Source organism: Malaclemys terrapin, chromosome 1 (genome assembly GCF_027887155.1).
Source record: "Malaclemys terrapin pileata isolate rMalTer1 chromosome 1, rMalTer1.hap1, whole genome shotgun sequence".
In the NCBI taxonomy this organism is placed as follows: Eukaryota; Metazoa; Chordata; order Testudines; family Emydidae; genus Malaclemys; species Malaclemys terrapin.
The window spans coordinates 203051007-203123095 of record NC_071505.1 but is presented as its reverse complement, the minus strand read 5'-3'; the positions used below and the strand labels follow the sequence as shown (position 1 = coordinate 203123095).

Sequence of the window (72089 nt, the reverse complement as noted above, 5' to 3'; positions counted from 1 at the left end):
TCCTTCTCTGTACTTTTTCCAATATATTTTTTTTTTGATGGGGGAGACCAAAACTGCACATAATATTCAAGGTGTGGGTGTACCATGGATTATATAGTGGCATATATGGTATTTTCTGTCTTCTTATCTATCCTTTCCTAATGGTTCCTATTCATGACAACGCCAAGATCTTTCTTGAGTGGTAACAGCTAATTTAGATCCCCATCATTTTGTATGAATAGTTGAGAATATGCTTCCAATGTGCATTTCCTTGCATTTATCAACATTGACTTTGATCTGCCATTTTGTTGCCCAGTCACCCAGTTTAGTAAGAACATAAGAACGGCTGTACTGGGTCAGACCAAAGGTCCATCCAGCCCAGTATCCTGTCTGCTGACAGTGGCTAATGCCAGGTGCCCCAGAGGGAGCGAACCTAACAGGTAATGATCAAGTGATCTCTCTCCTGCCGTCCATCACCACCCTCTGACAAACAAAGACTAGAGACACCATTCCTTACCCATCCTGGCTAATAGCCATTAATGGACTTAACCTTCATGAATTTATCCAGTTCTCTTTTAAACCCTGTTATAGTCCTAGCCTTCACAACCTCCTCAGGCAAGGAGTTCCACAAGTTGACTGTGCTCTGTGTGAAGATGAACTTCTTTTTATTTGTTTTAAACCTGCTGCCCATTAATTTCATTTGGTGGCTCCTAGTTCTCATATTATGGGAACAAGTAAAAAACTTTTCCTTATTCACTTTCTCCACATCACTCATGATTTTATATACCTCTATCATATCTCCCCTTAGTCTCCTCTTTTCCAAGCTGAAAAGTCCTAGCCTCTTTAATCTCTCCTCATATGGGACCCATTCCAAACCCCTAATCATTTTAGTTGCCCTTCTCTGAACCTTTTCTAATGCCAGTGTATCTTTTTTGAGATGAGAAGACCACATCTGTATGCAGTATTCAAGATGTGGGTGTACCATGGATTTATATAAGGGCAATAAGATATTCTCCGTCTTATTCTCTATCCCCTTTTTAATGATTCCTAACATCCTGTTTGCTTTTTTGACTGCCACTGCACACTGCGTGGATCTCTTCAGAGAACTAAACACGATGACTCCAAGATCTTTTTCCTGATTAGTTGTAGCTAAATTAGCCCTCATCATATTGTATGTATAGTTGGAATTATTTTTTCCAATGTGTATTACTTTACATTTATCCACATAAAGTTTCATTTGCCATTTTGTTGCCCAATCACTTAGTTTTGTGAGATCTTTTTGAAGTTCATCACAGTCTGCTTTGGTCTTAACGATCTTGAGCAGTTTAGTATCATCTGCAAACTTTGCCACCTCACTTTTTACCCATTTCTCCAGATCATTTATGAATAAGTCAAATAGGATTGGTCCTAGGACTGACCCTTTGGGAACACCACTAGTTACCCCTCTCCATTCTGAAAATTTACCATTTATTCCTACCCTTTGTTCACTGTCTTTTAACCAGTTCTCAATCCATGAAAGGATCTTCTCTCTTATCCCATGACAACTTAATTTATGTAAGAGCCTTCGGTGAGGGACCTTGTCAAAGTCTTTCTGGAAATCTAAGTACACTATGTCCACTGGATCCCCCCTGTCCACATGTTTGTTGACCCTTTCAAAGAACTCTAACAGAATAATAAGACACGATTTCCCTTTACAGAAACTATGCTGACTTTTGCCCAACAATTTATGTTCTTCTATGTGTCTCACAATTACTATTGTTTCAACTAATTTGCCTGGTACTGACGTTAGGCTTACCGGTCTGTAATTGCCGGGATCACCTCTAGAGCCATTTTAAAATATTGGTGTTACATTAGCTATCTTCCAGTCATTGGGTACAAAAGCTGATTTAAAGGACAGGTTACAAACCATAGTTAGTAGTTCCGCAATTTCACATTTAAGTTCTTTCAGAACTCTTGAGTGAATGCCATCTGGTCCTGGTGACTTGTTAGTGTTAAGTTTATCAATTAATTCCAAAACCTCCTCTAGTGACACCTCAATCTGTGACAATTCCTCAGATTTGTCACCTACAAAGGCCGGCTCAGGTTTGGGAATCTCCCTAACATCCTCAGCCTTGAAGACTGAAGCAAAGAATTCATTTAGTTTCTCCGCAATGACTTTATCATCTTTAAGCGCTCCTTTTGTATCTCGATTGTCCAGGGGCCCCACTGGTTGTTTAGCAGGCTTCCTGCTTCTGATGTACTTAAAAAGCATTTTATTACCTTTTGAGTTTTTGGCTAGCCGTTCTTCAAACTCCTCCTTGGCTTTTCTTATTACATTTTTACACTTAATTTGCCAGTGTTTATGCTCCTTTCTATTTACTAGGATTTGACTTCCACTTTTTAAAAGATGCCTTTTTATCTCTCACTGCTTCTTTTATATGGTTGTTAAGCCACAGTGGCTCTTTTTTAGTTCTTTTACTGTGTTTTTTAATTTGGGGTATATATTTAAGTTGGGCCTCTATTATGGTGTCTTTGAAAAGTGTCCATGCAGCTTGCAGGGATTTCACTCTAGTCACTGTACCTTTTAATTTCTGTTTAACTAACCCCCTCATTTTTGCATAGTTCCCCTTTATGAAATTAAATGCCACAGTGTTGGGCTGTTGAGGTGTTCTTCCCACCACAGGAATGTTAAAAGTTGTTATATTATGGTCACTATTTCCAAGCGGTCCTGTTATAGTTACCTCTTAGACCAGATCCTGCGCTCCACTCAGGACTAAATCGAGACTTGCCTCTCCCCTTGTGGGTTCCTGTACCAGCTGCTCCAAGAAGCAGTCATTTAAAGTATCGAGAAATTTTGTCTCTGCATTTCATCCTGAGGTGACATGTTCCCAATCAATATGGGGATAATTGAAATCCCTCACTATTATTGAGTTCTTAATTTTGATAGCCTCTCTAATCTCCCTTAGCATTTCATCGTCACTATCACTGTCACAGTCAGGTGGTTGATAATAGATCCCTAATGTTATATTTTTATTAGAGCATGAAATTACTATCCATAGAGATTCTATGGGACATGTGGATTCACTTAAGATTTTTACTTCATTTGATTCTACATTTTCTTTCACATATAGTGCCATTCCCCCACCCCCGCATGACCTGTTTTGTCCTTCCAATATATTTTGTACCCGGAATGATTGTGTCCCATTGATTGGCCTCACTCCACCAGGTTTCTGTGATGCTATTATATCAATATCCTCCTTTATCACAAGGCACTCTAGTTCATCGATCTTATTATTTAGGCTTCTAGCATTTGTGTACAAGCACTTTAAAAACTTGTCACTGTTTATTTGTCTGCCCTTTTCTGATGTGTCAGATTCTTTTTTATGTGAATGTTTCTCATCTGATCTGGCCCCTACTTTATCCTCTTCCATCCTCTCCTCCTGACTAAAACCTAGAAAATCTCTATCATTAGACTCTCCCCTAAGAGAAGTCTCTGTCTGATCCACACGCTCCTCTGCAGCAATCAGCTTTCCTCCATCTCTTAGTTTAAAAACTACTCTGCAACCTTTTTAATGTTAAGTGCCACCAGTCCGGTTCCACTTTGGTTTAGGTGGAGCCCATCTCTCCTGTATAGGCTCCCCCTATCCCAAAAGTTCCCCCAGTTCCTAATAAATCTAAACCCCTCCTCTCTACACCATCATCTCATCCATGCATTGAGATGCTGAAGCTCTGCCTGCCTACCTGGCCTGTGCGTGGAACTGGAAGCATTTCTGCAAATGCCACCATAGAGGTCCTGGATTTCAGTCTCTTCCCTAGCAGCCTAAATTTAGGCCTCCAAGATGTCTCTCCTATTCTTCCCTATGTCATTGGTACCTGCATGTACCACGACCGGCTCCTCCCCAGCACTACACATAAGTCTATCTAGATGCCGCGAGAGATCTGCAACCTTCGCACCAGGCAGGCAAGTCACCATACGGTTTTCCCGGTCATCACAAACCCTATCTATGTTTCTAATGATTGAATCTCACATTACTAAGACCTGCCTTTTCCTAATGACTGGAGTTCCCTCCCCTGGAGAGGTAACCACAGCACACGGTCCTTCAAACAAAACAAAACAAACAAACAAACACAAGCTCAGCACACAGCAAGTAACCCCCAAACACAAACACACACTACAGACAGCCACTTACCCCAAGGGTCCCATATTTGCTCCTCCTTCACCTGGAGAACTCCCTTGCGAAACTCCCTGTTAGTAGCCCTGGTCGCAGAGCTCCCTGGTTGCTTACTCACTGCTTTATAAAGCCCAAGTAAAATCCCTTTATAACTCTTTGCAGTCACCTTTGGACTTAACTATCTTGAATCACCTGCAAACATTGCCACCTCACTGCTTACCCCTTTTTCCAAATCATTTATGAATATGTTAAACAGCACTGGTTCCCGTACAGACCCTTGGGGAACCATGCTATTAACTCTCTCTGCTGTGAAAACTGACCACTTATTCCCTCACACCAAATTTAATTACATTATGGTCACTATTACCGAGCGGTTCAGCTATAGTCACCTATTGGACAAGATCCTGTGGGCTACCTAGGACTAAATCAAGAATTGTCTCTCACTTTGTGGGTCTCCATTTACTCCCTTACACCAATATGGATCTACAGACAGCTAGATCAATTTCAGAGCATTTGATCATAAATCAGTTTTGCACGTAGGTGTATTCTCTCATAATTACACTCTAGCAGTGAGTGCCTCTCCATGAGGTGCAGTCAGAGCCAATATTTTAGGGACCTGTCCAATACTCAGGATTAAAGTGCACAGCTTACTGTACTCAGAGGTCCTCAGATGAAGAACTATAGACAGATTTCATCTTGGCTTAACCAGATGTCTTGTGCCTACTGGAGGAACGTCTGGGGAAATGTAACCTCCATGAGTTGGCTGCCCTTGTCTTTGCTGCCCTCCTGGCAAGGGCTGGAATCTGCCAGCATACTCAGTCTGAGGGAGAAACCACCTTTTTTTTTTCCCCCATACCAGCACATAGAGGAGCAGTTTTGAGGAAATTCCTCCACGAGAGGGCGAGTGAGAGACTTACCCAGCTGTGAACTTTTAAAGAGGCTTTATGCAGCAGTTTGACCAGCCTTAGGTCATCCCTCAGTGAGAGGCATCAAGCCTAGGAAGCCTACAGGTTAGGCTTCCACAGATTCATCTTCGATGCAATTGCCATCCCTGACCTCTACTCTAGGAACTGAGCAGTGAAACTTGCATTTTGAGCATCTCTGTTTTTCAGTTTGAACAAATGGGGTTTGACACTGGGCGGAAAGATCCTTTCATAGTGATGAGGATGGGTATCCCAGGGGACACTTCTGAAGTTTTTCCTTGGAATGTCAAGCATCTCTGGAACCTAACAAGGCAGAACAGTGACTGGCTCTGAAGAGTGACCAATGGGGAGCCACTCTGCAGTTAAACTCTGTCAGATTAGTCCATCTGTCTGCAAATCAAGAGGAAGAGAACGAGAACGGAACCCATAAATCGATACTGATGTAGGAAGAAGTACAGGATTAGTTCACTGGGGAATGACCACATCAGGTCCAATAGTATTCTGATGCTCACTTAGTAATGTGGCACTGTAGGTTGCCATATACTTAGCCGATGCATAAGGCTTTCCTGTATAAACAAGCTCTTAATAATAATAATAATAATAATAAAAGACATTTCCTACACTAGTGACTGCTGGCTAAGCTGCCAAAAAGGAAAAAAATTAGAGGGGAAAACTCAAGTGAAACATCAGAGATAAAAATAGTAACTGCTTCAGATATCTATTCCAGATGCTGTATTTTGAAATGCCTCTAAAATGTAATACCAAAGAAAATGTTACAATTTAAATTCTGATGTCAGGCTGACATCAAAAGTCATTTAATGATAGATGCACTTCAGCAAATTTAGAATTGACAGCCTATGTTCCTTTTGGAATAATCAGTAAAAAGAGAAATGTCTATAAAACAAGAATGGATTTTCATGCTTAACCATTAGCAATAGGCAGTGAATCAGAGCGACAGGATTCACTTTTTGTTCCATCTTGTTAGCCTGTGTTGGAGCCCAGCAGAGAGCTGTAGGTTAATTACAGCCATCTCACTGGGCTACATGTGGCTCATTGGGCTTCATCTTGAATATAAGAACAGTGGAAAGAGAGAGGGGGGAAGCTATAGTCTAGGTCAGACAGGTCCTTAGAGAAAGAGCCGTAGGAGCAGCTGAGTCTGCGGAGAAGGCTTAATTTAGGGGAAGGACCAGCCTAGGGAGGAGGCTTAGGCTGGGGTTTCATGTAGTATCATTTTGAAACTACCTTTTTGCTAGTGAAGCCAGATCCCAAGGGGACTTCTTGACTTACGAGTATGCAGCTTTTGTTTGCAAAAAAATACTTATGAGAAAATAAATCCATATACTACAGAAATACTACATTTTTGTCCAACTAAAAATCTCCAGAGATTAAAAGCAGCTTTACTTTTAAACACGCTTACCACAATCAGCTTTTATTTTCAAATTTAAAGTATGAAATTCCAAGTAAATATCAGAGGACATGGACTCATATTTTCACAATGATTTGTGTTATGTGAGAATTTAAATTATTCAGTTTATGTCGTCACCAAAAAATATTTTAACAATGAGAATGAGTACGAGTAATACACAAGAGCAACAGTGGGGTAGGGGAGAGAATTATGTTAGGGCTGTTGATTAATCGTAGTTAACTCACGTGATTAACTCCAAAAGTTAATCGCGATTTAACCGCGCTGTTAAACAATAGAATACCAATTGAAATTTATTAAATATTTTGCATGATTGTCTATATTTTCATATATATTATATTCTGTGTTATAACTGAAATAAAAATGTATATTATTTTTTATTATAAATATTTGCACTGTAAAAATGATAACAAAGAAAATGGTATTTTTCAGTTCACCTCATACAAGTACTGTAGTGCAATCTCTTTGTCGTGAAAGTGCAACTTACTAATGTAGATGTTTTTTGTTACATAACTGCACTCAAAAACAAAACAATATAAAACTTCAGAGCCTACAAGTCCACTCAGTCCTACTTCTTGTTCAGCCAATCGCTAAGGCACAAGTTTGTTTACATTTACAGGAGATAATGCTGCCCTCTTCCTATTTACAATGTCACCAGAAAGTGAGAACTGGCAGTTGCATGGCACTTTTGTAGCCGACATTGCAAGGTATTTACATGCCAGATATGATAAACATTTGTATGCCCGTTCATGCTTCAGCCACCATTCTAGAGGACATGCTTCCATGCTGATGACGCTTGTTTAAAAAAAAAAAATGTGTTAATTAAATTTGTGACTGAACTCCTTGGGGGAGAATCATATGTCCCCTGCTCTATGTTTTACCTGCATCCTGCCATATACACCTCTACCCCGATATAATGCGACCCGATATAACACGAATTTGGATATAACGCGATAAACCAGCGCTCCGGGGGGGGGGGGGGGGGGCGGGGCTGCGCACTCCAGTGGATCAAAGCAAGTTCAATATAACGCGGTTTCACCTATAACACGGTAAGATTTTTTGGCTCCCGAGGACAGCGTTATATGGGGGTAGAGGTGTATTTCATGTTATAGCAGTCTTGGATGATGACCCAGCACATGTTGTTCATTTTAAGAACAGTTTCACTGCAGATTTGACAAAACGCAAAGATTTGAGATTTCTAAAGATAGCTACAACACTCGACCCAAGGTTAAAGAATCTGAAGTGCCTTCCAAAATCTCAGAGGGCTGAGGAGTGGTGCATGCTTTCAGAAGTCTTAAAAGAGCAATATTCTGATGTGGAAACTACAAAACCTGAACCACCAAAAAAGAAAATCAACCTTCTGCTGGTGGCATCTGACTCAGATAATGAAAATGAACATGCGTTGGTCTGCACTGCTTTGGACTGTTATCGAGCAGAACCTGTCATCAGCATGGACACATGTCCTCTGGAATGGTGATGAATCTTTAGCGCATCTGGCAGGTAAATATCTTGCTACGCTAGCTACAACAGTGCAATGCGAATGTATCTTTTAGAAAAATATCCAATTTTGATTTAAAAATCACGAGTGATAGAGAATCCACCACGACTCATGGTAAACTGTTCCTGTGGCTAATTATCCTCCCTGTCAAAAATTTACACCTTATTTCCAGTTTGAATTTGTCTAGCTTCAACTTCCAGCCACTGGATCATATTATGCCTTTCTCTGCTGGATTGAAGAGCTGATTATTAAACATTTGTTCTGGATGTAGCTACTTATAGACTGTAATCAAGTTACCCCTCAACCTTCTTTTTGTTAAGCTAAATAAATTGAGCACCTTGAGTCTGTCATTCTAAGGCATGTTTTCAAGTCCTTTAATCATCCTTGTGGCTCTTGTCTGAACCCTCTCCAATTTATCAACAACTTTCTCAAACTGGGGACGCCAGAACTGGACGTGGTATTCCAGCACCCATGGCATCAGCGCTAAATGCAGAGATAAAATAACCTGCTATCAAGATTCTCCTGTTTATACAGCCAAGGTTGCATTAGACTTTTTGGCCACAACATTGCACTGGGAGTTCAATGTTCAACTGATTATTCACCAGGACCTCTCCCAGGATAGACAGCCCCATCCTGCAAGTATGGCCTATGTTCTTTGATCCTAGACATACACAATTTCATTTAGCTGTATTAAAACAGCTTGCTTGTTTGCTTGCACCCAGTTTATCAAGTAAAAACAATGAGGAGTCCTTGTGGCCCCTTAGAGACTAACAAATTTATTTGGTCATAAGCTTTCATGGGCTAGAACCCATTTCATCAGATGCATGGAGTGAAAAATACAGGAGCAGGTATAAATACATGAAAGGATGGGGGTGCTTTACCAAGTGTGAGGTCAGTCAATCTGTTTCTTCACTTCACCAGGTGGGTATTGTAGTTTTAAGAATGCTTGATAGAGATCCTGTCGGGACAAAGCTTGAAAAGGTGAAGCAAATACAGCCGAAAGTCTCAGAAACCAGAAGACAATTAAAAAAAAAAACCTACACACTTTATTTTTTAAAAAGAACTCATGCTATTTAAGCCAATCTCGTGATTTTTTAATGCTTGAGGTTGGCAATACTGAGACTATTTAATATTTATATTTAGTAATTGCAGTAAGTACATATAAACAAAAGTCTAGTAAAGCTAAAAGCAGCATGAACCATGTACTATCAGAACAATATAATTTCTGTTTTCAGAAATGATATTCAGAACAAGTGTCTTTATTAGCTTATATTAGTATGTGATTGATGTCACCTTTTGTTGTCATCATACTTACCAGAAATGAATCTAAAAGAGATGACCCACTACAAAATGTACTCTGATTTGTATGTTATTAGTTGATATCTAAATTATGAAAATCTCCATGAACTTTGGAGAATGAATAAACCTCAAAAAACTTAGTGAGATTTAAAACAAACTCTTGTTGGTAAATGTTTGAAGCCAAATAACCTTGGCATTGTCCTTTCCTGATAGGATATTTTAAAAAAAGAAAAAAAGACACTGGCCCTGATTCTGCTTCACCATACCTTATACGTTCCCCTCTTCAGCCAGCAGAAATTATGCTAGAAAAACCTGCATTGGTTAACATAGCTTTTATCACCAATAACTTAGGTTACATACTCTGAACCCCATAAAAGGACTTGCAGAACGCAGCAAATGACAACATGACAGCATCTGAGGCAGCCTTGCTACCAGTGCCAGGAATGAAACCCTTAGAGCAGTGGTGCCAATTCACTTAATCAACCACTTAATCTTAACCAATCCCGCTTTCTTGGCAGGGGGAGGAAATTCCCTCCCCAGCCAGCCCTTCACCCTAACTGTCACCACTGCAACAATGTGATGGCAGCAAACGACATGTTAATTCCGCAATTTGGGGGGTGTTGGTTGGTTTGGTTAATGGGGGATCAGCTAAATGGAAATAAAAGGGAAGGAAAAGGGGGCATGTAAGAGGAGAAGGGTCAGAGGGACAGGGCAGCTGAGAAGAGGGGCAGATGTGGAGTGAAACTGAGATGAGGAGACTGTGAGGGAGGAGTATGGGGAGGGTTGTAGGAAATGGCCAATCAGCATAGGGTAGGGAAATTCCCCAAAAAACTGTAGGAAGTTCTTTGAATGTGTGAAAGTCCCTTCTTCGGCTGCTTCTTCAGGACCCGTGGCAGGAGGGAAGGGAGATACCATCCAGGCTGTAGTTTCCCCAGAGCATGTGTGTGTGTGTGGGGGGGGAGGAGTCTCCCCTGCACAGTTCTGGGTCCAAGAGTGGTGAGGGCTGGGGTGGCCCCAGCTGGGCTCCATTTTATACTGTCTTCCTAATGCAACAGCCTTTCCTTTGGCTGCTTCTGCAGCTGCTCTTATCTCAGGCCTGGTCTACACATAAAACTTCAGTTAATATAGCTACTGCATTCAGGGATGTGAAAAATGCATACCCCTGAGTGCCACAGCTATGTCTGGCTACCATTGCTTGGGTAGGTGGAGTTCCTACAGCAATGGAAAAACTCCTGTCACTGTAGTCCGTGTCTATGCTATGGGGTTATAGCAACATAGGTATGCTGCTGAAGTAGTGCCCATACTGAAGTAGACATAGGCTCGGCTTTCTGTGTGGAACAGAGACCATAGACTATGATCATTCCATGCCATCACTAGCCCCACCTTCTGCATGGGAGATCAATAGGACGACAGAAGTCACGTATCATTGAAGATAAGTGCATTCATGTTGTACAACTTTACATAGGAAGGGAAAGATATGGCCCTGACCATATATAGTGTTTGGTACTACAGCTGTTGTAAGCTATATTTTTAAAACTTGGAATCTCTACAGTATTGGTGTAAATCAGGATGAGTTACTCCACTGAAAATAGGTCAACATCTCTGTTCCTCCCAAACTTTGCATGGCGCAGGAATGAGGAAATGAGGGTCAATGGGGGCTTTTGCCACATTTGTATCTCCTCTCTACCTTCTGTTCTGCTGGATGTCTGCTTGGCTTCCAATATGTTCTAATTTATGTTTGGCTGTGTCATAACTATAAAGGGAAGGGGAACAGCTGTCATCCCTCCTGGCCAGAGACTCCAAAATCCTTTTCCCTGTAAAGGGTTAAGAAGCTCAGGTAACCTGGCTGGCATCTGACCTAAAGGACCAATAAGGGGACAAGATACTTTCAAATCTTGGAGGGGGAAGGCTTTTGTTTGTGTTCTTTGTTTGGGAGTGTGTTCGTTCTCGGGACTGAGAGGGACCAGACATCAATCCAGGTTCTCCACATCTTTCTAAACAAGTCTCTCCTATTTCAAACTTGTAAGTAAATAGCCAGGCAAGGCGTGTTAGTTTTCCTTTGTTTTCTCAACTTGTAAATGTACCTTTTACTAGAGTGTTTATCTTTGTTTGCTGTACTTTGAACCTGAGACTAGAGGGGAGTCCTCTAAGCTCTTTAAGTTTGATTACCCTGTAAGGTTAATTTCCATACTAATTTTACAGAGATAATTTTTACCTTTTTTTCTTTAATTAAAAGCCTTCTTTTTAAGAACCTGATTGATTTTTCCTTGTTTTAAGATCCAAGGGGTTTGGATCTTGATTCACCAGGAGTTGGTGAGAGGAAGGAGGGGAATGGTTAATTTCTCCTTGTTTTAGATCCAAAGGGGTTGGATCTGTATTCACCAGGAGTTGGTGGGAGGAAGGAGGGGGGATGGTTAATTTCTCCTTGTTTTAAGATCCAAGGGGTTTGGATCTGTATTCACCAGGGAATTGGTGAAAGGTTTCTCAAGGCTACCCAGGGAAGGAAATTAGCCTTGGGATGGTGGCAGCGGAACCAGAGCTAAGCTGGTAGTTAAGCTTAGAAGTTTTCATGCAGGCCCCTACATTTGTACCCTAAAGTTCAAAGTGGGGATACAGCCTTGACAGGCTGCAATGGCCCCTTAAGGGCTGTTCCACAGCCCAAAACAGCTGCAGCTCAGTTGCACTCTGACCACTCACCCCTTCCTTGGCACACACCCCTAGGCTAGAGGTTATAAGGAAGGGTAATGGAGAGTGCAGGGAACCCCCTTAGGGGAATTCCCTGGGAGCTGTTTCTGCTGGCTTACAGCCCCTTTAGACAGCTGCAGTGGGCAAAGAACAGAGCCCGGCCCAGGAACCTGCTTGTCCCTGCAGTACCACCATGAGAGAGATCCACTGTGCCTCCCCTAGGGTTGCCAACCCTCCAGGGTTTTGTCCTAGGGTCTCCGGAAATTAAAGATTAACCTTTAATTAAAGATTACACTGGTCTACAATTTTTGAGAAGTCGTCTGCTTCAGCGATAAAATGTGCTATTTATTATGTATTTTGATGTGCTGAATTCAAATATGACAATTAAAACAACTGATTGGCTACTGTTTCTAAGATATTTAAGTTTTTACATTTTATGTCTATGTATATTGTGTAGATAGTAGAATTTTAATCATAAATTGTAAACCTAGGTCTTTTCATGTGTTTATGGTTGCTTTACATGATAATATTTCACCTGTCCTGTTTATGTAACACTTTAAAAATCAGCAAAAGGGTTATATATATAAAATGTATTATGAAACAAAAGGCAAAAAACTATTATGTACATAGTTTAGTCCTATTCAGTGTCTACTCGGTGCTTCTTGGCTTGTCTCTTGTATTCATTAAATGGAGCACCTCTTGTCACTGTCCAGCAATAGTCTGCAAGCATTGATGGGCTCCACTTGCCCTGATAGCGTTTCTCCATTGTTGCAATGTCCTGGTGAAATCGCTCGCTGTGCTCGTCGCTCACTGCTCCGCAGTTCGGTGGAAAAAAATCTAGATGAGAGTGCAAAAAATGTATCTTTAGTGACATGTTGCAACCAAGGCTTTTGTATGCCTTGAGGAGGTTTTCCACCAACAACCTGTAGTTGTCTGCCTTGTTGTTTCCGAGAAAATTTATTGCCTGGAAGGCTTTCCATGCCGTCTTTTCCTTGCCACGCAGTGCATGGTCAAATGCATCATCTCGAAGAAGTTCATGAATCTTCATGAAACAAAGATACCTTCCTTTACCTTAACTTCACTTAACCTTGGAAATTTTCCACGGAGGTACTTGAAAGCTGCTTGTGTTTTGTCAATGGCCTTGACAAAGTTCTTCATCAGACCCAGCTTGATGTGTAAGGGTGGTAACAAAATCTTCCTTGATTCAACAAGTGGTGGATGCTGAACACTTTTCCTCCCAGGCTCCAATGACTGTTGGAGTGGCCAATCTTTCTTGATGTAGTGGGAATCTCTTGCACGACTATCCCATTCGCAGAGAAAACAGCAGTTCTTTGTGTATCCAGTCTGTAGACCAAGCAAGAGAGCAACAACCTTCAAATCGCCACAAAGCTGCCACTGATGTTGCTCATAGTTTATGCACCTCAAAAGTTGTTTCATGTTGTCATAGGTTTCCTTCATATGGACTGCATGACCAACTGGAATTGATGGCAAAACATTGCCATTATGCAGTAAAACAGCTTTAAGACTCGTCTTCGATGAATCAATGAACAGTCTCCACTCATCTGGATCGTGAACGATGTTGAGGGCTGCCATCACACCATCCATGTTGTTGCAGGCTACAAGATCACCTTCCATGAAGAAGAATGGGACAAGATCCTTTTGACGGTCACGGAACATGGAAACCCTAACATCACCTGCCAGGAGATTCCACTGCTGTAGTCTGGAGCCCAACAGCTCTGCCTTACTCTTGGATAGATCCAAAACCCTGACAAAGTCATTCAGTTCACCTTGTATTATGAGGTGTGGTTCAGAGGAGGAGGATGGGAGAAAATGTGGGTCCTGTGACATTGATGGTTCAGGACCAGAAGTTTCATCCTCTTCCTCGTCCGACTCAAGTGAGAATGATTCTGGTGCATCAGGAACCAGCAGTCCTTCTCCGTGGGGTACTGGGCGTATAGCTGATGGAATGTTTGGATAATGCACAGTCCACTTTTTCTTCTTTGACACACCTTTCCCAACTGGAGGCACCATGCAGAAGTAACAATTGCTGGTATGATCTGTTGGCTCTCTCCAAATCATTGGCACTGCAAAAGGCATAGATTTCCTTTTCCTGTTCAACCACTGGCAAAGATTTGTTGCACTAGTGTTGCAGCATCTGTGTGGGGCCCACCTCTTGTCCTGATCTCCAATTTTGTAGCCAAAATAAAGGTGAAAGGCTTTCTTAACCATAGTGGTTATACTGCGCTTTTGTGATGCAAAAGTCACTTCACCACAAACATAGCAGACGTTATCTGCACTGTTCACACAAGTACGAGGCATCTCTGCTCACTTTGGCTAAACAGAAATGTGTCCCTTTGCAAAATCAAACACTGACAAATAAGAGAGCACGACACTGTATGATTTCTAGAGCTGATATAGGGCAATTTGTTCAGCAGAGTGATGTAAGCTTCGTTATGATTGCATCATCCATGACTTTTAGGAATAACATGATGCAATTCATATCATGTATGACGCAATACCAGCTTCAGATTGCATCATTCATTGTTTTGACTAAAAAGCAAGTACTGTCCAAAGCCCGTCATAGATTTTTTCATAGATCCAGTCAAAGATGTATTTTAGTCATTTCTGGTTTAAATTGAGATCCCTTCCCCTTTATAACTCACTTATCCTCCGCCATTCCCAAGTCAAGGGTTGTATATACTGACCCAATAGTATATCTTGAAAACTAGAGCCAATCAACAATTTTAAGCATCATTTTCGTTCTCAGTGACCCAGAATTAGTGACGTTTGACTACATTTATTTCAGAAGCATTTTGGCTGTAGAGCAGTGTTATGTCATTTGATGAAACCTCCAGGAATAAGGCCAGACCAGAGTTGGCAACCCTCGTCTCTGAGGACGGAGACACAAAGGAAAACACCAGGATTATCCACAGGCCTGTTGGGAGCAGGAAAGAAGAAAAGAACGGCCATCCTCCTGCATTTGTGTTATCCAGGCTGTAGGGCTGGATCCATACAAACCACGCTCCGCTTTCTTTGCCTGTGTGGGGAAGCGCTGAGCGGGGTCAGCTCGGGGCTGCAGCCTTCCACTGGCCTCCCTCCTCTCTCCTCGCCCGCCCTCCGCTAGGGGTGTGGGGAGAGGCTCCGGCAGGTGATGCGCCCTCCCGCTTGACAGCCGCATCTGCAGCCAAGGACGACAGCAGGTTGGCGGGGCCGGGGCGAGGCGCAGATGCTCTCTCTGGGCGAGCAGCAGCAGTAGGCAGCGGCGGGGTTTCTCTGAGCCATTTAAACCAAGGCTGGAGCCAGCCCCGGCAATCGGCTCGCGAAGGGAGCAACGCTCCGCTGCGGGGACGGACTTTTACTCTTAATCAAACCCCCGCTCCGATTTCGGTGCCGCCGCCGCCGCGGGCTGCTCGCCCAGCTCCTCCAAGGCACCGAAGAGGAAGCCGCGTCCCTGCGCCCCCTTTGCAGCCCGGCCCGGCGGGGGCATGGAGAGCAAGCGCTGCTTCGCCAACCGCTTCGATGACTACGCGGGCAGCCTGCCGGCCGGGCAGCGCCACGAGGCGGTGGTGCCCTGGGTCGCCTCCACCATCGAGCGCATCCTGCAGCAGGTGCCCCCGCTGGAGGGCGGCGCGGCGGGGGGCGGCCTGTACGGCGGGCTGGCCGGGGTGGCCTACATGCTGTACCACGCCGCGCGCTGCCCGCTCCTGGCCCCGGCCCGGGACACCTACCTGCGGGCGGCCCGGCGCCTCATCGACGCCTGCGTGCGCTCCGAGGAGGAGTGGGGCGAGCCGGACGCCGACACGCGGGCCGCCTTCCTGCTCGGCGGGGCTGGGGTCTACGCGGTGGCCGCGCTCGTCTACCAAGCCCTGGGGCTGCCCGACTTCGGCCGGCTGCTGGGCCGGTTCCGGGAGCTGAGCCAGATCTGCGCCCCCGTCTCCTTCCTGGAGTGCGGCTCCGACGAGCTCTTCGTGGGCCGGGCCGGCTACCTGTGCGCCGCCCTGGTGCTCAAGCAGAAGCTGGGCATGGAGGTAAAGGCAGCCGGGCCGCTGTCCCCTTTCCCGGCGGGCTGGGCTTAGCCCGGGCAGGGCGCTGGCGGAGGAGGCGTGGGGGGCTCGCACTAGCGCTGGGCTCTGGCTGTTGTTGGGCCGGGTCCTCCTAGCCAGGGAACCCCCCGATGTCAGGCTTGGTCCCTCCCCGAGAGAAGGTGCCTGTCAACCAGCTCCACGGTCACTTCAGTCAGCGTCCCTTGCAGGCAGGGTCTGGAGCTACCAACAGGACCCTCTCCCACCAGGCCTGGGGCTGTGGATGGGAGTCCCTTGTTTCCTGTCGAGGATGCCAAAGTCAATTGGTTTTTACCGAATGGCTGTTGGACTGTCACCCAAGACTCCGAATCTTTTCCAAAGTGAGGGCATGGGCTATATCTCAGGAGCCTTTGCCCTTTGTAAAAAGCAACAGGGGGTCCTGTGGCACCTTTAAGACTAAGGGTACATCTACACTACAGGGGGGAGTCGATTTAAGATACGCAAATTCAGCTACGTGAATAGCGTAGCTGAATTCGACGTATCGCAGCCGACTTACCCCGCTGTGAGGACGGCGGCAAAATCGACTTCTGCGGCTTCCTGTCGATGGTGCTTACTCCCACCTCCGCTGGTGGAGTAAGAGCGTCGATTCGGGGATCAATTGTCGCGTCCCGATGGGACGCGATAAATCGATCCCTGAGAGGTCGATTTCTACCCGCCGATTCAGGCGGGTAGTGTAGACCTAGCCTAAGTATTGGGAGCATAAGCATCTTCTTGCATCTGAAGAAGTGAGGTTCTTACCCACGAAAGCTTATGCTCCCAGTACTTCTGTTAGTCTTAAAGGTGCCACAGGACCCTCTGTTGCTTTTTACAGATTCAGACTAACATGGCTACCCCTCTGATACTTTGTCCTTTATGTCCCTGGTTTAAAGGCAGCCTAGAATAAGGATGCAGCGTTCTGGAAAACTAAATGGAAAGAGAGACCGCTGAGGACCAAAGCAGGTAGAATATGGTCTTTCTCCTTATAAGGCAAATAAAGCTCACTGCCTTCACAATGCAGGTCCTGATCATATGGGGGGAGAGGAATTCCTGGGTGTTGAATGAACTGCAGGAATTACTTTGGGCTTCTCAGGGACGGTATTCATAATATGAAGCAGATATTAAAACTGTATGTTGATTGATATGGAATAATAATAGTTATGATAATTAGCAATTATATACTTTGGATTGACTGGACCAGATTTTCAAAAACACTCAGAATTGAAAAGGCTCAGTCGCTCCAATTGTGAGACTTTTCCAAAGAGCTCAGAATCCAATTTGCAAACGCTGGCAATTTATTTTGGTGTCAAAATGGGAGATGAGTTTTTGAAAAGCTAGGGTGTAATTGTGATTGTCTTTGCCATTGACTTGAATAGAAATAGCATTTTACCTCGGGGCAGATCCTCTACTGGTGTAAAAGGTCATGAGAGTTTGGTGGGCTTTGGACCTTATCCTGACCACTGCTGAGGACTCACAGCTGCCACTGAATAAATAATAATAATTCCCATTTGCAAGAAAGCTTGTCAGAGAGTAGTCAGTATTGTATCTAAACAGATATTTGTTAAATTCTTTTTCCAGTCCTCTTGTGAGGTCCGATTTTTGTTTTTGTTTTTTCCTATGCTCTGGCTTTTTTTCTCCTGGGAGACGAAACAACTACTGCGAAATAAAATGTAAACATGAGCAATCCTGACTTATCCTATACCAGTCACTGCAGTGGCAGTTCAAGGAAATTCACACAATGGAGGATTCAAGGGACATCAGCATAATTAAGCAGCCATTAAAAGCAACAAGAATGTTAAGCCAATTGAATTTTTTGACTGAAAATTCTTACAATAAGAGACATGTATTGTAGTATACTGTACATGTTTAAATGTTATTTTTTGTTCTTGTACAGCTTATTAACCAGAGATATTTAACAACAATAATACTGTGCACTTCTATAGCACCTTCCATCTGAGGATGCCATAGACCGGGCCAAAGTGTGGTTTGTAAGCACAGTACAATACTGGGTGCAGCACAGGGCAGTACCACGCTGGGGGAACCCAGGAGGGATCGTGCCTCAGAAAGGTACAAGCCATTCTGGAGCTTCAGGGTGCACAGTGGGAATGTGCACGCTGCTCATACCTGTGCTTATGATGGTATAGGGTTTCTTCCATCTTTGTGATAGGTCAGCTGTTCTGTACGGTGTGGAGCAATGAACGGGGCTCCTGCATTTATTGTTCCCTTTGGTCTGCCTTGTGCTCTTAGAGTGCAAGCAGGGAGCAGTCTACCCTCTGCTGAGTTTGGAGACTGCAGTTGTGTTGGGCTCGTGTGGGGTAATGCAAGGAGATGAACAGCACTTGCTGAAAGTCCAAGCTCAGTCTGCCTGGCCTTACGGAGAGAAGCCTCACAAGAGCCCAGTGAAGTATGTATATGTTGTGGTCTCCATTTAACAGATGGGTCTAACAGAGACACAGCGAGGGTCACGTGCCAAAAGTCATGGAGGAACGTCTGACAGGACTGGGAATAGAATCCAAATCTCATGACTCCTTGTCTGTACTTTTACCACTAAATTGTGCTTCTCCCACATTATAATTTTACTTATCCCAATACTGAGTTCTAATTTTTCACTAATGTTGAAAGGGAAAAAAAGAAGTAAAATAACTAAAGCCACCCTTTAAAATAAGTAAAGTAACCTTAGCCTGCAGTATATACTATGCTGATATAATTTATGTCTGCTAATCAAAGTTCCCATCCTGCTAAGGAATATTTTAGCAAGCACATCCTAGGGCCAGATCCTGTAGTATTTTACAAATGAGGAAACTGAGGCACAGAGCAGTTACATGTCACTTGTTACCCAAGGACACACAGTGAGTCAGTGATGTTCAGAAATAGAAACAATGTGTCCTTGCTCTAAACACTACAAAACACTACCTCCCATAATCTGATTATGCACAATCTCACTGTTGACTTGTTGCAGAATGTTTTCTTATTTCCCAAGTTTATTTTCTTGAGGCTGCCATGTAAACGTTGATAGCACAAAGTGAAATTCGTCCCTTACATTGAATCGGGGCCATTGCTCTCAATGCGATGCCATGTTGTTGCTCTTTCCTCAATTAAATTAAACTATCACCTAGGGTCTTAGAAATTGATCAGCCTTGAAGAAACGCTTTATGGTTACATTTTTCAAGGTATAGAGTTTTTTCCCTTTATTTTAGTATAAATTTAGATTAGATACTGAGCCCTGATTCTGCTCAGCCTCACCGACATTCCCGGGGCCTTAACATTCCACTTGGCCTGCAGAGGATTTGCTGCCTGCTCAACAAGGTGAATTCAATTGACTACCCTTGAGCTCATGAAAAGAAGAGACAGTCCCTTGCTGCTGGTTAGGAGGGGTTTACGACTGGAGACAAATTGTCCCAGTGACTTCAGTGGAACTACTTGCCCAAGTAGGGATTGTTTATATGAGTGAGATTTTGCAAGATCTGGCCCTTGATGTATGATGATACTGTTCATTAGGAATAATAAGATACATATTCTCTTGGGTCTTTATTAGGTTCCATTAAATTGCAACTGAAGCTTCACACATAGAGGAAGGTGAAATATTGTCCTGATAGTGAATATGTGTCATTTGTGCTCATTACATTTTTATAAAATATGGATGTTACAGGGTCCTTTATCCTTGGTATTTTCACTGTACCTAGGGAGTTTTTTTTTTCCAGTTATTTCTTCTTTTGAATACATCTTTTTGTAATGCTTCCTGTCACAGTTCCTAAGGTAACTGCACCTCTGACCCCTTCACAGTGCTTAATTTGTAATGAAAGAGTTGCTGGGGATCAAGCAATTTTTTTTTACATTCATAACTGATGCAGCAAGCCCAGAGGTGCCGGGGCTATGAACTGCCAAGCCCAGAGGTGCCGGGGCTATGAACTGCCAAGCCTAGAGGTGCTGAAGCTCAGCCCTGGCACAAATTAAGCACTGCCCCTTCAAGGCTTCCCTGAGGGCACCCCACTTAAATGATGGCTAAAGGCCTGAGACCTTTCTCGGTATGGGAACTAGCGGTCCCCTTCCTGCAGCTAGAGTATAGGCTGCAGTTGCTCCTGCCATTCACCGTGTTTAGTTCAGCACTCGCTGTCCTGTTCTTTCCCAGGGGCTATGCCAGGGTTAACCAACCAGCCTTCATAAAGCAAAGTATTGTATTTAGAACAAAAGCACTCCAAAGAAAACATATCTTGAAAACAATAAACAGCTTATATGCAAGTGCCTTTCCAGGTGTCATTTTCCACATGAAAACCCTGGTAGGTTTCAAAGTCCTTCAAACCCCTTTTGTAAGGTCGGTCCTTCTTGGTCCCAGAGTCAAATCAGTACTTGTATAGAGTGAGAGTGACCCCATCTTTGTAGCAGGCTGCCCATTTTATACAAGTCTTAGTTCTGTGTTTGTTGGGCCTTTTGAACCTGGTGAAAACCAGGATATGCAATTTCCCCCTTGGGGCAGTACTTTTATTTGCCTCTCTAATGATTTACATTAATTGCCCACTAGTGATGTTAGTTCTCGATAGTTTATCCTTAGTGACTTCCCCATAGTCATTGCATTGCTTGTCTTGTTTCAAGAAAAAAAATAATTCCTTCCCACCTGGCAGGTAACATACCAGATGAGAAGGCATACTGAGTCTCGTGTTTTTTTCATAAAAATAAATGTTTTTCCAATTCTGCAGACTTTTTATGTTTCTTCAGTAGTTAGCTATCCCACAGAATGCATGGATGCCCATGGAAACAGTGGTAAAAGTCCATTAAACTGTTGTTTGTATTCCTTCTATTAATGATATAACATTTTCCCCTCCTTTCCTTTTATTGTGGTGATGTTTCTGTCCATTTCCCTATTTAGGAGGCATGCCACTAGCTGATCTGGCTTATTCCCCTATACCTTCTTTTAGTGGTGTCATTGTCACTATCAGAAGATAGAGGAAAGGACAAAGAAATACAGATTGTTGTGTTACCAACCCCTTGAGATTTTTACAGCCTTTTAAAATAGGTTGAGGTTTTCTCTCAATAATCTGTACACTTGTAACATCTACTGACTTGATTAACCTACACTGGCAGTCGGGGGTACCGGAAGTGACAGTAGCGACCTATAGCAGTATGTTATGAAAGAAAACAAGCAGGGTTTGTGCTTTTGCCCTCTCCCGAGGTTTCCACAATGGGGTGGTGGCTTTAAACTGCTTTTGAGGCACCATAGGAATCCCATGGGAAGAGGCTTAATCAGCATTTTCTCTGAGCAACATAGCCACATCACTTCCCTGGTCTGAACCATCCATTTCTGGGGCTGGTTTGGCTGGCCAACGGTCCCCCAGTGGTGCAGAGGTTGCAGAAGTCTTTTGCTTCCTCAAACCCATATCTGGGTGAACTTTCTGCTGCTGGGGCAGAATCCAGTGTACTCCATGAATGAATCAAACTGCATGTTATATGATCTGAAATAATACCTCACTCTTATATAGTGCTTTTCATCAGTAGACCTCAAAGTGGTTTACAAAGGAGTCAGTGTAGTGAAAAAGCTGTTTCTGCAGCTCTTCTCCAATTCCCCAGGCATCTCTTGCTGGTCTACCTCCTTCCACAGACTCTTTGTGTACCCAGAATTTAAGAGCTGCCGTTTGCACCCTTCTGTTCACATCTTTCATTCTCTCCCCCAGCCCCATTCCCCACTCCTTTTGCTCTGTTCTTAAACATTCCTGGGATCCACAGGTCTATGACTGTTAAAAATTAAATACAAATGTGTTTATAGTGAATGTAAGGATTTTGAAAGATCTTGGATGGATCACTCTGGAGTCTGTCATCATCCATTTTTCTTCAAAAGAGATACAGAATGGGCCCCTGTTGTGCAGACCTTCCCCACACTGCTCTTCTAATGTAGCTCAATTCTGATCTAACTAATTTTGAGGTCAGGGGTTGATTCAGTTTCCATGCTCATTCAATATTTACTCTTTGCTTAGACTGCTAAGTACTGTATTATATATATAAGTATTGTGGTGGTTTTCTGGACACTTGTAACAATACTTCAATCATCACTCATTTCATACAGGCTACTACACACCTTTGATGTCGATTTTTGGTCACATGGACTAGGATTGGTTTTAAAGCAGGTACCTACAGAGGTGAAGGGCTTTCCCTCCCACACTAGTCCCCTGAAACATATGCTCTCCCCTCTCCCTGATTTTTCAGTGCACCTATTTAGACTAGATTTTAAATTTAAATGTTTTTTATTAGTGAAGTTAAACTGAGAGTTTAAAGTGGGATGTCTAACATACAAATAGGCCTAAACAAATCCCCTGGATCTGAAGGGTGGGTGTTCAGATCAGAATGCAGTTAAGATCTGAGTTTCAGAACTGATCCCTATCTCTATAATGGACCAAAACAAAGCCACACTTCTTCAAAATCAGGATGCAAATTCTGAGATTGGGATACATGTCTAATGTTAGATAAACTTCAAAAATCTCAGTGGTATCACAGGTGCAACTCAGCATGTGTGAAAACTTCATTATCTGCTTTAAATATAAAAGGCAGAATTTTGTTTTGATAATGTTGATCTTCAAATCTATTGCTACCAGTGAAATGCTTTTGTCATACACGGATCTCACAGCACAATCATTCAGGATTAGATATTTGATTGACACACAAGGTTGTAAGGCACACAGACAATCTCACATCCAGTAGTAATAAGGATTTTGATAGCTGATATCTTGAAGAATGATAGTAATCTGACATTTGTTTATTACAGAAACAGGGTCAGTGAGGTAGTATCTTTCATTGGACAGACTTCTGTTGGTCCAATATTACCTCATCCACCTTGTCTGTCTGATATCCTGGGGCATACATTCTTGTATTATAAAGGGAGACAATCACACAAAAGTGATATCAGGTGTCTATATATTTCTTTATGCTGTTGAAAAAAATGTGTCTGTACTCCACTGTCATTTAGCTGAAGAAGCAACTGAGTTTATGAATAATCCAAATTACAAAGTCATATTTAACAGATAGTTACTGTTTTTCCCCCAAAAGAAGTCTCCTGTATCCAGAGTGGAGCCCTACATTTCCATCCCTCTTCTTTTAACTCCACATCTTGGAGGGCCTATGCTATGGATACTGTTCCTCTGAGTCTAGCACACTGTCACTCAACAAATACATCATCATGGAGAACTGTTCTGTCTTTCTTTAAAATCAGCCAGTGTCACTCCTTAAACTGTTAGAGGGGCGGCTGTTGTATGCAAAGTATTCCTCTCCTCTGCATAGCTGAGTGTTATGTTCCCAGCCTAGAGGATGGAGTGGAACAACAATGGCTGTGAGCTTGCCTGTCTTCTTCCCCCCCTGATGGGAAACAGTGCAGAGGGAGCAGAGATCCATCTGACAGAATGCATCAGAAAGAGTTGGAGGAAGATGTGCTGTATTGTTATATGTAATACAAAGGCAAACCTTAGTCCTGGAATAATCAGTGGGCAAGGCTAAAAAGTCCTTTTAAAATGAGCATTACCTGTAACATGTCATCTTTAATGGTAAGCCACTGAGACATTGCAGGCATGTGGGGTCAGGGCATGAGTCTGAACCCGTCTCTGGAGACTGTTACATGTATGCCTGAGTGGTAAGCGGTCCCTGTATGCATCCAGAGCCAGCAAACCATTTGAATCCAAGGAACTTTGACTCAAGCTAGCCTGAGGTGCGCATACTACTGTTGTTCAGATTATCAGAAACTTATGATCACTTTGATGCAGTAATTTAAGCAGTTTCTTAGGGAGCAACATACAAAGTAACTGTCTCCAATTTCCCAAATTCTTATATGACAATTTTTTGTAAGAAAGTCCTTTGCCATTATAATACTTCTTTATATAGCTATATTTGTTACCCCTATGTACCGCTCCTTGTGAAACACTAATGTGAATGCAGTGTTTTGGCCTGATTTTCCTCACTACATGAAGTTTCATCCTGTCTTACAGGGGACAGAATGGGTCCAAGGTTAGGAAATTAAACAGTGCAAATGAGTATGGGAGTGAGTGTGTGTGTGTGTGTGTGTGTGTGTGAGAGGGAGAGAGAATGTAGCAGAGTGTGAAAGAGAGATGGGAGGGAGAACTGGGAGGTGAGAAGAAGGGCGGGGGTTGATGGAAGGATAGAGTGTGGAGAAGAAAAGAGCAGAGAAAAAGTGAGAAAGAAACAGAGCAAAACAGGATAAATATATAAGAACCAATATCCCACATGGAGTAGAATTCAGAGAGAAAGAGAATAAGAGGAAGAAATAAAATAGAACTTGGAGCAGGGTACAGTTTAAATAAATGAAAGCAGGTCCTCTTGCAAGATTCTTAGCTGGTATGAGTTGGCATAAGTCCACTGGTGGCAGTGGGGGCTATGCTAATTCACATCAGTTAAGAATCTAGCCCAGAGGCTAGAAAATACAGTATAAGGGCTGGGACTGTGAGAACCCCTCCCCCCCAGAGGTACTGTTAGAGAGGTAAATCCTAGAGCTACTTGAAAAATATTTTTTGACAAAAACAGGGTCAAATTTTAAAAGAGAATGTTAATGAAAAATGTCCCATTTTTCAGTCAGCTCTAGCAAACATTGTTTTCTCCAACTCTACCCTTTGTTTTAACTTTATCTGTCCAGGATTTTATTGAGAAAGAGGTGATGGTTGGGTAGGAAGGAGGGTTGCTTGTTTGAAGAAGAGGAGAAGGAGTAGACCTCTTTCTCTCCCACCCCCACAAGCTCCAAAAGCTTCTATCCCTCCACTGAACCCACCTCCACTAAAGCTCTCATTCTTTTTCCCCCCCACAAGGAAAGGTGTCTGTTTTCTCACTTTGCAAATCTGATCACCCTAGGCCATTGTTGCTGAACTTCATCCTTTGGTCTAATTACTAGCTCACAGGTCCAAAACCTCAATGGTTTCCTTACACACAATGTTCGTGTGGATCCCCAGGGCAATTTACAGTCTGTGTTTTACTGCCTCTTCAATTGTCTCCATTGGTTCTTTTTTCTCTTTGCTTGTTTGCCCTCCTGTCATCATTTTCTCTTCACACAAGTACACAGATACACATGGAGAAGTCACTATTATTGTCAGCATTTACAAACACTGGTATCTGAGCAGCCACAGATTCTGCTTACAGGAAATAACCATGATAACTCTAGTGTCAGTTGGCAAATATTGACTTTTTAATGGTGATCACTGTACTCCTTCTAACATTGACATTTTTCATGTTACGTACCTGCTACGTTATATATAATGTACTAACTCCTCTCGAGGCACTCAAGGTGTTGCTTGAATAATTTAAAGTACAATGCAGTTAAAAAACATCACAAACCAAGCCATATAAATGAGGATTAAAAAGCCAAAGGATGTGCTGCCAGTGAAAAAGGGAGCAGGAAGGGACTGGTATCTGCCATAGGGGGCCAACAGTGAATACAAACGAAAACATTTTCTGAAAAAGTAACACTTTCAGATGTTTTAATAGTGAGAAGAGATGAATTATTCCAGGGGACTGAGTGCTATACATGAAGAGTTGTTATAGGAATCTAAGATTCAACGTTAGAACCCTTGAACTATGGGTGGATCTGAGCACAGATATGTACCATGACTAGGGTTCCGTATTTGTCATGGAGGTCATGGAAGTCACTTCCATGACTTCTGCAGGGGCCAGGGTGGCTGACTCCACAGATGCCCAAGCAGCTGGATCCAGGGCCAGCTGCTCACGTGGCTCCCAGGACAGCCATACCAGCCACTGCTGGAGCGGCCCTGGGGACAGCCACACCAGCCGCTGCTGCGGCAGCGGTCACAGCGTGGCTGGAGCAGCTGCAGTCCGTGGCCCTGGGCAGCAGTCCCTGGCCATCCAGCCCCAGACAGCCCCCCCAGATTTCCCCTCTCAGCAGCATCCCCCCCATGGCCCTCCAGTGCAACCCCCCCCCCTCCATGATTTAATCACAGGTATTTTTAGTACAAGTCATGGACAGGTCACAGGCCATGAATTTTTGTTTATTGACCTTGACCTGTCCATGACTTGTACTAAAAATACCCATGACTAAATCATAGCCTTAACCATGACTAGGAGGTCTCAGATATAGAGATTCCTCCATATTAAACCAACGGGGCCAGCTTTCTCTCTGTTAATTCAACAGGGCTGGCTTAAAATCAATCCCACTGTATAGGCAGCTAGTATAAAGAATGCAGATTTACTTCTGGGGGAATTCTGTGCCATTGCGCACATGCAGAATTCATGTTCCCCCACAGATTTTTTTTTCTCCGTAGAAAATACATTCAGCTAGAGAGACACTGCAGTTATGTCTTTTGTCCACCAGGGGCTGCTGTGGTAACTGAACAGATGGCAGCCATCTCATAGCCTGGAGCAGCCAGCCGCTGATAGGGAGAAGGAGAGGCTGTGTTCCTCACAACACCCTGCCCGCAGGGTGAGGTGAGGAGGCACAGGATATGGGGGAGACAGAGCGGGGCATACGGGGCTGCTGGAGGGTCACATAGACTGGGGGTCAGACGGGCTAGTGGGGGGATAGACTGGGGCAGGGGCTGAATGGGAATTGAGGTGCAGGGCCATATGTGGGTAGGGAGGGGCAAGGCCACATGGGGATGGGGGAGGTGGCTGAGGGGGGGTACAGGGACACATGGGGATGAGGAGAGGGGGTGAAGGTATATATGGGGACAGGGTCTGCATGGAGGAGGCTCCCCAACTCCCTAACAATCATTTTTCCCCCCCATCTCTCCCCAAAAAAACCCTGTTCCATACTTCTCCCACCCACAACCAACAACCCTCCAGGTTCATTCCCAGGTTCCTTCTCAGCAATTACTTCCCTGTCCCTCATCTCCTTCATTAAACCTGATTTCCCCAAGCCTTTGTCAGAAATACGGTTCTGTATTGTAGTTTAAATAAATTATTACTCAAAGTTCTGTATTAATATGCCTAGTAAGGAACCTATTTGTCAAAAAACATTTCCCAAATCTTTTTTGTTGTCTACATTGGTACAGACATGCTTGCTGACAGGTATTTTGAAATAAATTACCAAAATAATTGAAACTGGTGTGATTATATTGTATTATTCTGACAAATGAAAAATGCAGAATTTTAAAATATTCTACACAGAATTTTTAATTTGTTGGCAGAGAATTTTTATTTTTTTGGCCAGAATTCCCCCAGGAGTAAGAGCAGGTGCAATGTGCTCACGGCTCCTCACTCCAGCGAACAGGGATCCTGCTGAGTTTAGCACTATCTGCAAGTGGTGGAGGTGGTGTGCTGGAAGAAACTGGGAGGGATTTTAAATAGTTAAGTCTCCTGATTCCATGGGCCTACACTGCTGTTGTGAGGTTATTGCAACAGATGAGGTATGTAGTCAAATTGTTTAAGGCATCCACCATAAATTGGGAGCTTGTTTTCCAGCTGATTTGAATATAATTTTTTGTATCAGAATAACGGTGTATTCAATCAGGTGACAATTTCTGATGCAGCTGTACGTCAAATTGCCTTTTCATCTGCATCTGTCACGAGATACTTTGAATGTTGATGGGAATGGGACGTAACATTGTGTGGTGAGACATAACTTCAAGTCCAGTCCAGCAAGATGGAATACAATTAAAATATTCCCCCAAAGGCAGTTATTTCATATCTGTAGTGTAAGATTATTTTCAGGTTGTAATTACTGAACTGATTATTTTTCGTCTGAGTAGCAGTGGCAAAAGAATTAGAATAGCTGTTTCAGTGAGGACAAATATATCATAAAGTATCTTAATAGCAATCCAAGCTGTTGCTGAGTCATTTGCTGTTTCTCAGGTCAGAATACTCTGGTGTATGAGAGAAGAAGTATAAATTAATTCTTCTTACAGTTGCTTAGCATCCCTGATATTAATGGTTTAGTATCTCTTGCTGAAGAGCAATGCATTGTGAACAAGATTAACTGACTGTCAGATAGCATTTCTGACCAACAAAAATAAAAAGTTTGAATCATGACAGTGAATTTTAAATACACCCTCTAGCTGTTCAAGGCATTTAGCCATCTTTGTATGGCTGATTTATCTCTTCATGTCTTCCCTCGCTAACTCAGTGGCGTTACATGTCAGGGGTTTAATTGTAACTAGTACACTGGAGGGTAGTGATTCAGTCCCTAGTGCACTGCAGTCAGGAAATGTAAGCATGGTCATGCTTCGATTTTGATGCACAGGAAGTAGAAGCCATTCTTAAGAATATTTGGGCCTGGGGATAGAAAAAGCATAAAGAGATTATTTAGTCAGTGCATCATTTAGTGGCAAATGGTGGGTGTTCAGTGTTCTGCACTGGTGGTATTCTGCAGTTTACTTCCCTAATACTAGTAGTTAAAATTGTGCCATCTAAGTACCCCACTTACAAGTAAGTGATGCTGGGCAAATATATGAAGTATAACAAGGGAATCATAATCATAAAAGCTGTAGACTGGTATGCAAAATTACAATTTACCAACTTCTACAACTCAAGAAGCTTCTTTTCAAATAGGCCAAATAATCAATCTCCTTACTTTTGTTTCCTGAATGCTCATGTAAGCTTCTTTATTACTTGACTTGGCAAAGCTGATTGATTAAGAGCCTGTCTATCGTACAGTGCTGACTGAGCCAATCCAGGTTTGTCCGGCGCAATTCAGGGCATCTGTGTTGTAACACTTTACTTTCTTTGTAGTAAGATGGGACAACATATTTTATAGAACTTGGTTGGAGTACTGTATCATGACAGTTTGTCATGATATGTCATCCTGGCCCCACTATAAACTAAAACAGGAGGTAAATAAGTGGAGTTCCTCCCAGGCCTCAGTGTAAGCACGCCCCAGACCCATTGTTTATATGGTTTGTTCTGGAGGACCCTTCTGTTCCTGCCTCTAGGTCCTTCTCCCTCAAAGAGGGATGCCCTGTATATCCTGGATAAACTAGTAGGACCCACCTGCCAGCATGAGTCAGCAGAAATAATTCTATCTTTTTGAAAGTGTCTAGCAGCATAGTCCAGCATAATCAGAGGTAGTATTAGGGTCATTAGAATTGTGTTCTCATAGACGCAAGGATGATCTTGTAGTAAAGGCACTGGACTGAGACTCAGGAGATGTGGGTTTAATTATTGACTTTGCTACAGACACATGTGACCTTGAACAAGTCATCTGTGCTCCAGTTTTAATTAATGGGAGCATCAGTGCCCAGCACCTTTGAAAGGCTAGTCCTTAATCTTTGTATGCTTAGGCTTCCCATCTATAAAATGGGAATTATACTGTTTTCTTGTCTCAGGAGCTAATCTCTTGTAGTTGCATTTGTAGTGTTGATGGGGGCCTAATATGGCAAATTCAATATTTTAAATTCAAATCAGATGCAAGATCTTCAGGTACAAAAGCATCTGAAAAATTCTTAACTGACAAAACAGCAAAAAAGATTTTTCTCTGCATCTTGAACTAAGTATTGATTTTGTTTTTTCCTGTTCTTAGAGAGCTGAATCAATATTAATTTTGATCTAGAGCTTTCTCATACTGGCCCATCTCTGTTTGAACAGTGGTGATGATGTCATCAAAGTTTGTGTGAATAATATTTGTTTAACTGCTACAGAACCAGAAGACAAAACCTAAATGGAGTTATACTAGGGATGACTTTGTAGTATTTTTGATCCATAAGTATTACAAAAGTGGTCACTTATTTTTTAAAATTTACTATTTAGTGGTAGAGTTAAAAAAACAAAAACACATAGCAAATAGTTAGGGTCAAATTCAGAGTTAAGTCTAAGGGAATCTAAAATACTGAAACTTGCATTTTTTAGATGATCAATTTAGACTCTTGACATACACCCATTACACGTGACCTCTGAATTTCTTCCCCAGAATCTAAGGGAGTCTAAGTTAGTGTGACTTGAACTCCAAGGAGGGCCAAAAGAAGGGGTAGATTATACTAAATTAAACTCTCAAAGCCCCACTCACACCCTTCCTCATGTCTACGAACCCTTTCTCCAAACTCATCTCACTCTCTTCTTCTCACCTCCAAGCTCTTCATTCTCTCCTCACTTTCCCTGGTGCCCCTTCCCAAATTCCTCCAATCTCTTCTCCTTTTTCAAATGTACTCTACTTTTTTCTTTTCTCCCTCTCCCCAAACCCTGTCTCTCATATCTCCTTCCGGAATCCTTCCCTGCCAATAGTGTTCGTTCTCTCTCGCCTCAAAATTCCCCTCCTCCAGCTTCCCAAACACAACTTATTCTCTTAGGCCTGGTCTACACTAGGAACTTACATCTGTATAGCTACATCTCTTAGGGGTGTGAAAAGTCCACTCCCCTGAAAGATGTAGCTATACTGACCTAACCCCCCGCGTAGACAGTGCTAGGTCAATGGAAGAATTCTTCCGTCGATCTAGCTACCACCTTTCGAGGCAGTGGATTACCTACACCAATGGGAGAACCCCTCTCGTTGACATAGATACTGTCTGCGCTGAAGCGCTACAGTGGTGCAGCTACTGTAGCATTTTAAGTGTAGACATAGCCTTATCCTCCTTTCTCCAAATCTCCCAGTCTATTCCTTCCCTCCCTCAAATCTTCTTCTCTATGTTTATTAGTTAATTATTTGCGATAAAAGGGGCATTGTCACAGGGTGAGATGGGCCTTTAAGAGGAGTGAAGGTGCAGGGTCCCACCTGCAATGAGTTTTGTCCCTTGGGATTGACTGGGAAGGACCATGTGACTGAGCATGTGAACCGCATTCAAGCCGGGGGGAGGGTATATTGAAGAGGTAGGCTGTTGCTCACTTTGGGAGAGATGAGACCTGCGTGGTAGCTTGCCTCAGAAGCTTAGGTTGCAGCCTGGTGGGAATGGAGTCTGTGAAGGACTTTATCTGAGAAACTAAGAAGAGAAAACTACAAGGACAACAGACCCTGGCCCTGCTTCAGGGCTGTAGCCTCTGATACAAGAGGACAGGAAAATCCCAGGGTTTTCCCCTCAGTGCACTTGGAAGGGCCAAAAGGACTAGAACTATGGATCTTGGGGAGGGCTGCAAGACTTTTGTTTGGGTTGGACTGCAAGTTGTATGATAATAAACAAGGTGAGGAGACTTTTTTCTTTCTGAGCGCTAAGCATGTGATTGATAGAAAGGGACAACTAGGGTTATGGAGACTGCACGGCTATCTAACATTCTAATTGCATAGGGCAAATGCAGGGAAGGGGGAAACAACAATGACGGTAACTGGAGACTAGGTGCTGCCAAGACACACTAACATATGTTTACACACACATACTCTTCTTTCTATTTTATTCATAAATTGTTCTTCCTCTTCTTTGTGGTCCTGGAAAAAAAAGAACAAATTTGCTTTGTCTCTGTGTGATTTGTGAATCTGTCTGTCTTTCTTGTCTGGCTGGAGCAGCATTTCCCTCCTGGTTCTTGATTGATCCATTTGCCTCTTGTCTGCACTTCCACACCATGCCTTGCCTGGTGCCTCATGCATTTTTCATTTGCTTTTTTTCCTGTATCTCTCTTTTCTCCTTCATCAATCTCTAGCCTCTGCTTCCTTCCCATTTGTGATAATCTTTCTCATTCCATGGTCAAGGTTTTCCTTTGCATTGCTCCAGTCCACTGTGGTGACTGTGCAGCAGACCTGCAAATTGAAATTGACCAGACTTTTTGGTAAGTTTCACTTGGCAAAGGGCAGTGTGCAAAAAACAATGATACTGAGCAGCCATGCTAGTGCTTGCTGTGGTTTGCTTCTTTCCCTTTGTGCTGTGTGTGCACCATGTGCTGCAAAGTGAAAACCTAAGAGCTTAATACATTTCACATGACAGGCAAGGGGTACAGAAAATGGGACTGCTCACAAGTTCAACTGTGCTCAAGTGCTTTCCTGGACTGAGGCCACTTTGCTGAGCATCACAACTGACCAGAAAATGGTAAATATTCTCTCTCAAAAACTCTGATAGAAATAATTTCATGTGGTTTGCAACTTTGTAGAAAATATTAAGGTATGTGTGTGGGATTTTTTTAGTTTTTTACCAAAATTTCTCAAGTAACAGTTTTTTGTTTTGTCAACAAGAGAAGAATTTTACCAAAAACAGATAATTTAGAATTAAATGGCAATTTTCCTTGTGGAAAATGGGCCATTTTTAATAAAAAAGAAATGTTGATGGAAAACTTTTAAACAGATCTACTTGGCCTGCTTTAGGACTGAGCCAACAGAGCAGATATTCAGGCCTGCATGTCATGTGGTGCTGTCTGAAATTGTGATTTTTTTTTTTCCTGTAGAGCACAGGCTTCAGAGGGCATCAAAACATTAATATGTGGGCATTGGAATGTTTAGAAGAGTCAGAATGGAAATGTCTTAAATGAACAGTTGTAGCTTGGCTCACCTGGAGTGACTCAGAAAACACAAATGTCATCATCATGTCCATAAGTGGCTGGAAAAGCCTTCTTCCTCCCAACTACAAACCCACTGGAGGTGGAGCAGAGAATTTAGTGCTACCGGGACAATTAGTACCATGCAATCAGTAGGCAGAGATGATGGTAGCACGTCTAGATTCTGAGATGACAGGTCATCTATAAATGCAGTGGGTTATTATGTATTAGTGCTGGTGGTGCTGTGACTTGTTCTGGGGTTGGTACTTTTCCTCCCTTCTTTCCTTGTAAAATATGAGAGGTTTGTTTATGGAAACCTGAGTCAGACCTTCTGACACAGCGGTCTCATTTTCCCAAGGTGTACTTGGCTTCTGTGCCCTAACAACTGAGAGTGAGTTGCAAAAAGAGAAGAATTACAAGGCTTTCACCTTGTCTGTATGCAAGGTTCAAACATTTAACAAGGAGAAACCATCCTTCCAGTTTGTTTTACTACTACATATTAACTAATTTATGTTTAAAAAGGTGTCACCCACTCTTCTTCCTCAATTGAATCCCTGATCCTAATTTTGTCCTTGAAGCATGGTAGCGTCAAACCATAAATGATGTCTGAATTGTCTTTATTTGAGACTGACTTGAATTATATTTATATCAATGAGCATAGTTGTAGTCTTCTTGCCACAGAAGACTCTCTCTTGTTGCTCTGTTATGTTTCAGAATTGTCTGTGTCAGTATCACTTATGCATAGGAAAAGCTTAGCTCTAGCATCCGGTCAAAATTTCTACCATGGTTTAGAGCAGGGATTGGCAATTTTGGCATGTGGCCTGCCAGGGTAAGCCCCCTGGTGGGCCGGGCCGGTTTGTTTACCTGCCCCGTCTGCAGGCTCGGCCGATCGCGGCTCCCACTGGCTGCTGTTCACTGCTCCACGCCAATGGGGGCGGCGGGAAGCAGTGCTGGCCGAAGGATGTGCTGGTCGCTGCTTCCCGTCGCCCCCATTGGCCTGGGACGGTGAACTGCGGCCAGCGGGAGCTGCGATTGGCCAGACCTGCGGACGCGGCAGGTAAACAAACCAGCTCGGCCCGCTAGGGGGCTTATCCTGGCGGGCCGCATGCCAAAGGTTGCCAATGCCTGGTTTGAAGTGAAAGAGTAGCCTAAAATTCATATGATTTAGAGGACTGTATAACCTTCATCTAATCTTTCCCCCTTACCGTATCAACATTCTTTTCCTAGCTTCTGATGGTATTTCTGCTCAATTGCTTATTTGCATGGCACAAATTGCAAATCAGCAAGCAAAATAACTCCATATTGGCACTATGCCATTTTTATCTTCTATTGTTTTTGCTTCGTATTGCTGACACCACCTGAAAATGATTCACTTAAGATTTTATTACTTTTGAATGAGTTTATTTTGTGGCTTACCTCATTTAACCAGACCTTTTCGGGGGGGGTATCCTCTTCCTCATCAGTGACTACTTAGATATACTGCTAGATGTCATTCTTTCCATAAATATCTAAAGAATAATAGAACTGTGAATATAAAGCAGCATGACTTACATAGATACATAAATATTGCAAGACAAACTTTAACTTTTTGTTAACAGAATTAGTAATGGATGGAAAAGCAGTAGATGTTCCCTATTTAGATTTTAATAAAGGTTTTGATGCCATGTCAAATGTAATCTTCCTTGAAAACTGAATCCAAGCTGATTTGGACATGAGCATTGTCATGTGGATTGGAAACTGTCTGAAAGACCATATTCAAAAGTAATGATAAATGTAATAAGTAAAGTTGAGGGATGATCTCTAATGGGCTCCTGTAGATTGATGTTGGGTCTGGTTTAATTTGTCGTCATATTAGTGATCCAGAAGAGGCAGTAAACAGGATGAGACTTGCATTGGCATCTAAGCTGAGACAAGCAACAAATACCCATAAGGACAGAGGGAAATGTACAATGAGATCAGAAGAGATTAAAAATAGAGATAAAATAAGATTCAATTTTGAAAAGTGCTGATTATATCTGGGGAAAATACACACTGTGTTGCAGATTAAGGGCAAAACCTATGTCCAAGTAATGCTGGAAAAGCCCTTCTGAATATATACTGGAACCTCATTTGCCGGTACCTTATACCTTGTGTAGTCACTTGCACCTGTGCCAGGTAGGTATAAAAATGTGTTTGTGAAATCTACGCTCTCTTATACCAGTGCTGATGTTTCACAGGTGCTTTGCACTCAGTCTGGGTAGGAGTGAATAATTATAGTAGATGCAAGATTGTGGAGAATCAGGCCAATAGGCATGAGTTTGTAGTGCAGTATGGCATCAAGAAGGCCAATGCTACCTTGGGCTACATATACAGATATGTCATGCAGTACAGAGATCATGATCACACTGTATATGATTCATAGGAATACTGACATTGCCCCTACAGAAATGCCATAATAGATTAGACCATTGGTTCATCTAGTCCAGTGTCCTGTCTCTGACAGTGTGGCCAGATGCTTCAGAGGAAGGTACAAGAAACTCTGCAGAAGGTTGTCATGGAATGCATTGCCCATAAGGAAAGCGTCTTCCTAAACCCTGTTACTTAGGGCATGTCTACACTACAAAATTCGGTCAATTTTATAGAAGTCTATCTTTAGCATCCGATTTTATACAGTCGATCGTGCGTGTCCCCACTAAGCGCATTAGGTCAGTGGAGTGTGTCGTCAATACCGTGGCTAGCATTGACTCACGGAGTGGTGCACTGTGGGTAGCTATCCCACAGTCCCCGCTGCCCATTGGAATTCTGAGTTAAGCTCCCAATGCCTGATGGGGCAAAAACATTGTCGCGGGGGTTTTGGGTACATGTCGTCAGTCTCCCCTCCTTCCTTGAAAGCAACGGCAAACAATCATTTCTCACCTTTTTTCCTGGGTTATCCGTGCAGATGCCATAGCTGCACGCTGCTTTTGTGAGCATTGTAAACAGCTCATGCATTATCCTGCAGTATGTGCAGAGCCTAGCTAGGAGCCGTCAGCACGAGGAAGATTGTAAGGAGGACATGGACACAGATGTTCCTGAAAGCACGGGATGTGGCAATTGGGATATCATGGCGGCATTGGGGCATGCTGATACGGTGGAATGTTTCTTTGTGGCTGCAAAACTTTTGCATGCATAAGGCCACTTTCATGGAACTTTGTGAGTTGCTTTCCCCTACCCTGAAGCGCAGGAATACCAAGATGAGACCTGCCCTGACAGTTGAGAAGCGAGTGGTGATAGCCCTTTAGAAGCTTGCAACGCCTGACTGCTACTGGTCAATCAGGAATCAATTCGGAGTGGGCAACTCTACCGAGGGGGCTGCTGTGATCCAAGTAGTCAAGGCAATCAATAACCTTCTGCTAAGAAGGGTAGAGACTCTGGGAAATGTGCAGGTCATAGTGGATGGCTTTGCTGCAATAGGGTTACCTAACTGTGGTGGGGCGATAGATGGAACCCATATCCCTATCTTGGCACCGGAGTACCTTGCCAAACAGTACATAAACCGCAAGGGGTACTTCTCAATGGGGTTGCAAGCACTGGTGGATCAGAAGGGCCATTTCACCGACATCAACGTGGGATGGCCGGGAAAGGTGCATGACGCTCACATCTTTCGGAACTCCGGGCTGTTCAAAAAGCTGCAGGGAGGGACTTTCTTCCCAGACCAGTTCAACTATAGGCTGAGCAAGTGCAGAATGGTGGTAGAATGTGCCTTTGGACATTTAAAAGGGCACTGGCGCTGTTTGCTGAGTAGGTTAGACCTCAGCAAAAACAATATTCCCATTGATATTGCTGCTTGCTGTGTGCTTCACAATATCTGTGAGAGTAAGGGTGAGACATGTACGGTGGGGCGAGAGTTTGAGGCAGATCGCCAGTTGGCCAATTTTGAACAGCCAGACACCAGGGCAATTAGAAGAGCACGATCAGAGAGGCTTTGAAAAACAGTTTCATGACTGACCAGGCTATGGTGTGACAGTTGTGTGTTTATCCTTGATGCAAAGCCGCCCCCTTTGGTGAATGTACTTCCCTGTAAGCCACTCCCCCTGCCCCCCTTTGACCACAGCTGGCACGGGAAATAAAGTCACTATTGTTCTGAATCGATTCATTCTTTATTTATTAAAAAAAACTTGAGATCACTGACAATGCTGACTAGTAAAAGGTAGCCCGGGTGGGGTGGGGGAGCAGGGAAGGACAAGGCTACATTGCTTATTGTAGCAACACTACAAATCAAAGCTGTTTGAATGACAGCCTGCTGTTGCTTGGACCATCCCCTGGAGTTGAGTGGCTGGGTGCCCGGAGGCTGCCCCTCATGTTCTTGGGCATCTGGGTGAGGAGGATATGGAACTTGGTGAGGAGGGCTGGTGGTTACACAATGGCTGCAGCGGCGGTCTGTGCTCTTGTTGCCTTCCCTGCAGCTCCACCAGACGCCTGATCATGTCCATTTGCTCCCCCATTAGCTTCAGCATCTCCTCCTACGTATTCCGATCACACTCACTGAATGCTTTCCTGGCCTCTGCCACTGAATGCCTCCATGCATTCAGCGTGCCCTATCAATGCAGGAGGACTGCGTGAGCTCTGAAAACATGTCATCACGAGTGCGTTTTTTTTCACCTTTTAATCTGCGATAACCTCATGGACGGAGTTGATACGGGGAGCATAGAAACATTTGCAGCTGCAGGGGGGAAAAAGGGAGAATAGAATTTAAGAAGATACATTTCTGAGAACAAAAGGGAGACTCTTTCACAGTGAATCAAGCAATTCACAGCCGACCGCACATGTGTTTTAGGTACAAGGTCGCATTTTGCCTTTTATATTGAGCGTCTGCTGGTATGGTGACACATCACACATGGCTGGGCAACAGAATTCGGTTTCCAGGCAGCCATGGTAAGCCAAAGGGTACGTGGAGTCAGGGCCGGCTCAAGCAGCCAAACAAAAAAAACCCAAACCAAACCAAAAAAAGCCATGATCGTGATCTGCGGCAGCAATTTGGCGGGAGGTCCTTCGCTCCGAGCAGGAGTGAGGGACCGTCTGCCAAATTGCCACCAAACAGCTGGACGTGCCGCCCCTCTCCGAAGTGGCCGCCCCAAACACCTGCTTGGTAAGCTGGTGCCTGGAGCCGGCCCTGCGTGGGGTTGGCTTCTTCCGTGTTCATAACATGTGGGAATGGTTTCAAACTGCAGCGCCCTCCATTCCCATAGCAACCAATGCCGGTTGGGTTTGCTGTTTAAAAGGAGGGGCTGTGGTTTTGGGGTGGATGTGTAGCGCGCACGCACACACCCCTCCAGGATGATCCCTTTTAGCCAAGCGCAAACAGCCCAGCATGACCAGGGTCTAATGTGCCAGGAATCACCAAACAGAGGGGATTACTGTTCCCTTACAAAAATTTCCCTATTTCAACCAGGTGACCATGAATGATATCACTCTCCTGAGGCTGACACAGAAAGATAAAGACTGAATGTTGCATGAATGCGACCAAAACCCAGGACCAATTGCTGCCATGCTTTGTACTGCCATGATTCCAACTACTTGCTACTGGTTTGGCAGGGTAAAATGTCCTACCGTGGAAGACGAAATAAGACAGTCCTCCCCAGAAACCTTCTGCAAAGGCTTTCAGAGTATCTCTAGGAGAGCTTCATGGAGATGTCCTGGAGGATTCCTGCTCCATCCCCAGACACGTTAACAGACTTTTCCAGTAGCTGTACTGGTCATGAATGCATCCCAATTGTTTAGGGTAAATCAAACATTAAACACAATTGCTTTTAACCCCTGTAGTGTAGTTACAAATGTGCACTCACCAGAAGTGCTTTCTCCACCTTCAGGGCTGGGAACAATTCGCCCTGGGAGGGTATTGGCTCCAGGGTGAGGAAAAGGTCCTGGCTGCCAGGGAGAATGGATTCTATGCTTGCCTGCTGCGCATTCTCCTCCTCCTTCTCTTCCTCATTCACAAAATCCTCCTCCATGTTGCATGAGGCTGCCAACTTGCAGGTGTCCACGGACAGTGGTGGGGAGTGGTAGGGTCCCACCCTACCACTGGCATGCAACTGATCATAGAAGCAGCATGTCTGGGGCTCTGACCCTGAGTGACTGTTTGCCTCCTTTGTCTTTTGGTAGGCTTGCCTGAGTTCCTTAATTTTCACGTGGCACTGCTGTGTGTCCCTGGTATAGCCTCTGTCCACCATGCCCTGTGTGATTTTGGCATATATATCAGCATTTCTTCTACTGGATCGGAGTTCTACCTGCACAGATTCTTCTCCCCATACAGAAATCAGATCCAGTGTCTCCTGTTCGCTCTGTACGGGGAGACTTTGGCAAACTAGTAAAGTGCCTGAAACCACTATGGCTTATTGTTAAAGACAGCCTAGTCAGCAAGCTGTTAAAAGCAAGTCTTAACCAAGGCGGGAGGGGGTTTTGGGGTGCCACAGAAAGGGCAGCTTGACCCCACACCCTTCCTGATAAGAATTGTGTTGAAGTTGCTGATACATGCATTTTAAAAGAGTAGGATATGCCCCAGGAATGTCTATTGAGGTCTCAAGGATGCAGGCTCTGGAAAAACCCACACCTGGTTAATCAATAATCAGAAGGAACCTCTTGCTCAATCATTAAAACTGCTTACTTAACAAGGTTTCTTTAAGGGACATGTCATTGTATTACTAATGTATAAATAAGGGGAAAAAGCTTGAGATAGGGGGACTCCTTTGTGGGGGGGGCTCTTTGGGACTGGTCTCTCCCTCTGGATACATCTTGTGTTCCCCACCGGCAGACGGGCTGCCACTCGAGAGCCACACTCAGCTTTGGGAATTATCAAGGGTTGGGGGTGTTTTACTAATGCTGTTGCGGACGTGTGTAAGTGCTTGAGACTAGTAAAGTTTCGCTTTAAGTGAAAGCACTCGTGTTGTCCTGTTTGTGCCAGCTATCTATCAGTCAGATGGCTGTGTCTCCCCTGATTTATTTCCTGACACCTCCTCGCCCAGAGTAAAGTTACCAAGAGTTTTGGGTTGAAAGAACCCCAGGTAACAGCTCCATGCTGGAGCTCATTTGCGATTCTGGGACTGCATGGTCACCTGTTCTGCTGAGCTCGCCACGCTGACCAAACAAGAAATGAAATTCAAAAGTTCCTGGTGCTTTTCCTGTGTACCTGGCTAGTGCATCGGCGTTTAAAGTGCTGTCCAGAGAGGTCACATTGGAGCACTCTGGGATAGCTCCTGGAGGCCAATGCCATCAAATTGCACAATGCTGCAACCAGGAAGGTTGATTTTTAGCACTACTCCCCTCATCGGGGAAGAGTACAGCAGTCGATTTTAAGAGCCCTTTAGGTCAGCAGAACGGGATTGGTTGCGTAGACGCATTCCTTATAAAATCGACCTATTGCGGCTAAATTCAACCTAACCTCATAATGTAGACCAGGCCTTAGAGAGACTGTCTTATGCCCTGAGGCACAAGGGTTTACATTCATTCCAAAACCTTGGGTTGAGATCTTTCAGAGCTGATTGGGAGATTTAACTCCACAACTTCCATTGAGATTAAGGAGAGTTTGGCTAAATTCCCAATGGCAAGACATAGAACTGCAGAAATTTAGAAGGATCAAATGGTTGAATTGAATAGTAACTCTATTTTGTTAATTTGGTTAAAGAAGTTTCACTTTGGAGATTACCAAGCAAATTATTTGTCAACTCATAGGAGCCAGTGGAGTTACTCCAGATTTATATCAGCGTTTGCAAGGTCAGAATCTGGCCTGTGGAGTTGAAATATTTTTGCAGCAGGTGTATATGTTCCTCTGAAGAGTTGCAGTGTGAATGTTTTTTAACATAAATGCTGAAGTAGGTTACATAGTGTTTGCCAGCACTAAGGGACCAAATCCTGATCCAGTTAAAGTCACTGAGAGTTTTGACATTGACTCTAATGAAACCAGGTGTTGGCTCCAAATCCCTAATTTTGGTCAGTATTATCAGTCTAAATTGACCTATGAATAGAGATTGTATGGGGTGCAGTATCTTCCCCAAATAATGCTATTAGTTGAGCCATGAGTGTATTAAGCAGATATTCCTAAAGAAGTATCAACAAAACCTTTAGCACTCCTCACCTATCGTATTCATTATGTCACTTTATTTTCTTCCAACTTAATCCTTTCTAAAATTGTCCCTCTGTTTGTCCCCTTTTGAACTACCATAGTTGTTATGAGGAAAAATGATGGGCAAAGCTTAATGACATACACAATTGCTGTATAAAGTTGATGTATACAATAAGCTGGAACTATGTTCAGTAAATTGGATTATTGTAAATTTTTTATAGAATATTTCAGCAGGCACTTAGATACCATAGTGATCAGTGCAGTACTGTACAAAAAACACATTCATATATACCTATGTGCTCTGAGAAATATAGATGTTTGAATTATTATTGTCCATGTATCTGGAATAAATTAAACTTTTTGTTGGGTAAATAGTGAAATTCCTAGGACTTTAATAGCTCTTCCCTGTATTTCTCTGCAGAGATTGAGTAAATCAGATTCCATCAATTACATTTGAAAAAGCAAGTATGTAATCTGCTAACAAGTCATCCTAAAAACTACCTTGATTTAAAAATGATCTCTAGTGGGGATTTTATCTTTAGAGTGTGTTATTACTGCTCTTTATCTTGGAGCTTTATCTTCAGAAATTATCTTTTCATTTGGTTTTGTTTAGTAGTTCTAACACAACACTACTGTTGTCTGTATAAAGCGTTCTCTTTAGTTCACAAGCTGACAAATGCTGAAGGTGAAGTCCTGTCAATTATGTGGCTATTTTTTAAAATCCTGCTTAAGTGTAACTCCTTAGAGCGCAAAAGACTACCACATTGTATAACCTCATAAAACAACCCCGCCATCCTCCCCTGTTTGGTGTTAAGTTGGCAATTCACAATACCATGGTAATTTACCATCTGCTAGCATATGGTCTATTGCTGTTTTCTTTACATTTGCATTTAACAATAGCATCCTGTTTGTTGTTGGAAAATGTAGGTGTACTTGAGCAGAGGTGCTGGAACAATTTGTATAGTGGGGATCCTGAGAGCCATTGAACCACCCTGTATATAATGGAAACCACTTCAAACCAGAGCGTGCAGCAGCACCCCTACTTCAAGCACTTATGTATTTGAGTATGACAAAAAAAATTAAAGAGCTACTTATCTCATAGGTTTAATATGTTCACTTGTTTTTTTCTGCTCATCTCTCCAGGGAAATAAAAGACAGTCCAGAAAAGATGAAAAGGATGCTACAAATCAGGCATATGAAAAGAGTACACAATATTTTGTCCCATTGCTTTTCCCAACCAAATGTCATCTTGGAAGAATGTTCAGAGCATTATCATTTGTCTAATAGATGGCTAGAATTCTATGTTAAATCCCTTAGAGATCAAATGCATGTACACATGATAAAATATATTCTACTTCCTCTTTTGTTCCTGTTGCTTGACAACAATTTTCCAATGCCTAATTTTACTGTTATACTTTATTTAGTGATACCTTTGAATTTAAGTGTGTGTTTGTGAAATAGCAGTCTAGGGCAGTTCCTTTACAGAAGCTTACATTCTTCTTTGTATGAAAATTTCTCTGAAAACATTTATACTCTACATAACCAAACACCATATATTTATATCTCATTGGACCTGGTCCTGTGAGATGCTGAGCAGGGCTGAAAATAAAATTGAACTCTTACCGGGATGGGTGCTGGCTCTGCCTCTCCCCCGACCCACTCCCAGAAGGGGCGAGGCCTCAGGTGGAAGGGGCAGGGAGGGGGGGGGGGTCAGCATCCCCCAGCCAGCCCATCCGCACTGCCCAGGGCTCCAGCAGCAATTTAAAGGGCCCAGGGCTCTGGCCCCAAGCCCCCTATATCCACCTTCCCTCAGTGGCTACTCCCAGTCTTCATCTAGCCCCTTTACTCAGAAGCAAACTGGCCACTCATCATTGGCTAGGGGGTTGGACCTGCTGCCTTTTCCTGTAGCTGCAGAACCTCCTTAGGCCTTCCTGCCAAGCCTCAGCCTGGGAGGTAGCCAGGGCTGAGCTCCTCTCCTCAGCTCACCCTCGCCCCAGGTACCTTTTTCTCCTTCAGGCAGCCAGGTCCATCTCTCTCCAAAGCTGGAAAGAGACTGACTGCCATCTGGCCCTGTAGCCCTTTTATAGGGCCTAGCCTGGCCCTGATTGGCTGCCTCTCTGCCTTCTCTGATTGGCTCTCAGCCCCAGCCCTCTCCAAGGGCTGGCTTTTAACCCTTTCAGGACCGGAGTGGGGGGACTGCCCCGCTACACAAGGCTATAGCTGTGTCTCTGTTAATTTGCAAATCTTACATGCTTGCTATTTTTAGACATGCTCTTTCATCCATTCCAGAATATTTTAATTTGGGAGCATTCTCAACCATATGTAGTTAAAATTGAGCTCTGGATTATATTGCTGATCAGTGCTCTGTGGTAACATTTTCTGCAGGAAAAACACTGGGTAGGGATGGTATTTGAGATTGTTAGTCTGAGATTACACAGCCCCAATTAATTAAAGCCTATAGCATCGGGGGGTGACAGAGGGATAGAAGCCAACTCCAGAGCCCAGAGGCACCTCACACCTCCGGGCTGCTTCATTTGCAGCATCATTTCCCAGTCCCAGTGGAAGAACTGGGAGCTATGCTTTGCCACTTCCCTTGGTTAGGAAGCGAAGCTGGAGCTGCTGGGACCTTCTGTTTAGGGAGTGCATTGTTAGAGCTGGGTGGCGACAGGCAGCCATAGGAGGAAGTTGCGGGGCAGTAGAACAAGAGTATTCTGGGTCTGGCCTTCGTCTAAGTGGAGGACTGTGTGAGGAACGGAATGGCCTAGGAGAGGGGAGGCTGGAGGAGCCACTGATGTTTGTTCTCTCTCCCTTAGGATGATCCAGGATAAGGGGAGTTTGAAGCAAGGTGACTGTAATTTTTCCTTTACTTGCTCAAGTGTTGAACTCTGAGGCAGAGTAAATGGATGGAGGCCATCCCTATAGACCCAACTCACTTCTCTCACACTGCCTGGTAGCCATGGCATTAGTTATGCTCCTTTCATGTTTTTAAGGCTTTGTTTGCAGCCCTAGGTCCTAGAAATTTACTTTTTGTTTTTCTTTAAAAGGCAAGTTTGAGTGAAGAAGTTGATGACTTTGGTGCTCTTTGCCCCAGGCAAGTGAGATACGCTATTATAGCACACTAGCAGTTATGAGAGTGTTGGACTGTCTTTCTCAGCAATTATCTGGTTCCCTCACCAGGGATAAAGTGCAGCCTGTGGTTTCAGGTTGGAATCACGATTAGTGTCTCATAAAAGAGAGTGGCCCTCTTGTTGTTGTATTGTTGCCAAGGCAAGGGACGTGAGTCAGAAGAAAAGAAAAAAGGGATCTGACATTTTTTTAAAGAAAAAAGTAATGTTGCCCCTTTTCAACCTAAGCAGCTAGTCAAATTGTGAGGCTCTGGGGATTTTCCAGCTAGAAATAGAAATTGATAGTCTGTTACTCTCTTTGATGCAATCTTGTTTATTTACAAGAAATGCACAAAGTTCTGCTTCTCTGAATACAGGAGAAATCAAGAACAAAAGGAGCAGTATCTGAGCGTGCAGCCTCTGTAATCAGCAGACCCAGAAACACTCTCTCTAGCTTTTTCCAGGGTCATACTGTGCTCATATGCTATTGCTTGGCTTTCTTGTTTTTTTGCCTCTCCCTCTCTTTGTCTGTTATCAGTTTGTGTGTTCTGCCTTTCTCTTCTTACAGCATCAGCCAATCTGCATTAGCAGCAGTGCAGTGCCATTCTAGATGGTATCACTTGAGAATCAATACTTCTGGGAATGGTGTAAAAATGTGATGTGCTTGCCACTGTTTTGGAAGGGATGCAGATAGTAAAATACTTCTACTGCACTAAAATAGTTAGTTGTATACCAATCAAACGGAAGTAAATTGTGGAGAATTAGGCCCTTGCCATCTTTGTAACCGTGAAGCCTTCCAATCCAGACAGGAGGCCTCTGGTTTCCTTGGAGAGCCCACATCTCACACCCTTTCAATTATGGCTTCTGTTTTGGGACACCTGAAAGACAAAAGAGTGAGCAGTACATTCCATGAAAAGGTTTGTGAAACATTCACAGCTGCTGCTGGCCTGGCAGTAAGAGACAGGGCTTACGAGGCTTGAGAACTGAATTTTGGTGTCCTGCAATGCAGCACACTGTCATTAGACTACTGGGCTGGCCCCAGCCCATCTTTATGCTGGAGTTAGCTCGCCTCCTTAATACAAAAATGTTCTTCATTTTACAGCTATTGTGCATGCGATAGCTGCTTCAAAAGCTCCTTCTGCTGGGTGTTCAGAATACTTCATTATGAGATTTCAAAACAAAGCCTTTTGAGAGTACGGCACAAATTTCAATTGCTATTTTTGACATTGTTATAAAATATTTCAAGAAATATATGGTTGAAATCATTTAGATCCTGTATTAGAGTAACATCAGGGAGAAATCTGATCTGTTAAGTCTATAGCCAGTAACTTTTACATGCATAAAACAAGGCTTCCGGTATAATGCAATAAATGCAAATGTTACATTCTAGAACAGTGGTTTTCAACCTTTTTTCATTTGCAGAACCCTACAAATTTTTGAATGAGGTGCAAACCCCTTTGAAAATCTTAGACATAGTCTGAAAACACCTAATGGCCCATGAACCACAGGTTGAAAATCACCATTCTAGAACTATGATCACATAAATTATTAAATAATAATACTTGGCACTTACATAGTACTTTTTGTCATAGATGTACACAATGCAGTACAACAATATAGTTGTAACAAAACAAATCAGGCAGCTTGTATGGTACACAGTACTATATAGTAGTGTTTCTCAAGGGGGGAGTCAGAACCCCCAAATGCAATCATAAAGGTCATGAGTTGTTGAAAAGTGTATTACAATCTTAAGCAAAGCAAATCTCTCTCCCCCACTCCCCACACACCTTTACCCTTCAAGGTAAGTATTCTCTATCAACCTCTATGCACGCGCATGCATGCAAGCGTGCACACACACACAAATGAGATAGGCTTAACATTGTCCTCACTGATACTTTTTTTTTTTTTTTTTTTTACTCTTTTATGGTAAATGTATAAGGGAATCATGAAAATGTTTGACTTTGAATAAAGGGTGTCCAACCTGAAAAGGATGAGCAAATCTACCATCTGGTAATGAACAGCCAGAAGGGTTAAATGGTCATTATAGACCAAACAATTCCCGGTGGGTTTTTAGTAGGGTTTTATTTATTTACTGAATGAGATGCTTGGGTTAAATTAGTTGGGAACCTGTTGCTAAACACAGGGGGTGTCTTCATGAAAGGAGACAGGTACTCTGGACTGACAAAATAGACAAATGGAGAGACTATGGACCGAGCGTAGTTAAGTCCTTAAATGGTGTATTTAAGGGTGATTGAGAAAGTAAGAGTGCTAGGAGATCACTTCATCCATCACCAGAAAACAGTAGCTGTTTAACACCACCCAGCAACATTACTCAATGTTTCAGAAGAGAAAAAAAGCCTTTCCTACTCAACTGAAATTGCATGGAAAACGTAGGCAGGCAGATTGTAATGATCTGCATTGAAATGTAATGAGGATATTAAGATTAACACGTCTACGGTTATTAAAGATCCCATAGAACTTTTTATATCCACATAAATCTAATCTGAAAAATAGCACTTGCAGAAGTGCAATGCTTCTCACTGCCATTCAGCTATTGCCTTAAAGGGAATAATGCCACCTACTGAATGACCAATGTGTATTAAATCTGACAGCCTTTGAAGTGGCCTGGGAAAAACAGTTTACCAGAATTACAACTACCTCAAAGACAAGGATTTGTATGGATTACCAGAGCATTTCTCTACTGGCCTTATTTTTTTCGCCATCAAACATCTCACAGATGGTTTGGAGTTGGTTGGAGTTGGTATATAGTTTATCCTTCCTAACAATTTGCAGTTGGTGCTTCTGTCTATTTTTTTGATGTCTCAAAGGAAAATCACAAATAAAATGCAATACTACAGTAATTTCCAGGAAAAAAAATATTAAAATGGAGTTAAGATTGAGAGCATATATCAATAATTTAGGATAAAAACATTACAGAGATGTCATTTTCCCAGGCAACTGTGAGTCGAGATTAAATTTAAAAGAAATCCAAGTGTGTTTATGGAAATGCACATTAAATAACCCAAGCATGCTTAATTCTGTCCTGTAATAATACCATGCAATGATCATATGGTTGTGTTTGAGGTCCAGGATTAAATGACACTTTTTTTTGTTTCTTTTTGTTTTTTTAAAGACACTGTGATGGAGGATCTGAGGACAAGCCCCTAATTCATATTTCTTTTCAAAAGAAAAATTGTTTAGGATTCTTAACACAAGCCTAACTGAAACTGAGGCTAGGTCTATACTACCCGCCTGAATCGGCGGGTAGAAATCGACCTCTCGGGGATCGATTTATCGCATCCCGTCGGGACGCGACAATCGATCCCCGAATCGGTGCTCTTACTCCACCAGCGGAGGTGGTAGTAAGCGCCGCCGACAGAAAGCCGCAGAAGTCAATTTTGCCGCCGTCCTCACAACGGGGTAAGTCGGCTGCGATACGTCGAATTCAGCTACGCTATTCACGGAGCTGAATTTGCGTATCTTAAATCGACTCCCCCCTGTAGTGTAGATGTACCCTGAGAGTAGTTATCAATGGTTTACTGTTGAATTTGGAGGACATATCCAATGGGCTCCACAGGGGTCAGTTCTGGGTCCAGTACTATTCAGTATTTTCATTCATGACGTGGATAATGCAGTGGAGAGTATGCTTATGAAATTTGCAGATGATGCCAAGCTGGAAGGGGTTGTAAGCACTTTGGAGGACAGGATTAGAATTCAAAACGACCTTGACAAATTGGAGAATTGATCTGAAATAAACAAGATGAAATTCAATAAAGCCGAGTGCAAAGTACTTCACTTAGGAAGAAAAAAATCAAATGAGCAGCTGCAAAATGGGGAATACATGGCTAGGCAGTAATACTGCTGAAAAGGATCTGGGGCAGGGGTAATCAATTAGTTTTTGTCAAAGTCCAGATTTCTTGGTGAAGGCCCAGACTCCAGAGAAAATAATAATAAAACCCAACAATAATAAGTAAATTTAAAAGATTTTTGGGGGTCCGTTCAAAAGAGTCTGGCAGTCCAGATTGGGCCCGCGGTCCACCTATTGACTACTCCTCATCTGGGGGTTATAGTGGATTACAAATTGAACATGAGTCAACAGTGTGATGCAGTTGTGAAAAAGACTCATATAATTTTGGGGTATTTTAACCAGGGTGTCAGGGTGTTAGACCAGGGAGGTAATTATCTTGCTCTACATGGCACTGGTGAGGCCTCACCTGGAGTACTGTGTACAGTTCTGGGCATGACAGTTTAAGAAAGATGTGGACAAATTGGAGAGAGTCCGGAGGAGAGCAACAAAAATGATAAGAGGTTTAGAAAACCTGACCTCTGAGGAAAAGTTAAAAAACCTGGGCATATTTAGTCTTGAGAAAAGAAGACTGAGAGGAGGAGCTGATAATCTTCAAATATGTTAATGGCTGTTACAAAGAGTACTCTGTGTCTACTGAAGACAGGACAAGATGAAATCTGCTTAATCTATAGTAAGAGAGATTTAGGTTAGAGATATTAGAAAAAGCTGTCTAACTATAAGCATAGTTAAACTCTAGAATGGTCTTCCAAGGGTGTTTGTGGAATCCCTTTCGTTGGAGGTTTTTAAGAACAGGTTAGACAAACACTTGTCAGGGATGGTTTATGTATACCTGGTCCCGCCTCATTTCAGGGGGCTGGACTAGATGACCTCTTGAGGTCTCTTCCAGCCCTCCATTTCTATGATTGTATGATAATCACAAAACTGAAAAGAATTCAGAGCCATTGGTGCAAATGCAGTGAACCTAAGGTGACTAGACTAAGGTGACACTAGCAAAAAATGAGTGAAGTCTATGATTATTAATAACCTTATTCGTTTGTATTGCAGAAACACTAAAAAACTCTTATCAGGGTTCTGTTGTGCAAGGGGGTGTACAAATATCACAGTCACTTTGAGCAGTTTGTAGCAGAGAACACTTTATTTGGGTACAAATGAGGTAACAGAGAGAGATTTTCCAACCGTTTTCTTCCTCTCAAGGCCTAAATAACACCAACTCCATTCGCCTCATTTTGCTCATCCAACAAGGGTGCATAACTTTTCAAGAACATTGCCTGCATACTTGACAGTTCAAAAAGCGTTATTTAAAATGAAGAGCTCATTATAAGTCCTATAGCACAAGTAGTTTATTTGAGACTGTTTGAAAGGAGCAATGGTAAGGTTATCATTAGTTTTTATTTCTGTTACTAGTCCTGTCAGGATTCATTACATTTCTTTTTTATTTCTCTGCCTCCTGATGTCACTTTTCTCTTCTATTTCTCGCTTCACAAGAGGGAAAAAGGATTATTTGTGAAATGCTTTTTTTCCTACAGACTACACCTGAATTAATGATTCAGGCAATTAAAATGCCTAGAAATGAACCTCTCTCAGCTTCCTTAGTGAAGGTCAGCCAGTAACAGATGTGAGTGGTAGAGAGGAAATTGCTAATGAACACAGGAAAGTGCATATCATTAGAGCCCTAATTAAGAAAATGTAAAACAGATTCCTAATTGACTACTGAGATACAAAGTCTGTTCTTGAAAAAGTACATCTCCTATGAAACAAATTAATAGGTAGCCACCTTTTCCTTCTAATGCTGTAAGGTGGGCCATCATCCAATTATTTACCAATCAATAAACACAAAGGCAGCTTTGACCTGTTTGTGGTGATAAAGCATTGCAAACGGCTACCCTCTAACCAGCTGTACAACCACTAACCACTTTATTTTCAGTAATGTTGCCTTGAGATAAGAGGTATGCACCCAGACATGTTGTGTGATAGGATGTTCCTTAACCCAAGTATCTCCTATACCAACACTTAATCCTCTACTACAAATGAAACAAACAAGAAAATGTAATGCGCCTTCCTCCAATTTAATACCTTCTCCCTTTCTTCTTGTGTTACGTTGCTTAAAAGCTCCTTACATGTTGTTCCTTATGCCTGGAACAGCCTGTCAGCATTCATCCACCAAGCCCCCTTGCTCCTCCTCACAATCCACTTTTTCTAAGAATCTCTCCTTTCTCCTTGTCATTAGTAACTGCACACTCTCCATTCCCTGGGCTGTTGTCGTGTGTCTCATCTTCTGCTTGTTTATCACATTTCACTTAGACTGTAAAATCTGTGGAAGAGAGAGCATCTCTCTTTCATTGGGCCTTACTCTGATCCCATTGAAATCAATGGGAATTTTGTCACTGACTTAGTTGAAGCAGGATTTAGGCCTGTATGTGAGACATGTTGTGTAATCCTACCACACTATATAAATGATTGTTATTGTTAATAACATTACAGCATACATTCTAGCATGCACACAGAGGCAATGCTCTAATATATGTGCCAGGATGAAAAAGAGGGAGCCGTATAACTTTTAAAAGGGAAAATTGTTATAACAATCTGTCTCTTTTGGTGTTTTCTGCTTAGATGTTGACCCCAGTACAGATCAGATCAATTTGCCAGGCTATATTAGAATCTGGGAAGCAGTATGCTGTGAAGAAGAGGAAACCATGCCCACTCATGTACTCTTATTATGGAACAGAATACCTTGGTGAGTAGAACACACCAACCACTTAGAAACCAAGGCATTGCTTTGACACCAAGATAATAGACCACTTAGAAACAAGACATTGGCAGGCAAACAATGTGTACAGTCTACTTTTCCTAACAAACAAATGGTCATACAGGTAAATGGACAGATATTGTATTTGGGCCACCTAAAATGAATGCAGTGATTAGTGCTAGTTATACACTGCATATTCCCACTAGGCTCCAATATTTCCCTTCTGCAGAAAAACTTGTAATAAGGGAAAAATCCATAAACTTTGTGAGACTCCTCACTGAGTTGGGGCCTTTGCCTCTTTGAAGCGAGGAGTTTGCAGCTGTTATGTATTTGTAAAATGCAGTAGAGAAATCTTTTATCTGCGCTTTAATTTTCATTATTCTCAAATGTTGCCACTCTATAGTGAGAATGAGTGAATTCATACTGAGTTTTTCTTTAAATTTAGGAATCTGAAAGATGTAAGTGGTAACAAATCTTTGAGTTGCATGTATAAAACCTTTACTCAACACAATATTATAACTGTCAAAACAAGACAGAACACCCATCTGCATCACACAGAAATTATTTCCAGTAGAAAGAGGCAGTGTGATGGATCTGTGAGCAAAAATAATTCTTCTTTTAACCATTTCTATTCTTTACAGGTGCAGCCCATGGCCTTTCATCCATCCTTCAGATGCTGCTGTCCTATTACGAGTACCTTCAGCCTGCAGATCAGGAGCTTGTATGGCAGAGCATTGACTTTCTTATGGACCAAGAACAGAATAGCAACTGGCCTCCTGAACTGGGAGAGACAATTGAGCGGGAGAATGAGCTTGTGCACTGGTGTCATGGAGCTCCAGGTCCTTTTCAAATTGATGCTGTGAAGTAGCCAGATGTTACCAATTACATGTTTTTCACACTAAATGATTCCATTGAGAAAATAACGTCAGGTCAAATTTTACTGATTTTTACCATTTATGTCAAGCAATTGTTCATGCCTTTTTCCGTTAAGCTTTTTTGTTTATTACTGAAGTAGGTGGAAGATCAGGCAATGAAGGAAGTTCCCAAAACACTTTGAGGCACTTTCAAATATGTTGCTACAAAAGCCATTAAAATCCAATAGTACAATATGTCATCTGATGATGACAGCTGTAATGCCCTGTACTCTCATACAAGAAGCCCAAGTATGATTTCTCTATTCCAAGCCCTTGCTCCCATGCATAGCAGGGACTTCAGTGCATGATATATACGAGTTACAAGGCAAGTCCTGGTTGGCTGGAGGGTGAAGGTAGCCTTAGTATACTGAAAGGGGCACAGCCAATACCAGACTTTTTAGTATTTATGGGTGGCCCGGGAAAAGTTTTTTGCCTCTTCCCCTCAAACATAGCCTATTTCTGTTTATTGCTATTGTACACTTATGCACAGATCTGACCTAAGGATTTTTTTATGGGAAGGGAAGTAGCAAATACGTCCAATGGCTGGAGATGGAACACCTACAGGGGGAGGGCTCTGAGTTGCTCTAGAGAATTCTTTCCCAGGTATCTGCCTGGTGGGTCTTGCCCACATGCTCAGGGTCTAACTGATCACTGTATTTGGGTTGGGAAAGAATTGGCAGAGGGGGGGTGTTCACCTTCCTCTGCAGCATGGGGCACGGGTCACTTGCAGCTTTACACTAGTGTAAATGGTGGATTCTCTGTAACTTGAAGTCTTTGAACCATGATTTTAGGACTTCCGTAACTCAGCCAGAGGTTAGGGGTCTATTACAGGAGTAGGTGGGTGAGATTCTGTGGCCTGCAATGTGCAGGAGGTCAGATTAGATGATGATGATCATCCCTTCTGGCCTTAAAGTCTATGATCTAGGAGTATGCACTAGCAAAATGTTAATTGTGGAATTTCCCCAAATTTAAGAGCTCTGTGGAGGAGGGGAAGCTTCTGTCTGAGTTCCATGCTGACTCCAGTTGAGGCTCTCACTCTTGCTTTAGCAGTGTTTGCTTGTGCTGTTATATATTGAAATTACTTCCCACCAGGACATAGTGGCTAACTGTTCTTACTGGCTTTGTAACCTAAACCTAGAAGATAGCAGCAAAAATTGACACAGTGCTCCAGTACCATTCATTTTGTTAAACAAAGTTCAGGAGCAGAGATCCATGTATTTTAAATATCTTCTTTTCAGATTGCAAACAGTGCAACATGATTAGAGCCCTTAACTGTGCATTCTGCCGAAACTTTATCTTTTTCCTGACGTGTAGGGAGTGAAGGTCCCTCTTTCCTGATCCTTCCCTGTGGGTGAAGGGAAGTGAAACCAGCTTTGTTCAGTTAATTTCTCTCTTGGAAAGAAAGAAATTTAGATTCCAATGGGAGTTTGGCCCACTGTGTGTGTGCTGGTGATATCTGTGTGGCAGAGGCCCCTTTGGCAGGCTCACCTGCCCTCTGCCCACATCTCCCGGCCAGTACTTCTAACACTACAAACCATGAAGAAATTTCAAACAGCCACAATCTCTCATTACGGAACAGCCGACTGGATGAAAGTTTCTTGCTTCCTCCTCAAAGGCGAATATTTCCCAACAAAATTATACAAGTTTGTGGTGCAGGTTGGGCAGTATTTGGTCCCATCCCAGGGACCGATTGATAGTCTGCTACCTCACAACTCAGCAGGGCTACAGCTGGATGACTTATACCATTAGAAAACAGGGGCTTTCCAGTGGGATACAGCACTTACTCTTAGCCCTCGGAGCACCAAGATATCAAGTGGTTAAAATTGGGATGTTTAATGGAAAGTTATTTGAGGTAGTTTTTAGAGCCTTCTAAATATTCTGATTTTCCTTTCCCTGGGAGTTCTCTATGTTGTGCGCTTCATCAATCATAAGTAATGCAGCCATTACTCAATACCACGCCACTGTATAGTTTGTATATGTCACTGAGAGCTATTTTTAACAGTTTTTTTGAGAACTTGAATTTTTTTAAAAATTCAGACTGTATTTGTATCTCTTCTCATGTAGCATCTGTCTTTTAGTTACTGTGAATCCAACTGCACAGTGATCACATGGAGATTATAACTAATAAAACTGAACCCCCTCTAAAAATGACTTAAAATGGCTTTTTCATACATAAAAAGGACATTACTGACAGTCAGCATCTCAGGATCTGCCAGGGCTAGAATAAAGTGCAATGTATCCCGTTGGAAAGGGAGTTAGTTCTCATTTCTAGCTCTGTAGAAATGAGAACTACTGGGTCTTAAACCTGTCATTGTTGCAAGACTAATTATTGCCCATCCTTGATCTTGGGTCAATGTGATTTGGTGGGGGAACTCCACATCTTTGGGAGAGAAGAAAATGTCTTGTCTTGTGGCTGGCTGATTTAAACACAAAAATGTGGCTGCTGTTTTAAGCTGCTCAGGGGTTTGGAATGTTAGTCCTGGAATGAGATCAGCTAGTGGGGTGACTGCATGTGAGGCTTTTAAAGGTGCATGATAAATCACATGACTCTGCTACCACCCTCACATATGTGGTGTGTACACTCAGGTGAATATATATCATAGATGAGAATATCCATATTATTATGTATTGATCATATAACATTATACCAGCTGGACTGTACTTATAAAAACAAAACTGATTTCTCTGCTGTTTCCCTAGGTATTGCATACCTGTTTGCTAAAGCTTTTCTGATTTCCAAGAAGCCCCAGTATCTAGACACTTGTATCCGCTGTGGGGAACTGACATGGCAGAAGGGCCTGCTGAAGAAGGGACCTGGAATTTGCCATGGAGTGGCTGGTAGTGCCTATGTGTTCCTACTCCTATATAGGCTTACTGGGAACTCTAAATACATCTATAGAGCACAAAGGTTAGTATTCTCACCATTCAGCAACACCTCACTTTGACTTTGGAGTTTATTATTATTATTGAGTTTGGTGAAATACAAAGAACACTCTCAGAACCTTGCATAGTCTATGACTACAATTCCTTCAAGTAGCTTAAATCTTTAAACATCCAAAACAGAACTAAACATGCCCAGAGACAGCAGAACACAAAACAATTTAAACAGGGACATTCTGTCTCTAGAGCCGAACATGCTAACAGATTTTACATTCTAACAACCTATTTCTTCCTCAGACTAGTCCAGCCTCTTTTTAGGGTCTGCATCCAAATAGGGCCATGAGCAATTGATTACATTAACTGATGAGGTGCTTGTAGTGGGACTCTGCAACCCTTTACTGGGATTAAACTCAAAAGGGTCCATGCTACTTATTGACTTTTTGTACCTCCTCCTATGGTTGCCATGGGGGGTGAGGGCTAGAGGAATGGCTCTAGATGGCACTGAAGTTCTGAATACTCAGAGTCCCCAAATATGGTTTGGATACACGCCCGCTAAGTATGGGACTAAGATCATAACTCATCTAACATAGACTATTGAGTAGGTGTCGTGTTATTGACTTTTAGCCATTACCAGAAGGGATTGGGCCTGTTCAGAAATACAGCAGTGAAGATCTCCATAGCCTATGAACAAATACCTGAGAATTCTAGCTCTTGCTACACAGCTGAGTGAAATGAACTGCTGGTTTCATTATATTGATTCTCTCTGGTTTTCACAACATGTGACACTGTCTGTCAGTACATAGAAGTGCAACTAAGCCAGGATCTTGCTTCTCCACATATTTTACACATACTCAGGCCTCATTCTGCTCTCAGTTTTACATCAGTGTAACTCCATCAACTTCCTATTTATACTGGTTTAAAAGGGATGAGGTCTATGTAGAATTATAGCAGGGAGCAGTTATTTTTAGTTCAGATTTTTTTCTGACTTATTGTAGCTCTTTTAAATGATGATATGTTTGTTTCCATTTTCCTTAGCAAACAGGAAATAAGTCATTGTGATTCCGGAACTATTATCTTACTTAAGATGCTGCTCATCTTATAGTATTTTGAGAGTATTTCACCTGCTTAATCATGTCTGTAATACAGGGCTTTTCACATCCATCCAGAAAGCATTGCTGTTCTGTGTCCTGCTGGGTCCTGATGAAACAAAGACCAATATAAAAACACTTTTTAAAAAAACCCTTCCATTTATACACTTATAAATGTTATACAGAGACACAAAAAAGCCTGTAGATCTCAGACGGGCACCAAGCATGTCAAATATATAAATACAGATTGGAACATTTCTGTTCTTGATCAAATGGACCTCAGTTTGGTGAGGGGGAAAAAGGTGTAAACAGATTTGCAGATAATGTCAGATAACTAGCAGACGTGAAACTACACCTCTACCCCGATATAACGCTGTCCTCGGGAGCCAAAAAATCTTACCGCGTTATAGGTGAAACCGTGTTATATCGAACTTGCTTTGATCCACCTGAGTGCGCAGCCCCGCCCCTCCCGGAGCACTGCTTTACTGTTATATCCAAATTCGTGTTATATCGGGTCGCGTTATATTGGGGTAGAGGTGTATTAATATTCTTCCTATTGAATGTGTTGACGTGAAGCCTTCTAATGACAAATGAACAGATACACAGGGATGGCACCAAAGCGAGTTGCATAAAGAGAGAGGTACTAAAGACTTCTTTTTTTGTCTTTACTGTTTCTTAGGTTTGCAGAGTTCTTATTTACAGAAGAATTTAAGGCTGGTTCCCGGGCATTAGAAAACATATATAGTCTGTATGAAGGCTTCTCGGGGACTGTGTGTTTCCTGATTGACTTGCTGCAGCCCAACCAGGCCGAATTCCCGCTCTTCAGTGTCTTTGTCTAGAGAAGGGTGTTCTCCAGTGCCACATTGGAACAGCCATGCACAGGGCACCTGCAGTTTCACTTATCTGTAAAGGGAGGCTATTTACAAAATAAGCCACATTCAGTGGTACCACTAATGCTAGCCTTAATTTTGCTGGGGGGTCAGGAAAAAGCCTAAATATACTGGGGTTTGGGGAGGGAAGTATGTGGTTTTTTAAAAAATTAACAGTTTAAAAATAAAAGGGGAGAATGAAGTGATTTTTCAAAATTGAAGTAATGTCTTCTGATTATTCAAATGAGAGCGAAAGAGGCATTAACAATCTTTAACGTGATGGTTATATAGAAAAACAAAATGGAAATCTGAACAGTAGGGACATGCAAGGGAAATAAAATGATTAGTCCAATGGGTTTTAAAAGAGACCCATAAAATAGGACATTATACATCTATGCTCTTGTAGGTGACACAGACAGGTCAATAAAGTATGAAAAGGCAAAATCTGAGATTTCTTAATTAAACATTTCCTAGTACTAGTACCACCTTCCCTAGAAGTACCTGTATCTTGGAATCTTTTCATTGCCATATGCATATAATAGCAGTTATACAGCTACATTCTGTCTTTAATTGCACATGTACCACATTACTATTGCAGTCAGTGGGGTTTCATGTATGTATTCATAAATTTGACCATGAGTTTCAAAACTGCGTGTGTGCTAAGAAACACTAATCCCTATCACCACCTTACGGTAGTAGTAATACTCCATCTTTTTATCAATATCTCTTCTTTCATGAAGAAGATCAACAGAAGCCATGTAGAAGACTTGGATCACTAAATTCTGTAGCAAAGGTCTTAGAGAGACAAGGTGGATGAGGTAATATTTTTTTATTAGACCAACTTCAGGTCAGACTTGAAGAAGAGCTCTGTGTAAGCTCAAAAACTTGTCTCTCACCAACAGAACTTGGTCCAATAAAAGATATTATCTCATCCACCTCATCTCTCTAATATCCTGGGGCCAACATGGCTACAACAACCTGCAAATAGAAAGGGTATAGAAGTCAAATGCTAGTCTCACAATATCAGATACTAGGTAATATTTCTTATTGCCAGTCATCGAAAAAACTGCCTTTAATCCATTATTTGAACTGTAGCATATATATGGAGATTGACAAAGTGATTGACAAAATAATTTCCTGATGAACTGGGGTGATACACTTTAGAAATACAAATTGTATGCAGACCTTTGATGGAAGCCCAAATACTGGGCTTAGGAGAAGGCTGATAAAAAGTTTAAAACTAAAGCCACTTATTTCTCTGGGTATGTCTACACTACGAGAGTAGTTCGATTTTACTTAAATCAAATTTTTGGAATCGATATTGCAAAGTCGAACGTGTGTGTCCACACTAAGGACAGTAATTCGACTTTGTGAGTCCACAGTAACGGGGAAAGCGTCGACATTGGAAGCGGTGCACTGTGGGTGCACTGTGGGCAGCTATCCCACAGTTCCCGCAGTCACCGCTGCCCATTGGAATTCTGGGTGGAGCCGCAAATGCCTTCTGGGTAAAAAAAATGTGTCGAGGGTGCTTTTGGGTAACTGTCATCATCCGTCCATCACTCCCGCCCTCCCTCCCTGAAAGCGCTGGCGGGAAATCAGTTCGCGCACTTTTCTAATCAGTGACAGCGCGGACGCCACAGCACTGCGAGCATGGAGCACGCTGTGACCATCGCTGCAGTTGTGGCCGCTCTCAACGCCTCGCAGCTTATCATCCACCTTTCCCTGAGGCAGATGCAGATAAGTCAGGCGAGGAGGCTACGGCACCGTGGTGAGGGCCTGAAGTCTGAGAGTAGCACAGACCTCTCAGAAAGCACGGGACCCAGCGCCGAGGACATCACGGTGGCAATGGGTCATGTTGATGCCGTGGAATGGCGATTCTGGGCACGGGAAACAAGCACTGAGTGGTGGGACCGCATAGTGCTGCAGGTCTGAGATGAATCCCAGTGGCTGCGAAACTTTCGCATGCGGAAGGGAACTTTCCTTGAACTTTGTGAGTTGCTGTCCCGTGCCCTGAAGCGCAATGACACCCGGATGCGAGCAGCCCTGACTGTCCAGAAGCGAGTGGCCATAGCCCTCTGGAAGCTTGCAACGCCAGACAGCTACCGGTCAGTCGCGAACCACTTTGGCGTGGGCAAATCTACCGTGGGGGTTGTTGTGATGCAAGTAGCCAAGGCAATCGTTGATGTACTGCTGCCAAAGGTAGTGACCCTGGGAAACGTGGAGGCGATCATAGATGGCTTCGCAGTGATGGGATTCCCAAACTGCGGTGGGGCCATAGATGGAACTCACATCCCTATCCTGGCACCGGACCACCAGGCCAGCCAGTACATTAACAGAAAGGGCTACTTTTCCATGGTGCTGCAAGCACTGGTGGACCACAGGGGACGTTTTACCAACATCTACGTCGGATGGCCGGGCAAGGTTCATGACGCTCGTGTTTTCAGGAACTCTGGTCTGTTTAGACGGCTGCAGCAAGGTATTTACTTCCCGGACCACAAAATAACTGTAGGGGATGTGGAGATGCCTATAGTCATCCTCGGGGACCCAGCCTACCCGCTAATGCCCTGGCTCATGAAGCCCTATACTGGCGCCCTGGACAGTGAAAAAGAACTCTTCAACTACCGGCTGAGCAAGTGCAGAATGGTGGTGGAGTGTGCTCTTGGCCGTCTCAAGGGGAGATGGAGAAGCTTACTGACTTGCTGTGATCTCAGCGAAACCAGTATCCCCATTGTTATAGCAGCTTGCTGTGTGCTCCACAGTCTCTGTGAGAGCAAGGGGGAGACCTTTATGGCGGGGTGGGAGGTTGAGGCAAATAGCCTGGCTTCTGATTACGCACAGCCAGACAGCCGGGTGATTAGAAGAGACCAGCGGGACGCGCTGTGCATCCGGGAGGCTTTGAAAGCTAAGTTCCTGAGTGAGCAGGGTAACCTGTGACTTTTAAGTTACTGTACAGAGAAGCTGAACCTGCCCCCGTTTCTTTACCCAGTTAATGTTGACTATCCTCTCCAGTTACATACCCCCTTCACCCCCTTCCAACACACGTTTAGAAATAAAATCACTTCTACTTTGTTAATGAACACCGTTGTCTTTATTACTGTTTTCGCGGGAATGTTTTAAAACTGGGACGCAGACTGTGGTGGGGAGCGGGTGTAGTGTAGTGACGCAAATGAAGCTTCTAAACTCAAGGATTGACAGGCTCCGCTGTGGTGGGCTGGTTGTTTCAACGGAGCCTGTCACCCTTCCTGATCGGGACTGTGTGTATGGGGGGCCTATGTGACTTTGTGGCAGGGGGAGGATGGTTACAGATCCCCTGCTGCGTGGCTCTGTGATCCTGCATAAGGACCGCCGCTTAAGATCTGTAACTGCCCTCCCCCGCCACAAAGTCACAGAGCAACCCACCCCCCACCACATAACATGAAAACCACCTCACAGACTGACCAGGGTAACTAGTCACTGCACTGTGTATGTGCCCTGCTGCTGTACCTGCCCCCGCCTATGTACCCTGCCAAAGGTGACTGTCCTGTCCAATTACCAACCCCCTTTCCCCTCCTCCTCCAAAAGAACATGATGGAAACAGTAATTAACAGAAACGTATTTTTTATTATCAACTACACATGGAACTGGGAGGTGAAACTTGGACGGGGGCTTGTGTCAGGCGGGAAGGAAAGAACTTCCTTCTCAAATTTGGGGGAATGAGAGCCTTCTACTACTAGAGCTCTCTGCAGGGGTGGAGTGAGAGTTAGCACGGACTCTGCCGCCCCTCCTTCTTTGGACTTTGGGTGAGGTGGGTATGGGACTTGGTGGCGGGGGAGGGCGGTTAGAGATAGACTGCAGCGGGGCTCTGTCCTCCTGCCTCCGTTCCTGCAGAACATCCACAAGGCGCCGGAGCATGTCCGTTTGCTCCCTCAGTAGTCCAAGCAGCGTTTGAGTCGCCTGCTGGTCTTCCTGCCGCCACCTCTCCTCCCGATCCATGTTTGCTTGGTGCATTTGGGACAAGTTCTCCCGCCACTGGGTCTGCTGTGCTGCCTGGGCTCGGGAGCAGGCCATAAGCTCCGAGAACATGTGCCTCGTAGAAACGGGATGTCTGGGGATGGGATCCGGAGCGTCCGTTTGCCTCTGTGGTCTTCTGGTAGCCTTGTCTCAGCTCCTTGATTTTCACGCGGCACTGCGTTGCATCCCGGCTGTATCCTCTCTCTGACATGTCTTTAGAGATCTTCTCGTAGATCTTTGCATTCCGTTTCTTGGAGCGCAGCTCAGAAAGCACGGACTCATCGCCCCGCACAGCGATCAGATCCAAGACTTCCCGATCAGTCCATGCTGGGGCCCTCTTTCTATTCTGAGATTGCACGGCCATCACTGCTGGAGAGCTCTGCATCGTTGCCAGTGCTGCTGAGCTCACCACGATGTCCAGACAGGAAATGAGATTCAAACTGGCCAGACAGGAAAAGGAATTCAAATTCAAATTTTCCCGGGGCTTTTCCTGTGTGGCTGGTCAGAGCATCCGAGCTCGTACTGCTGTCCAGAGCGTCAACAGAGTGGTGCACTGTGGGATAGCTCCCGAAGCTATTAGCGTCGATTTCCATCCACACCTAGCCTAATTCGACATGGCCATGTCGAATTTAGCGCTACTCCCCTCGTCGGGGAGGAGTACAGAAGTCGAATTAAAGAGACCTCTATGTCGAACTAAATAGCTTCGCGGTGTGGACGGGTGCAGGGTTAATTCGATGTAACGGCACTAACTTCGACATAAACGCCTAGTGTAGACCAGGCCTCTGGTTAACAAAGTAATGTTGTTCACGTACCACACAAGGTATTGTATATGCCCAAATGATTTGTAAGCTATTGAGATCTATGGTCAGTCCAGTAACACTGCACTACCATGGATAGGTAGAAATTGTATTTTATTTAGAGAGAGAGAGAGAGACTCTATTTGAGACCTAAACAAAATGCAAATATAGATTTGTTAAAATACTGTAGCAGTAAATGCCTGTATTTACAATATATCACACCAATATATTTCTTTATACTGGAATACAGTAATATGATTGAATTTAAGGGGAGAGTGGGAAGGCTGATAGGTCAAAAATTACACCCAATGGCTTCACGTGTACAAACTGACACGTGCATAACCCTATCCCAGTACTCTGCTGATCTGCCATTCCCCTTGCGTTTTTACCTGGAAAAGATTCAGCTTTTCTTAGGGCTTGATCCTTTAAGGATTCCCATTGACTTCCATGGCTTTGGATCAGGCTATAGAATGGAGTCAGACGCTGCAGCCCTTATATATGTTATTAATCCTTACTCACTCCCACAAGCCCCTTTCACATGAATTTATTTAATGGGATGACTTGGCCGAGTAAGGGCTGAAGAATCAGACCCCTGTTGTATGGTGGTGTGGTGCAGTGTTAAGTAGTTATTTCACCCCAGAAGTAGCTGCATTTTGAGTAATGCATTTCAGTAGTGTATAAAGAAATCTATTTTTGTATCAGTCTGTCAAGCACTTTGGGATCCTTGGAGGAAAGGGAATGTCAGAATGTACAGTACTATCAAAATGCAAAGTGTATCATTACTTGCTTCATTGTTGTATGCAGAGGCAATACATCTCACATGTATGTACCTATTGTGCTGAAACCTGAAATCAATGGGAGAACAAGGATAAGTAATATGAATGGGATTTGTCTCAGCATGTTCAGATGTGTGCCCAAGACTAGAGGTCAGCCCAACATCCCAGATCTGTTGCTAGTCGATCACTCAGCTGAGAAGTTGGGATCTTTTTCTAGGTTGCACCCCGTGTTTTGGATGGCTAACAGATTTTTCAGAATTTGGACCTTTTTAAATGTGTTTAGGAAAAGTGAAATTTTTGACCTGTCTGTTTTATCCTTGTAACCTGATATTTAGGGCCCTACCAAATTCACAGTCCATTTTGGTCAATTTCATGGTCATAGGATTTTAAAAATCATAAATTTCATGATTTCCGCTATTTAAAACTGAAATTCCACTGTGTTGTAATTGTAGGTGTCCTGACCCAAAAAGGAGTTGGGGAGGTCGCAAGGTTATTGTAGGGGAGTTGTGATACTGCTACTCTTGCTTCTGTGCTGTTGCTGGTGGTGGCACTGCCTTCAGAGCTGGGCAGCTGGAGAGCGGTGGTTGCCAGCTGGGAGCCCAGCTTTGACAACAGCCACCACCAGCACCAGTGCAGAAGTAAGGATGGCATGGTATGGTATTGCCACCCTTACTTCTATGCTGCTGCCTGCAGAGCTGGGCCGTCAATCAGCAGCCACCGCTCTCTGGACGCCCAGCTCTGAAGGCAGTGCAGAAGTAAGGGTGACAATACTGCGCCCTCCCCCCCCAAATAACCTTGCGACCCCCCCCGCAACTCCTTTTTTGGGTCAGAACCCCCAATTTGAGAAACACTGGTCTCCCCCCGTTAAATCTGTATAATACAGGGTAAAAGTACACAAAAGACCAGATTTCAGGGGGCGAGACCAGATTTCATGTTCTGTGATGCGTTTTTCATGACCATGAATTTGGTAGGGCCCTACTGATATTATTTAATTCTAAACTTATATTGTACATAGTATTCACGCAGTTAAAATATAAAAGTACTAATATCCATGTTGCAGTATTTAGAAAGCTCCTCTAATTGCTTTTTATTCTATTGTGAAAAACAATCTTGGAAATATGTTTTTTTCTCTTAAATTAAAACAGAGAATTGGATTCTGCTATCATCTGGACTCAGGGCTGTTTTAATTCTGCAGTTATTACCTTCAGCCTTATTTACAGATGCAGACTGAAGAAACAGTGTTTTTGGTATATAAAACCTAAGAACCACAATGCACCCAATTCAGTCAAAAGCAAAAAACCTAGAACTTAAAATCTATTTATCTAGCAGTACAGTAATCATCAAATTTTAATTTTTTCTTCATTATCTCTGGCACCACAAAACCTAATTGTAACCAACTAGCTATGTCTCAGGAGTTTTCACTGCAGATGAAGATCTGTGTCAAAACCCCAAACAAATCTAGAAAATGGAATAATTACAAAAATTCAGATCCTAAACAAAAATTGAGATTGTTACAAGACTCTAAGTTTTCAAATAGGAACTCAGTGACAATGTTTTAAATATTTGGAAAAAAGTAAAAATATTCCGTAAAGGCAATGAATTAGATAACTCTTATTTTGCTATTCTATTTTGTTTAATTTCCAATAGGTATAGTTTTATTGATCTTTTTAACTTGTCCTTATAAATGGCAGGAATTGCAAGTGTTAAGTATTCATCATCTGTTCTCTGATGGTTTTCTATCTCTGTCCTTTTGCAGAGTTCATTCTTTCTGATTTACATTCAGTAAGGAATCTCTCTTCTAATTTGCCATATATTCTAAAAGCAACCGAAAACAAGTTTACAGGCTTTTCTTGTGACCCTTGCTCCTGAAGGTAATCTTTAGCCAGCTGGGACTAATTGTGAGAGTAGCAACTACTTGTGTAAGGGTTGCACTGTGTTTATTATCCATTCTGCTATAAGAAAACAGATATAACCACTCTCCATTTTCAAAAGCCTCAGGCCCATCCTGTTCTTTTGAAGTCAAAAGGGGTTTTGCCATTGACTTCAATATGAGCAGGGTGAGAACTCCTGTTTATTTCAGCATTTGTAAAATAAAAAATATATATTACAATCTCTTGGAACTTAATTGTTTATCATTTTAATCCTGCATTACCTTTTAAGAAAACCGCCTTACACTGTTTTAACAGTGAAGTCCCCGTGTTTCTTCCCCCCCCCAAAATAAAAAAAAATTGGAAAACAATTCAATTTAATTCTTAATAAAATGCTTGTGGTGCAGTTGAATTAATTTAGACTTGGCTCTGCCTCAAGGATTGAAAAAACTCAGCACATATTTTCAAAGTTTCTTTAGTAGCAAAACAATTAATGAATTGATAGTAATGTACAGTTAGATATGTAGGGTTGGATTTCAAAACTGTATAAAGGAGTTAGACACCTCATTTCCTCTGGGAGTTGGGTGCCTAACTCACTTAGGCACTTCTGAAAATGCTAGCCATAATGTAAATCTGGAATTTCAGCTCTTTCCTCCTCTTAACTCACATCCACTTGCAAATTCCCCTCATACTTACCCCTGTTGCAAACTTTATTGTAGCTTTTAAGAGGTAGACAAGTAAACAACTTGTCTGCAGATGTCAGTGTTTCTGTGAATGAGATACAACAAAGTGATAAGTTTTCCTATGTTCCATCCTTACTGCCTTCAGAGACTAACTGTGTCACCCCCAGGCTGAGACAAAACATCTAACAGAAGTTACCTCTTCCTGCTCCAGAACCAGAATCTCACAATTTGAAACATCATAATCCTGTGCAGATTCTGCCACCATGCTGTGATAATAGTATATGTTAGGAGAACCTCACCCACTTACCAAAAGTAGAACACGAAATGGCAGAATCTCTTTTACACATCAAAGTCAAATCCCTTAATGTGTTTGGTTGCTGAAGTATAGGCCATAGGAATTTAAGTGGTATAAAAGTGTTTCTGATAATGCTTTTTTAAAGCAAAGGGGTTACGCTTTGCCATACATTGTGTGTTGTTGCTTATTTATGGTGCGTGCGTATCCTGTTATTGTGTAAAGTGGTAGAATAGATATCCGCCTACGGCGCTATATACTATTTATGACTGTTGGCAAATCATCTGCAAATGGTTACTGTTGAATAATTTATTCTATTTGGTGATAGAACTAGATCTGAAATATTGAGGTTTAGTGATTTTAGGATTCATAGAGCCAGGTACAATGTGTAATTTTTAGCAACAGAAATGTGAGATCTATCAGATACTTACTGTTTTTTTTTTTTTTTTTTTTCTAGCATTCAGGCTTTCAGCATCAGGAATATAGTTATTTTATGCCATTGTTTTAAATCTCAACTTTGTCTACATGGGTTTTTTTCCCCCCCTTTTCCCCCCTCCACCCATGTTATGAATCACTTCAGAAGGCTAGATTAGCAGCCCATCTCCTTTTGTTTTTGAAAACAAAGCACACTACTGTAGGGCTGTCTATTTTAATGTAAAAGGAGATTGTCCACATATTAGTATTATGTTACTTTCTCACTCCTTGCTGGCCTCTGCTCATTGGCTCTGCCACTTCCCTGGTGCTAAATAAAATCATTTGGACTGTATATTGATTTTCACTGACTTTTCAAATCCGTGAATGCAACAAAAATGAATTTGTAGAAAATATTTCCAGTTCTACCGTAATTCATTTCTACTAAGACAGTCACAAGGGGGTGGGTAGAATGGACTAGTGTTCCAAAATATACACCTAAATTATCCTTGGAAATATGTACAAATGAACAAAGACACTGGTTACCCTTAAAGACTTTTCAGTTACCTTTGTAATAAATAATGTCACTTTCATATTCCTGATACTAAATATAAAGAAATGCCATGGATAACAGGAGAACATTGATTATTTTCAAAGGTCACATTGTTAAGTTTTAAGTGTGACCACTGTAGGTGTGTGCAAAATATAGAGTTGCAGGTGCAAATGGGATAATTCTCCAAGCAGAGACCCATTTGCACATGTAGTTACAGGGTTTGCAAACATAATTGCATGTTTTATGCATGTAGTTATCTGTTTTGACCCATGCATGCATCACTGAGAATACATCTTAGTTGCCCATTTTTTAAAATTTGACCAGTAACATTTATGGACAAAATGTCTCTCTCAGATCTATAGAGCAGATCTCAACTCTTATGGTCAACTCCACCTACCTGTCCTGAACGTCTATTGACATAATATCAATGGGTGTTCTCCTCCTATACAAAGATCACAGTATCAGAGATGAGAATTGCTGTACAGATTTAAGAGATGAATCTTGCTGTCATGAACCACATGGATGAACAACCATTGGCTAACACCACTGGTTTGCATTGCTGTGAGAAGAAATTTGAGTTTGTATTTAAATGTTCTGGATTGAGTAGAAAGTAGCATTAAGGCTAAACTGAAAAGAAATGAGCAAACGTCCAAAAAATATATTACTAAGGGAACAACATACTGCAAAGCCATAAGCCAGAAAAACTCAGGGCCCACAAAACAATACTGCATTTTTGGGATGTGAATAGGCATTTTCCAAGAAAATAGCACAGATTTTGCTTCGTTGCACAAATATTGTACAATATGCACTGTACTTAACAGATTTCTGCTGCCTTGGATCAATGCCAATTATAGCAAAGTCATCACAGGCATACTCACTGAAAAAATTCTGTCCATATAGGAATTGTCTGTAATTGTATCTAGTGCTATCCATTCATATAAATTAATTTAATAAATGGAATTGTGAAGAAATGCTCAATATGTGTGAGTATTCCAAAAAAGGGGTTGAAGTACACAAACTTTTTGAACTAATAAAATTCCTGCCTAATTTATATCCAATGGCTATCATTGTCATTACTAGTTCTGTATTCTGTTTGTAACATTGCCAGTCATGTTCTGAGAAATCAATACATCAATAAGAGATGGATTTATCATAAAGGATGAAAGGCTCTAGTCTCTTATTAACAAATATACAGAGCCCACTGACGTTTTTCATGTGATGATTCAAAGAGAAAGCTAAGGCAATTAGGTTCAAATACACCAAGACAAATAATATGGCAGAAAAACTACTTTTAATTAAAACATATTTTGCATAGCAATGTGTTGATAGTTGTATAAAAGATATTTTATAATACAATGATATTCCTAAACAATGTTGCGTATCATGTACCAAAAAACATTTTATATAGAAATCGTGGGGTCAGTTGTATACTATATATAGGGAGACAGGAAATCTTAAATATTTCTGTTTCATATCAGGCAAGAGTACTATATGAATTAAAATTAAGTTGTGCTTCAGTCTTCATTACCATATAAATATGTCTGTTGGGGGAAACAATGGGCCTGATTTTCACTAACAATGGGCCTGATTTTTCTACTGTGTTCAACTTTGTGTAGTCATTTAGGGCCTCATCCAACTCATTGAAATCAATGATAAAACTCCTGTTGATGTCAGTGGTGCAGGATAAGATCATTACATCTATGTGAAGTGGTGTGAAACTACCGTTCTGGGCCCCAAGCCTGCAAACCCTTATGCATGCATTTAAGTTTAGTCACATGAGTCGCACATTGACATCAAGACTCACCGAAGTCAAGAATATTCACGTAAGAACAATTCAGCACATGCATGTTTGCATGATCAAGGCCCAGTTAGATAGCATTTTACACCTGCTTTGGCCCGATTTATCTAAAAATATACCTGAGTACCAGCAAGTGTACAATGGAAAGTAAATTACATTGCTAACATAGATATTATTTCATATCTAGTGATCATTTGCTATACACTGATCATTTGCTATATTCCAGCATATGATATATGGTATTCATTTCTTGTGTTAATAAGCAAGTGCTGTATCCTAGCTTCATTTTTATTCTGTGACACCCACACACAGCCATAGCGTGGTGCAGTTCCTTTAGAACTAAGATTGATTTTACCCTTGTAGAAATGCACCTTATTGGTTTAAAATACCCTGATGTTACAATGTTGGAAACACTGTGATCTTTCAAGATGTGTTTATTGTATTAGTTTTGTACTGTAGATTATACATGCACTAATAGAAGTGCTAGAATTATAGCATTTTAAAGCAGTGTTAATAATATTGGTTTAGAAGCGATAGAGAAAATCTATGTTATACCCACATTGTTAATATAAAAGCTGTGGTTATCTTTTGCCTTACAATAAAAGCCTAAACTTAAATGTTATGGATATTTGTATTAATTGATTAATTACTCGTGAGAACACTCGTGAGTACCAATTTTCCCTCCAAATCAGTGCTGACTCAATGTCCCAGTACTATTCTTGGTGGCATTGTGCTGCTGGAGCAGAGGTCTTTCGGATGAGAAGTAAAACTAAGGTCTGGACCACGTGTGGTCATTAGAGATCCCACGGCAGACTTCATAATAGCAGAGAGATGTTACCGTTGTTGTGTTAGTCAGTTTCCAATTCAGGCAAATATTTTCAGCCTACCTAAATTTCACACACACATGTCCTCTCTCCCCCATTTGAAGGGCCCTATTCTCAGAGCACCTTCAGTTCCCCTCTGAAGAACATTTAGGTGGCACAGTAGTAAAATATACCTGAGCCCTCTCTTCACTATAGCGTCCGTCTGTGCTACCACCCATGGAATAACAAATTATGGAGCTGTGGTGAATTGTGGGCTCCAGATTTGCCAGTGCAGATGCAGATCTAGAAATGTCCCAAACAAAAGGCAGTTATCACTTTTTCTCCTAATACTTGTTGCAAATCTGGAGCTGATACATAATAATGTTATGAATACTGCTATATAATAATTTTAAGAACACTGACCTGGTCAGTAAATGTAAGTTATTGGACATTGGGGTTACTGGAATGTTTATTATACTATAATAAGGCTCAAGTTCAGTGGCTCTGTACAGGCAGGTGACACAATAGCTTTTCCTATCAGAGCACCCAACCACCACTCGAAAGACAGTGGTATCCTTCAAGGGTGTAAGCCGAAATGACACCACTTTTTGTGGCGGGAGATGAGAGATCAAAGGATGTTAAACAACTAAAAAGTGTCTTGATCCCTGTGAAGGGTAATGAGTCTCTGCAGCTGCCCAGAGCGTGTCGTGAGCTTTGAGAGGGAGGCTCTGTGGAAGAGTCTATAGGGAGCTAGTCCTTCTAGGGTCCCCGTGTGGAAGACAGTTAAAGACCCAGTAAGCTAGATATGTGTAGTGCATTTTTTATTGTTTTTAAGGTATGTTTTCTCTGAAGTGCTTGAGTTCTAAATAAATGATACTTTGCTTTAAGAAGGCCGTTTGGTCACTGATTACTGCTGAGGTAAATCACGGTTTCAACCCAGGGCCCACTCTGAGAGTGCAACAATCACATGATTCCACCCTGAAAGACTGGTGGTGCCTTGAGGCCTGAGAGCTAGAGGGGGCGAGCTTGGACAGATCAGGAAGAGTCAGAGGTGCAGTTTGCCCAGTAACTGAAACAATTCCAATTGCTCTTTCTGTTTGTTAGATAATATTCTTTAAAGCCATCATATCGATAAGCATGTGTCCACATTGCCTTTAGAACCTTCAAACTTCATTCATCTGTTAGGAAGTATGTGCCACATCCAATAGCAGTGGGTATCGCTGCCACATAGGAGACCAACTAAGAATTAATGATCTTAACCTTTGAAGCATCATTTCACTTTGGGCATTTGAAATATTTGAATTACTAGATGGGTTCATTAAACTGTTACATTATTAGTGTGGCATCAGGTTGGCAGAGAGCACAATGAAAGCCATAAAACACCCTTTTTCCTTCTCAGCATGAACTTTGTTAATGATTGTCTATGCTAGCAGAGACAACATCTTATAATTGCTATGCACTAATTTAAATGACATCAGCCCCCTTGATGGTGGAGACATCTGTGGAGTCTTCTCAGGATGAAGGGTTTTTTAACCATGTGAAAGCAAACAAAGTGTCAGGCCTACTGGGGCTTCTGCAGAGGAGGGTTGTGGTGAGACATAAAATCAGGGGCGGCTCTAGGCACCAGCAAAGCAAGCACGTGCTTGGGGCAGCCCATTTGCAGGGGCGGCAGGGTCCAGCATGGGAGCTGAGAACCAACAGGGGGCCCTGGGAGCTGTAGTTCCTTGGTTAGCTCCCTGCCTATAGAGCCAGCCCCGGAGCAGGGGAAGAACTACATTTCCCAGCATTCCCTTGGCCACTACCAACAGGAAAGAGGGGGAGGGAGTGAGGAAGCTGAGACCTCATGCTGCAGCCTGCTGTGAATGGAGAGCTGCACTGTGAGTAAGGATACCATATTTTAACATTCAAAAAATAGGACACTCCATGGGGAGGGAGGTAGCCCCACCCGCCCACCATCCACTCCCTCCGACTACCCCCCACCAGAAACTCCAACCCATCCAACCCTCCTGGGACCCCTGCCCCAACTGCCCCCCCAGGACCCCACCCCCTATCTAAGCCTCCCTTCTCCTTGTCCCCAACTGCCTCCTCCTGAGACCCCTCCCCAACTTCCCCCCTAGGACCCTACCCCCTACCTGTCCCCTGACAAACCCCTGGGACTCCCATGCCTATCCAACTGCTGCCTGTCCCCTGACTGCCCCCCCTGAACCCCTGACCCATCTAACCCCCCCTTCTCCCTGCCCCTGACTACCCCCTGAACCTCCACCCCATCCAAACCCCCTTGACTGCCCCCCCCAGAACCTCCTACCCCTTCTCCAACCCCCCCAGCCCCCTTACCGTGCCACTCAGACCAGCGTGTCTGGCTTCACGCAGCGCCAGACACACTGCTGCATACATGCTGCCGTGCTCCCCTGCGGAGCCACAGCCCACCCCGTCCCCCCAGTACCTGCCTTCCAGATTTGAACACCTCAAAATTCAGGAGTGCTCAAGCTCAGTTTGGGTGGCTGTTACTTCATTTCTCCTGAATCAAATATACTGATCCACTGTAACTTGCTATAGAAAAAGTAGGATAAAATTGAGCAAGAAATGCTTCCCAGTGGTTATTAGGACTGGAATTGCTATTTTCAACAGCCATTGCCTTTTTTGTTTGTTTGTTTAAAAGTGATACTTTTAAACTGACAGTGATATTGCATTGGTAAATTCCCCACAGAAAGAAAGAGTGGAACAAAAGAATAATAAAGGCACCTCAACTTTTCCTCATTTATGTAGGACAGTATTATAATATGCATCCAGATATTCTCCAATCACACAAGCTGAAAATTGTTCCACTTTACTGCAGTTCTGTAACCATATGGGAACCAATCCTGTCTGTGTTCTGTGCACACCTAAAATTCCTGCTGAATGACCTGCCCTGGGAGCGAGTTACCAGTGACCCAGGGCTGCGGCGGAAGGAGGGTGCAGGCGGGGTGGGGGGGGGGAGCCCAGGGCTGGGGCAACAGGGTGTGTGTGTGTGGTGGGGAGAGCCCAGGGCTGGGGTGGCAGGGAGGTGCGGGTGAGGGGGGTCAGAGCCCAGGGCTGGGGTGGCAGGGGGGTGCGGCGAGGAGCCCAGGGCTGGGACGGGGGGCAGCCAAAATTTTTTTTGCTTGGGTCGGCAAAAAACCTAGAGCTGGCCCTGCTAATAATCTATGAAAGCTGGCGTTGTGGTTTGAGAAAATGGATGGGGTCTTTTCTGAAGCAGTTTGCCCATCCCTGCTGAGAACACGATCAGCGATGACTACTATTATGTTAATTTCCAATAGTGCTCCAGTCAGGATAAGAGACCCATTGTGCAAGGTGCTGTACAAACACATAAGACATAGGCCCTGCAATTGAAAAAATAATCATTTGAGGAGGCATAGGCTCTGACACTGGGAAGCTACACTTCTCTACCCATCTGCTGGTGTTTGTTGCTCTGAAAACTCAGAACGGTAATCCACCACCTTAGGGTTTGGCAGCAAGGTCCTGAGCCTGTCCACTACAGCTTTCACCATTTCTACCACTAGTATTGCTGAACTATGAATTATGGGTCTGTTTATTTTTCCAAAAGGAGATGAAGCCGAGGTTCCAGCCCCCAGAGCTGTCAAAAGCAGGACAAAAGGTCAGAAATCTATTCCCATTTCATCTTAATCTTTTTCTAAAATAGATTTCCTCAGCAACTGGTCTCCAGGTTCCACAAGTACCCATAAACCATAGTTAAGGTTTCTGCAATGTTTTATTGAAGCCCTATGGACACGCCATAAGGGATTCAGTGCTTAATTTGTAATGAAAGAGGTACCAGGGCTCAAGCAATTTTTTGACATTCATAACTGAAGTAGCAAGTGGGGTGCCGGGGCTATGAACCGCCAAACCTAGAGATGCTAGGGCTCAGCCCTGCCACAAATTAAGCACTGCAGGGATTTGTATGCACATGGTAAGCTAGTGAAAAGTGGCTGAATGGGGAGATCAGTGTTACATTATGAGAGAGATTAAACTAGGGAAACCTTGGTTAAAACTTTCAAAAGTGGCTACAGCTTTCAGGTGCCAATTTAAAACACCTTGGGCCTGATTTTTCAGAAGAGCAGAGTGCCCACAACGCCAACTGCATTCAAGTGTCTCAAGTTGGGAACTGAAAATTGTCATACAAAATCAGAGGCTGCTTTTGTTCTTGCACTTAGGCCATCAATCTGATTTCCCGGTTGTTTGCTAGCAGTTCAGCCCAGGCCAGCCTAGATGAACCTGCCATCTCTGATTTATTTCACCCAGGCAATCCTTGCAGGTTGAGTCTGG

General features: G+C 42.9%; 1 protein-coding gene across 1 annotated transcript; it reads left to right on the top strand.

The window, feature by feature from the left end:
* The first annotated feature begins 15066 nt into the window (after positions 1 to 15066).
* On the top strand, positions 15067 to 56037 carry LANCL3 (LanC like family member 3). Its single transcript, XM_054016489.1, has 5 exons — positions 15067 to 15986; positions 49930 to 50053; positions 50707 to 50904; positions 53680 to 53887; positions 55627 to 56037. The coding sequence occupies exons 1-5, from the start codon at positions 15444 to 15446 to the stop codon at positions 55784 to 55786; spliced, it is 1233 nt and encodes a 410-aa protein (XP_053872464.1). The 5' UTR covers positions 15067 to 15443; the 3' UTR covers positions 55787 to 56037.
* The last annotated feature ends 16052 nt before the right edge of the window (positions 56038 to 72089 follow it).

What these genes read in the sequence shown, in the direction of transcription:
- LANCL3 (XM_054016489.1), top strand. Translation starts at nt 15,444, where the DNA reads ATGGAGAGCAAGCGCTGCTTCGCCAACCGCTTCGATGACTACGCGGGC. An exon ending in AGCAGAAGCTGGGCATGGAG is followed by an intron (nt 15,987 to 49,929) that starts GTAAAGGCAGCC and finishes TTTTCTGCTTAG; the next exon opens with ATGTTGACCCCAGTACAGAT. An exon ending in CTGGTGTCATGGAGCTCCAG is followed by an intron (nt 50,905 to 53,679) that starts GTCCTTTTCAAA and finishes CTGTTTCCCTAG; the next exon opens with GTATTGCATACCTGTTTGCT.